We start from the raw sequence: 71808 nt of genomic DNA, 5'->3' as shown, positions 1-71808 counted from the left end.
ACAAATACATATATCACATCTCATACATACATACATACATACATACGCATCTAATACACCACTTATGCTTTTTATTTTATTTTCTTTTCTCTCAACACTCATCTCCCTCTCTCTGTTAACAGAGACACAACTTTCTCTAACACCACCTAGAAGAACCTAAACTTCAAATCCTCCTACCGGAGTCCACCGCCGACGGATCGAGGCCCCGTTTGCCGGAACGGAACCGTGACGTCGAGGAGAACGGTAAGGTGGGAGGAGCCCGAGGAGGGGCTCACCGACGGTGACGTGACGGCCCGGTGAAGCCGGAGTTCGCACGAAGGTGACGGTGGAGACGGCGTGGAGGCGGTGACGGTGACGATGGTGGTGACGTGCCGGCGAGGAGGAGCCGGCCGGATCCGGCGTGGTGGAGGTGTCTCCCTGCCCGGTCCCTCCCGGACCGAGCGGGAGAAGGCCGACGAGGGGCCGGGGCGGTAGGCCGGCGAGGTGGAGGCCGAGGCAACCGGGGCCCCCTGCCGGCGGGGTGGAGGGGGTGGCTCGCCGGCGGGAAGGAGGGGCTCGGCCGGCGGGGAGAGGGGAGGGGCCGCCGGGGGAGGGAGGAGGCCGTGGCGGGAGGAGGCCGTGGAGGGAGGAGGTGGCCGTGGGGGAGGAGGCCGTGGGGGGGAGGAGGTGGCCGTGGGGGAGGAGGCCGCCGGCGGGAGGAGGTGGCCGCCGGGGATCTGCGGGAGGGAGAGGGCTCGGTGGGGGAGGCGAGATGGAAGTGGGGGAGAGAGTCACGGGAGGTGGGCTTCTCTCGTGGGGAGCCTCGGTGGGGGAGGAACTCTCGTGGGCAGAGAGAAAGAGAGACGCGAGAGGGGAGGGAGAGGTGGCGGCGTGGGGGTGGGGCCCCCCACGAGGGGGGGGCTGGCGGCGGCGCCCAGGGGGGGAGGGAGTTGGCGTGGGGCTGGCTTGACCGCCAGGGGGGCTAGGGTTTGGCCGGTTGGGCCCCTTTTGGCCCAGCTGGGCCGGTTGGGGGGGGGTTGTTCCCCTTTTTTTTTGATTTGTTTTGTTTTGTTTTACCTTTTTCCTTTTTATTATTTCTTTCTTTCAGTTTTCTTTCTTTCTTTTATTTTTATTTCTTTAATACTTTCCCCTTACATATATATCCTTTTAACACTTGTAATGAACCGATAAAGTGCTTCCCTTTGCTTTCAAATCATCGATCCGGACAGACGCGAATCCACGCGGGTCTGAGATGGGAATTCGATGACGTGCCATCATTAGCGGTTGATCACTGTAGCTTAATTACAATCACTACTGTAGCAAAAGTCGAGGATGTCACAATTCTCCCCTACTAACAAGAATTCTCGTCCCGAGAATTAAGAGGTAGAGGGAAAGAGCCCGGGGTATTCATCACGAAGATGATCCTCGCGTTCCCAAGTGGCTTCATCTTCAGAGTGATTTGACCACTGCACCTTAAGGAACTTAGTGACCTTGCGACGAGTCTTACGTTCAGCTTGGTCGAGAATGCGGACCGGATGCTCTTTATAAGAGAGGTCTTGCTGTAGCTCAAGCATATCGTGATCCACTGCTCGAATAGGGTCCTTGAAGCAGCGACGGAGCTGAGAAACATGGAAGACATCGTGAACCTGAGAAAGGTTCGCCGGTAGTTCCAATCGATAAGCCACTCTTCCACGCCTTTCGAGAACAGTGAAAGGACCAATATAACGAGGAGCTAACTTGCCCTTGATTCCGAAACGGTGTGCACCTCTCATTGGTGTAACACGAAGATAAGCCTTTTCGCCAGGTTGATAGACCATATCTTGATGATGACGGTCATACTGACTTTTCTGACGAGACTGAGCAGCCTTCAGATTCTCATGAATAATGCGGACTTGATCTTCGGCATGTTGAATAATATCCGGACCGAAGAGTGATCGTTCCCCAGTTTCTGACCAATTCAGAGGAGTTCGACACCTTCGCCCATACAATACTTCGAAAGGGGCCATCTTCAGACTAGCTTGATAGCTATTGTTGTACGAGAACTCGGCATACGGGAGAGATTCCTCCCATTTCTTACCGAAAGAAATGACACAAGCTCGAAGCATGTCCTCGAGAATTTGGTTGAGTCGTTCAACTTGTCCCTGGGATTGAGGATGAAATGCAGTGCTGAAGGACAGATGAGTCCCCATAGCCTTCTGAAAACTTTCCCAGAATTTTGAAGTAAACAAGCTGTCACGGTCCGAACTGATCACCAACGGAATACCGTGAAGTGAAACAACTCTTGACATATAAAGATCTGCCAGTTGACTAGCATTAATCGTTTCTTTGACGGCTAGGAAATGTGCAACTTTGGACAGTCGATCAATGACGACAAGGATAGCATCATTACCTTTCTGAGATCTGGGAAAACCAGTGACAAAGTCCATTTCAACGTGATCCCATTTCCACTCGGGAATAGAGATAGGTTGCAGAGTTCCCGCAGGCTTTTGGTGTTCTGCTTTGATACGCCGGCATATATCACATTCTGCCACATAGCGTGCAATGTCTTGTTTCATATTGGGCCACCAGAATCTTTGCCGGATGTCTTGGTACATCTTGGTACTACCCGGGTGAATAGACAATGGTGTGTCATGAGCTTCTTCCATCACCTTCCCAGTCATCCTGAGATTTTCCTTCTTATTTGGGACGAATAGGCGACCCTTGAAATACAAGGCGCCACCTTCATCAACAGTGAAAAAGGAGGGTTTGCCCTTCGCAATATAACTCTTAATCCTGTCGACATCATCGTCAAAGTCTTGCAGATTCTTTATGGAGCTCACAAGATCTGGTTCAACCACTAGGTTACTGAGGGAACCCTGATTAACAACACGAAGGTTCATCTTTTGAAACTCTTCAGGAGGGGGAACAAGGTAACCCTGAGGAACAATGTGGAGGTTCAGCTTACGGAATTCCTCTTGCAGACGATCGTGAACCTGATGAACCTGGAGGTGGTTGCAGTATGACTTGCGACTTAAGGCATCAGCCATTACATTAGCCTTGCCAGGGGTATATGATATACTACAGTCAAAATCTGCTATACGCTCCATCCATCTTTGTTGGCGCAGGTTCAGCTCCGGTTGAGTGAACAAGTACTTCAGACTTTGATGGTCGGTGTAGATTTCACAGCGATTACCGACAAGGTATTGTCGCCATTCCTTCAATGCATGAATGACTGCGGCAAGCTCGAGATCATGAACTGGGTAGTTCTCTTCATGAGCACGCAGTTGACGTGAAGCATAAGCGATCACCTTGCGATCCTGCATTAGGACACAACCTATTCCTTGACGAGAAGCATCACAGTATATGACGAAATCCCTTTTTGTATCTGGAGGAGCAAGTACTGGAGCGAACGTCAGTTTGTCCTTGAGTGCCTGGAAACTTTCCTGACATTTATCAGTCCATTCATACTTAACACCTTTGTGAAGCAGGTTGGTTAAGGGCTTCGCAATCTTGGAGAAGTTCTCGACGAATCGACGGCAATAGCTGGCGAGTCCGAGAAAGCTTCTGACTTGCTTGACATTCTTCGGGGGAGTCCAGTCAAGAATAGCTTGAATTCGTTCGGGGTTGACCGCAATACCGTCCTTGGAAATCACATGACCAAGGTAAGTCACTTCGTCTAGCCAGAACTCACATTTGGAATACTTCGCATAGAGCTTATGCTCCCGAAGCTTATCCAGTACAAGACGAAGATGTTCAGCATGCTCTTCTTTGTTCTTCGAAAACACCAGAATATCATCCAGATATACCACGACAAATTTGTCGAGGTAATCCATGAATATATAATTCATCAATCGAGAGAAAGTTGCCGGTGCATTGGTTAAGCCGAAGGACATGACGGTGTACTCGTACGATCCATATCGAGTAACAAAGGCAGTCTTTGGAATATCCTCCTTGCGAACACGAATCTGGTGGTATCCCAATCTCAAGTCGAGCTTAGAGAAAACGGTAGAACCAGCAAGTTGATCATACAAATCATTTATCCGCGGGAGAAGATATTTGTTTTGAATAGTGGCCTGGTTGATAGGACGATAATCTTGAACCAATCGATTTGTCCCATCCTTCTTCTTAACAAAGAGAGAAGGTGCTCCCCAAGCAGAGGAACTCGGACGGATGAAACCCAGACGGAGCGAGTTGTCAATTTCTTGCTTAAGTTCAAGGAGTTCATGTGGTGGCATTTTATAAGGACGCTTGGCAATAGGAGTGGTACCGGGTACCAAGTCAATGACAAACTCGACAGCTCGAGCAGGGGGAATCCCCGGAAGTTCTTCTGGAAAGACACCTTGGAATTTTCGGACCACTGGAATGTTTTCAATCCCTTCAAGAGGCGACGCATTTAATGCATTCAAGGCATACAGCCGTGCCTCAGCATTACGGACGAGATGAGCATGGTAGCTTACTAGTTCATCTGAAGGGTGTAGGAGGTGGACGGTTTTGGTGGCACAAACGATCGACGCCGTATGAGCTTTCAACCTGTCCATCCCCAATATGAGATCAATGTTGGATGACTTTAGTAGGATGGGGTTGGCAAGGAATTCTAATCCTTCAATTTCAACTGGAACATGGGGGCAAACCACAGAGGTTCGGCATTCGCCCCCAGGGGTGTTTACCACTATCGGGATGTTCATCTCTTCGCTCCTAATGTCATGCATGTATGCAAAATTTTCCGACATGAAGGAATGCGATGCTCCTGTATCAAACAATACAGAAGCAGGTACTGAGTTAACGAGAAGTGTACCCATCACGGTAGCAGGCTGGTCTTGAGCTTGACCCATATCAATGTTGTTGGCCTGACCACGAACATAAGCAGGCTTAGCGTTGAAGTTGCGGTTCTGGTTGTTGCCACGGCCAGTTGCGGGAAGTGCCAGCTGATTCTGATTCTGCCTGCAGTCTCTAGCACGGTGACCTGGACGGCCACACTTGAAGCACAGCCCGTCCTCAGGACGGGAAGGAGGAACTCGAGGCGGTGGAGCTGGGAGCCTCGGCTGCCTAGGTGGTGGAGGAGGCAGGCGAGGTGCAGCATAGGACGGCCTCGGAGTAGGAGCAGGTGCATGGTACATGTTGTTGGGGATCCAGATCTTCCGCTTCTGTGCAGATGAGCTCGAAGATGAGCCCATGTCACGGTTGCGCTTGCTGCTATCTTTATATTCCTGCAGACCAGTCTCAACCTGAATAGCCTTGTTCACGAGGGTGGCGAAGTCAGCATAGTCCTGAACGAGGAGTGTCAGCTTGATATCAGGGTGGAGGCCTTCACGGAACTTCTCCTGCCTGCGTGCATCAGTCGCAATGTCTTCTTCAGCATAGCGAGATAATTCCAGAAATTCCCGCTGATAAGCATCCACAGTCTTGTTGCCCTGGACTAAGTTGCGGAACTCACGCTTCTTCCGGTCCATGATTCCCTGGGGAATGTATCGAGCACGGAAAGCAGCCTTGAACTCTGCCCAAGTGATGATAGTTCCATCGGGCTGAGAGCGCCTGTGGCTGTCCCACCATTGAGCAGCGGGACCCTTCAGAAAGTAGGCGGCAAAGTTGACATAGCTCGCCAGGGGCACATTGGCAGACTCCAGCTCATAAGAAATGTCACGGAGCCAGTCATCAGCATCAAGAGGCTGAGTTGAGCTGCGGTAGATCGCGGGGTTGAGACGGCAGAAGTCTTGCAGTGTCACGCCTTGTGGTTGGTTCATGTTCGGCCTTTGGAACTGATCCATGAGCCCTTGCATAAACTGACGGTTCAGCTCAAACTGTTGGATCATCCCCGCCATATACTCAGGAGGCGGGGGTGGTGCATCGTTGGCACGGCCACGCGGGCGGCCAGCTGGTCTAACCATCCTGTTAAATATTCAGCAGGGGTAGTTTAGCTTAAAGTAATCGAAAGGCATCGCACGCATTCATGACGTAATCAAGCATAATGAAAGGGAAATGCGATAGATACTCCATAGTAGTTGAGTTCGACATACAGACCCATACATAAGTTCGATTACAGACTAACGATTAAAAACTCGAAATTTGGCGATAGCCCGGACGCATTTGACGATACCCTAGACTCAGTAGGCGGCGCGCAGGCACGCGGTGGAAGAGTACCACAACGAGATGTAGCGATAAGGCTACATCAACGTCGGAGAGGACGATCGAATCCTGGTAGCTGGCGGTGATAGAAGGTAGGGACAGGACCCTGTGTCCCGTTGTGACTCTGATGAGGGTACCGCATCCAGTCGAGCAGCCGAGGTCCAAGTGCAGGGGTTCTACCCCCAACATCAGTCCACTCGAGAGCTGATGGTAGCTCTGTCCTGCTCGGCTCGCGGATGCGCATAGGTGGAACCCTCGGACAGTGTGATGGCTGCAGCTCTGTCAACGCGTCGTAAAGACGAGCGCGCGTAGCATACAACTCCACAGTCAGAGCTCGGAAAGCACGATCCATTGCCTCAGTGTACTGCACTAGAATCCGCGCGTCGTACCGACGCGTCACGTAGGGGGCGCAGACAGCGACATAGGAACGGTCGCTGCGCTCCCGAACGTCAGAAGCGTAGGCAGTGAGATCAGATCCAGTCTCATCCCCAGCAGGAGCATGCGGGATGTATCTGAAAGGGCTCTCCTCCAGGTGAGGGTACGCTCCACGGAGTCGGGTGATGGCGATGTAGGCCGCATCGTGGACGGCCATCTCGACCGACACTCCAATACCACAGAACACGTGGCGCTCGAGGGTCTCGCCGCCCCTCTGGTCGAAGATGCGAACCTCAGCCTGGTACTGGCACTGGTTGTACTCGCGGAAATCCTCGAACACGGTGTACTCGGGGTACCAGCGATATCCCAGCCTGGTCATGAGATCGACCAAAATGGCCGGGAACCCAGTCGTCTCAGTGGCCTATGTCAGGCGCACGTGCTGTCTTGCGGGACGCATCTGAAAATAAGATTGACGGATGTCAATGACAGTGTGTGTAATACATATTCAGGAGAAAAAGAGTAGATAGTCCAGCGCTCCGGATTGATGTGATTCGAGAACCTAATGTTAGAGTTAGTAAAATCTTTGACCCGAAAGAGAAGAGCAAGTAGAGCCCAGAGTATAGGAAAGGAGTAAAAGATACTAATACCACCCAATTGAGATGTGGGCCCGTAAGCCACAACATCAGTGTTAGTAAGTTTTTCAAACACTAGACTCAACTTCGGCCAAGGAGTTGGAAAGGGGGCTACCTACAGGCAGTTGGCTCTGATACCAACTTGTGACGCCCTCGGCTTAATCGTACGCTAATCATACACGCAAATGCGTACGATCAAACCCAAGGACTCACGGGGAGATATCACAACACAACTCTAGACACAAATAAAATAACATCAGCTTCATATTACAAGCCAGGGCCTCGAGGGCTAGAATACGAAAGCTCGATAAGCACACGAGTCAGCGGAAGCAACAAATATCTGAGTACAGACATAAAACATGGGGTGCCTTAGAGAAGGCTAGCACAAAAGATACAACGATCGAACGAGACGAGGCCTCCTGCCTGGGAACCTCCTAACTACTCCTGATCATCAGCGGCCTCCACGTAGTAGTAGGCACCGTCGGGGTAGCAGTCGTCGGTGGCGGGGACCTCCATCTCCTGGGCTCCATCATCTGGTCGCAGCAAACGGATCAAGGGGGCAAGGGGGGAGCAAAGCAGCGGTGAGTACTCATCCGAAGTACTCGCAAGTCTTACATCAGAACTATTCTAATTATGCATCAGTATCAAAGAAGCGTGCCACCAAGAACGCTCCGCCGATGATTCCTAAGCGAAGGAGCCCCCCCAAAGCGCAAACGGTCGCCCCTCCCAAAGGTACCTCATGCTAATCTTCCTATCAGACCTTATGATCGTACCCCCGACGAAAAAACCAGGATAGCAAAGGAACATCATGATGCGCAGATGAAAAAGAAGGAACCCGAGCCCCGCCCGGAATACACCGAGAAGCAAATAGCATGGGCAAAAGACTTCATAACCCTTCCATCACAGTATGACTTACACTATAAGCCTGATGACTATACACGCACATTGCAGAAGGAAGTGAAAAAGAGCAGCTCACGTGCTAGTGCAAGTGGGAGCAAATCAAGTTCAACTACAAGCAAGAAAAAATCAGACGTTCCTCAGCTTGGACAACAGGCCAAACAGTCGATCCCACCCCTCAAGGTGTTAACCGAGAATGTTCCCCCTCCGATGCAGGGGCAAGCTTTTGAGAGAGCAAAGGAGTTGGCGGCTGAATGTGGTATCTCGGTTGAAGATTTGATGGCTTCCCGAGACGACAGGATACCCAAGGCTGTGGTAGCCCCTAAGCCACAGTTTGTCATGGGAGAGCCTTTGGTCAGCAAAGATGATCTCCCAACAAATATCCGTTACTTGCATCAATGGTACTTAAGTGAATCAAAGAATGGGAGAACGATGATCGTGCTGAGTGTCCCACGGGAGTACTACGGCCGCTCCGAAGAAATCCATATCGACTTTGATGAACTCTTCCAGATGTACAATGGCGACGCCCTCGACAAATCGCTTATGAGTTGCTATTGTCTGTAAGTTTTTCAATTCGTTGTCTACATATAACTTCTTTAGTTATTTCAATTCATTGTCTATATATAACTTGTACTCTATTATGCAGAATGAAGATTCTGGATTGTAAAAGTAAGACCATCCTAAATATTGGGTTTATTGACCCAGATAAAATACATATAGCGACGCTAACTAATAAACCCAAGGAGACGGAGGAAAACCTTCTAAGGTTTCTAATAGATCAAAATTTCTGTGACCACATACTGTTTCCATACAACTTCAGGTGAGGGTCTTTACTCTGTTGTGTCCATTCACTTATAAGTGTAATTGATAAGTTACTGACACACACACATATATATACATGTGCAGCTTCCATTGGATTCTGTTGGACATTCAAATTGATAAGGGAAGAGTTGATGCCTTCGTCCCATTATCGAGACCCTTGGAACAGTTCTAAAGCCTGCAGGACATGCTCCAAGGGTAATTTTAATCATTCTTGCGCTCTATCGGTCTCTTTCGATGATTTTCTGATATATCAATTAATGAAAAACTTAGCAAATCATTATCCTTGTCGGGCAGGGTTTGGAAGCGGTTCAAGTGCATGACTCCCGGTAACTTTCCTGAGAAGCTGACCTTTAGAACGGCTCAGGTAAGTAGTAGTATGATATACTTCTATTAATTTTCAATACATTTATGATGCTAGATTATTATTTTGGTTATGTATATTCTATTCTCGTAAAGTGCGACCAGCAGCCACGGGGAACGCATCTATGCGGATACTATGTTTGCGAGACCATTCGCACGTTTACCTCTGAGCTCAAGGATCACAGATTCGACGTAAGCAATGAACATTCACACCTCTATTTTTACCCGTCATTCTTTGTTATCATGATTGATATTCATATTCATCTCCTCTTCTTATATAGCACACGACCATGAGGACGAAGGTCCTACCAGAGCAACGCGCGATTGCTGTTGCAGAGGAGCTTGCGGGATTTCTGAGGACGGAAGCTATAGATGACAAATGACGATTTAGTGTAACTAGGGGTCATTACTGATGTTCGTCCATGTAATCGAATAGACGGGCTCTAGTCCCGATAATTCAGATCTGCATATAATTGTATATATATGCTCGCTTGTAAGATAAGTTAATCTTATATATATATATGCATAATTATTTCTATTTAAATTATACGAAAAGTAATTCCCGAACACCAAACGAGGCATCACGTTAATCTCCCGAACACCTAAACCCTAAAACCCAAAAATAATTTCATTAAAAAAAACCCAAAAATAAGAAAAATCTGAAAATCTTTAGTCCCGGTCCGTGTAACGAACCGGGACTAAAGGGCCTGCCCCTGGGGCGCTACGAGGCGCCCACGTGGAGCACCTTTAGTCCCGGCTAGTAACAGGGTCGGGTCTAAAGTTTAGGCCTTTAGTCACGCCCCTTTAGTCCCGGTTGGTGAACCGGGACTAAAGCCCCTTACGGGCCGGGGCTAAAGGCCCCGTCCCCACTAGTGAAACCACCCTACATGACATGTGACAATAGTGAAATAGTGGAGGTGGTGTGGGAGTAAATAGGTGGGAAGGCAATAGCCTAAGGGTTGGCTAAGTGTCCAAGTCTAAAAGCAGTAGAAGGCGGAGAGATCATTGCTTGCAATACCAAAGGTTATTTAGTGGAGAAAGAGAGAGAGAGATGGAGAGATTGGAAGTTAGTTGTTTGTAATGGTGTCGGAGTTTGAAGACGGATTTAATAGTAAGCATCTAGTAGTCTTGATGCCTTTAATACTGGAGGAGTAGTATATAGGATTGGCTGTGGACATGGCGGTGCAGTGGTTACCATCAAGGTAGTCCATTAAAAGATAGTCCATATACATACTAGAGTAGGTATTTAGGAAGACCGAGATGAAGTCCATTAAAAGAGCGGTCCGCGCACGTTGCGGCTACAAAATGCATAGGATTTGTTTGCAGGGACGGTGAAGCTGCCATCACATAATCCACGTACGTACAACGGCCGGAGTGATAAGGTGGCCGGGAAGATTAGCGGTCTTAGTCCTCACTAGCACAAATGTCCTTGCGTTGCAACGGGAGACATTGTTACATGTCTTATGACTATAGCTATTTCCCTTCTTTCTCGTCTTAGTTTGTCACGCGTACATGTGTTACAACTGAATAAAAAATCTTTAGACTCTTACAGTTTTCGTATATGCTCTTCGGAGAGGAAAAAAAGACCAGCTTAATTTATAAAGCACGTTAAATACCTCGATAGGTTATCAACACCTTTTATTATGCTCACCAGTGTTCCATATATTTTCATTTTAAGTACTCACTCCGTTTTAAAATTTGTGCGCCATATATTTAAATTTGTGCGTAAAACAACAGCCCCTAAAAGCGTCCCCACAGTTCTTTGTTTTACTAATATAAAAAATACATGCTCAATAGAAAAAATAACAAAATAAGCTTATGTGGGATTGAATGGAGGATTATGGGCTAAAAGGGTTGAGTTATAGCCATTTGGGCTACTAATATGCTAAAACGGCCGGAGACACAGGTTTTTAAATATGAATTTTGAAAATTACGTGACCAATTTTAATTTTTTTTCTGAGCGATTTTCATACATAACATGTTAGATTTGGAGGTAGGATTTAAAAGATATGAATGTTTTAAAAGTATTTGAATTTACACAAAAAATGAAGCAATAGGAAAGGAAAAACAGGAAAGTAACATGTAAAATAATAGCATATTTGAAATCTTCACTTTTTTCTAAGCGGTTTTCATATATAACATGTTAGAATTGGAGTAAGGATTTAAAAGATATGAATGTTTTAAAAGCATTTGAATTTACACAAAAAATGAAGCAATAGGAAAGGAATAACAGGCCAACGCTGGAGTCGAACCCAGGTCTCTGCAACAAGAGAGCAGTGCGTCGACCACCGGGCTAGGCACATGATTGTGTTGAAACATAGGTGGTACTTTATATATACCAGACCTAACGAACCGTTTTTTGTTTTCCCCACTTAAAAAGGGAGTGCGGGTTGAATACACAAAACATCAGGTTTTTTTTTGCAAAACCGCCATGACGGATGGCAGAAGCGCTGCGCGCTTTATTATTAGGGGAGATTTAGTATAAGAAGGTCTATCTATTTTACAATATGCGAATGTCACTATTCTCTTTATGGATAATGACCTAGATATAGCAAGAAACCTCAAGTTGCTTTTATGTCCATTCGAGGAGCTCTCTGCTCTCAAAATTAATTTTGTAAGAGCGAGCTTTTCCTGAGTAAATGGGTGGTCGGTTCCCAATTCGGTATCTCGGTATTCTGATTCACTATCGGCGCTTAACTATCACTGAGTGAAAGCATGTGGAAGAGAGACTTGAGAAACAGATAGTCAGCTGGAAGGCCAAACTCTTGTCATATGGGGGGCGATTGATTTTGATCAATTCCGTCCTCAGCAATATGGTTCAATACATGTTGTCTTTGTACCACTTACCGAAAGGAGTTCTTCAACGTCTTGATTATTTTAGATCCAGATTTTTTTGGCAATGCAATAATGAATCGAATAAATATAGGCTGGAGAGGTGGACTGTATTACGCCGCCCGAAAAGTCAAGGGGGCTTGGAATTCAAGATCTTGACATTAAAAATATCGCTCTTCTGAGTAAATGGGTTTACAAGTTACTCACTCATAATGGAGTGTGGCAGGAAATCATTCGTAATAAATACGTGGGGTCCAAATTCATTTCTCAAGTTCACTGGAAACCCGGTGATTCACATTTTTGGTATTGTGTCATGAGGGCAAACAAATTCTTTTTCAGTTTGGTACTTTCTCAGTTAGGGATAGTTTCCAGGTTCGATTCTAGGAAGATACCTGGCTAGGCACTAAGCTGCTGGAAGGGCAAGCTTATGTCATGGGAGTGTAGGCTAGTGCTAATTAATATAGTATTGACAAGCTTACCGATGTTTTTGTTATCATTCTTTAAAGTACCAGTAGGGGTACCGAAAAGAAATAGACTTCTATAGATCTCCATTCTTGTGGCAAACCGATGAGGGTAAGACGAAATATAGAATCGATAAATGGGATATCATGTGTAGACCCAAAGATCGGGGAGGGTTAGCGATAGAAAACCTACAAATTAAAAACAAATGTTTGTTGAGCAAATGGCTTTACAGACTATCGGTGGAGATGGAAGGTGCATTGGTACGAATTTTGCGTAACAAGTATTTACGTTCGATGACTCTGGCTCGGGTTACCGTGAAATCTGCAGATTCACCGTTCTGGAAAGGCTTAATGAGAGTAAAAAAAACCTTTTTTCATAGGGTGAAGTTTTACATTGGGAATGGCAACCCAGACAGGTTTTGGAAGGATACGTGGTTAGAGAAGATGCCTCTAGCCATCCAATATCCGGCCTTGTACAATATTTTTCAACGAAAGGAAGCATATGTTGCTACGATATTGCAGGCAGTCCCTCCAAATATTCAGTTCAGGAGATCTCTGGTTGGGGAAAGATGGAATATGTGGCTCCATTTGGTCCTTAGGTTGATGGAAGTTTAACTTTCAGATTTAACCAGACGGTATCCGTTGGAAGCTAACTACAAGCGGTAGTTTTTCCGTCAAATCAATGTACTTAGACCTGATTAATGCTGGGTCAGTACGAACCGCTCCACACATCTCGAAAATAAAAGTTCCTCTTAAGATTAAGATTTTTATGCGTGGTTTCTCCACAAAGGAGTGATTTTGACGAAAGACAACTTGGTTAAGCAAAGATGGGTTGATAGTTCTAGATGTTGTTTTTGTGATCATAATGAGACTTTTATGTCGAACTATTCGTATAGCCTTTATTATAAACCCTCCAACTAGCATGAACACGTTATTTGGGACGTGGCTAAATGGACTGGACGTAACGTCAGCTAGGTACATCCATATTGGAGTATGTGCAATGTTTTGTGCTATATGGAATTGTAGAAACGATATAATTTTTAACAGGAAAAACTTCAACAACTTTTTACAGGTTATGTAGACAACTACAACTTGAATCCGTACGTGGTCGTTACTTACGCATACGGAGTCCAGGAAGCTTTTGGTTACTGGGACCAACCGTTGGAAGACGGCACCTCGAGCTTTATCCATCCGATTTGGACGACGGCAGACAAATAGGCTAGGTGTATAGTCATCGTAGCCTGTTATCACATGGACAGATGGACCATATATTTTCCTTACTTATTTGATTCATGCTTCGGGGTAATCGTGGATCATACACTTTTGTGAAACTTGTTAAGTTAATAAAATGGCTGCATGCATCATCATCATGCTGCACAGGCCTAGGTAATCTTCCTTTAAAAAAGTGTTGGAAATAAGCGAGTAGGCGATCAGGGAGGATAATTAACAATATTTCATAGGTGAGTAGCCGCTCATCAAGTGCATCATTGGAGACAAAATTCTACAACAAGGAGAAAACAACATCTAGCTAGACCAAAGCTATTGTGGTAAGATGGCTGCTACTGTTAGACAACAAACCACCCTACATGACATGTGACAATAGTGAAATAGTGGAGGTGGTGTGGGAGTAAATAGGTGGGAAGGCAATAGCCTAAGGGTTGGCTAAGTGTCCAAGTCTAAAAGCAGTAGAAGGCGGAGAGATCATTGCTTGCAATACCAAAGGTTATTTAGTGGAGAAAGAGAGAGAGAGATGGAGAGATTGGAAGTTAGTTGTTTGTAATGGTGTCGGAGTTTGAAGACGGATTTAATAGTAAGCATCTAGTAGTCTTGATGCCTTTAATACTGGAGGAGTAGTATATAGGATTGGCTGTGGACATGGCGGTGCAGTGGTTACCATCAAGGTAGTCCATTAAAAGATAGTCCATATACATACTAGAGTAGGTATTTAGGAAGACCGAGATGAAGTCCATTAAAAGAGCGGTCCGCGCACGTTGCGGCTACAAAATGCATAGGATTTGTTTGCAGGGACGGTGAAGCTGCCATCACATAATCCACGTACGTACAACGGCCGGAGTGATAAGGTGGCCGGGAAGATTAGCGGTCTTAGTCCTCACTAGCACAAATGTCCTTGCGTTGCAACGGGAGACATTGTTACATGTCTTATGACTATAGCTATTTCCCTTCTTTCTCGTCTTAGTTTGTCACGCGTACATGTGTTACAACTGAATAAAAAATCTTTAGACTCTTACAGTTTTCGTATATGCTCTTCGGAGAGGAAAAAAAGACCAGCTTAATTTATAAAGCACGTTAAATACCTCGATAGGTTATCAACACCTTTTATTATGCTCACCAGTGTTCCATATATTTTCATTTTAAGTACTCACTCCGTTTTAAAATTTGTGCGCCATATATTTAAATTTGTGCGTAAAACAACAGCCCCTAAAAGCGTCCCCACAGTTCTTTGTTTTACTAATATAAAAAATACATGCTCAATAGAAAAAATAACAAAATAAGCTTATGTGGGATTGAATGGAGGATTATGGGCTAAAAGGGTTGAGTTATAGCCATTTGGGCTACTAATATGCTAAAACGGCCGGAGACACAGGTTTTTAAATATGAATTTTGAAAATTACGTGACCAATTTTAATTTTTTTTCTGAGCGATTTTCATACATAACATGTTAGATTTGGAGGTAGGATTTAAAAGATATGAATGTTTTAAAAGTATTTGAATTTACACAAAAAATGAAGCAATAGGAAAGGAAAAACAGGAAAGTAACATGTAAAATAATAGCATATTTGAAATCTTCACTTTTTTCTAAGCGATTTTCATATATAACATGTTAGAATTGGAGTAAGGATTTAAAAGATATGAATGTTTTAAAAGCATTTGAATTTACACAAAAAATGAAGCAATAGGAAAGGAATAACAGGCCAACGCTGGAGTCGAACCCAGGTCTCTGCAACAAGAGAGCAGTGCGTCGACCACCGGGCTAGGCACATGATTGTGTTGAAACATAGGTGGTACTTTATATATACCAGACCTAACGAACCGTTTTTTGTTTTCCCCACTTAAAAAGGGAGTGCGGGTTGAATACACAAAACATCAGGTTTTTTTTTGCAAAACCGCCATGACGGATGGCAGAAGCGCTGCGCGCTTTATTATTAGGGGAGATTTAGTATAAGAAGGTCTATCTATTTTACAATATGCGAATGTCACTATTCTCTTTATGGATAATGACCTAGATATAGCAAGAAACCTCAAGTTGCTTTTATGTCCATTCGAGGAGCTCTCTGCTCTCAAAATTAATTTTGTAAGAGCGAGCTTTTCCTGAGTAAATGGGTGGTCGGTTCCCAATTCGGTATCTCGGTATTCTGATTCACTATCGGCGCTTAACTATCACTGAGTGAAAGCATGTGGAAGAGAGACTTGAGAAACAGATAGTCAGCTGGAAGGCCAAACTCTTGTCATATGGGGGGCGATTGATTTTGATCAATTCCGTCCTCAGCAATATGGTTCAATACATGTTGTCTTTGTACCACTTACCGAAAGGAGTTCTTCAACGTCTTGATTATTTTAGATCCAGATTTTTTTGGCAATGCAATAATGAATCGAATAAATATAGGCTGGAGAGGTGGACTGTATTACGCCGCCCGAAAAGTCAAGGGGGCTTGGAATTCAAGATCTTGACATTAAAAATATCGCTCTTCTGAGTAAATGGGTTTACAAGTTACTCACTCATAATGGAGTGTGGCAGGAAATCATTCGTAATAAATACGTGGGGTCCAAATTCATTTCTCAAGTTCACTGGAAACCCGGTGATTCACATTTTTGGTATTGTGTCATGAGGGCAAACAAATTCTTTTTCAGTTTGGTACTTTCTCAGTTAGGGATAGTTTCCAGGTTCGATTCTAGGAAGATACCTGGCTAGGCACTAAGCTGCTGGAAGGGCAAGCTTATGTCATGGGAGTGTAGGCTAGTGCTAATTAATATAGTATTGACAAGCTTACCGATGTTTTTGTTATCATTCTTTAAAGTACCAGTAGGGGTACCGAAAAGAAATAGACTTCTATAGATCTCCATTCTTGTGGCAAACCGATGAGGGTAAGACGAAATATAGAATCGATAAATGGGATATCATGTGTAGACCCAAAGATCGGGGAGGGTTAGCGATAGAAAACCTACAAATTAAAAACAAATGTTTGTTGAGCAAATGGCTTTACAGACTATCGGTGGAGATGGAAGGTGCATTGGTACGAATTTTGCGTAACAAGTATTTACGTTCGATGACTCTGGCTCGGGTTACCGTGAAATCTGCAGATTCACCGTTCTGGAAAGGCTTAATGAGAGTAAAAAAAACCTTTTTTCATAGGGTGAAGTTTTACATTGGGAATGGCAACCCAGACAGGTTTTGGAAGGATACGTGGTTAGAGAAGATGCCTCTAGCCATCCAATATCCGGCCTTGTACAATATTTTTCAACGAAAGGAAGCATATGTTGCTACGATATTGCAGGCAGTCCCTCCAAATATTCAGTTCAGGAGATCTCTGGTTGGGGAAAGATGGAATATGTGGCTCCATTTGGTCCTTAGGTTGATGGAAGTTTAACTTTCAGATTTAACCAGACGGTATCCGTTGGAAGCTAACTACAAGCGGTAGTTTTTCCGTCAAATCAATGTACTTAGACCTGATTAATGCTGGGTCAGTACGAACCGCTCCACACATCTCGAAAATAAAAGTTCCTCTTAAGATTAAGATTTTTATGCGTGGTTTCTCCACAAAGGAGTGATTTTGACGAAAGACAACTTGGTTAAGCAAAGATGGGTTGATAGTTCTAGATGTTGTTTTTGTGATCATAATGAGACTTTTATGTCGAACTATTCGTATAGCCTTTATTATAAACCCTCCAACTAGCATGAACACGTTATTTGGGACGTGGCTAAATGGACTGGACGTAACGTCAGCTAGGTACATCCATATTGGAGTATGTGCAATGTTTTGTGCTATATGGAATTGTAGAAACGATATAATTTTTAACAGGAAAAACTTCAACAACTTTTTACAGGTTATGTAGACAACTACAACTTGAATCCGTACGTGGTCGTTACTTACGCATACGGAGTCCAGGAAGCTTTTGGTTACTGGGACCAACCGTTGGAAGACGGCACCTCGAGCTTTATCCATCCGATTTGGACGACGGCAGACAAATAGGCTAGGTGTATAGTCATCGTAGCCTGTTATCACATGGACAGATGGACCATATATTTTCCTTACTTATTTGATTCATGCTTCGGGGTAATCGTGGATCATACACTTTTGTGAAACTTGTTAAGTTAATAAAATGGCTGCATGCATCATCATCATGCTGCACAGGCCTAGGTAATCTTCCTTTAAAAAAGTGTTGGAAATAAGCGAGTAGGCGATCAGGGAGGATAATTAACAATATTTCATAGGTGAGTAGCCGCTCATCAAGTGCATCATTGGAGACAAAATTCTACAACAAGGAGAAAACAACATCTAGCTAGACCAAAGCTATTGTGGTAAGATGGCTGCTACTGTTAGACAACAAACCACCCTACATGACATGTGACAATAGTGAAATAGTGGAGGTGGTGTGGGAGTAAATAGGTGGGAAGGCAATAGCCTAAGGGTTGGCTAAGTGTCCAAGTCTAAAAGCAGTAGAAGGCGGAGAGATCATTGCTTGCAATACCAAAGGTTATTTAGTGGAGAAAGAGAGAGAGAGATGGAGAGATTGGAAGTTAGTTGTTTGTAATGGTGTCGGAGTTTGAAGACGGATTTAATAGTAAGCATCTAGTAGTCTTGATGCCTTTAATACTGGAGGAGTAGTATATAGGATTGGCTGTGGACATGGCGGTGCAGTGGTTACCATCAAGGTAGTCCATTAAAAGATAGTCCATATACATACTAGAGTAGGTATTTAGGAAGACCGAGATGAAGTCCATTAAAAGAGCGGTCCGCGCACGTTGCGGCTACAAAATGCATAGGATTTGTTTGCAGGGACGGTGAAGCTGCCATCACATAATCCACGTACGTACAACGGCCGGAGTGATAAGGTGGCCGGGAAGATTAGCGGTCTTAGTCCTCACTAGCACAAATGTCCTTGCGTTGCAACGGGAGACATTGTTACATGTCTTATGACTATAGCTATTTCCCTTCTTTCTCGTCTTAGTTTGTCACGCGTACATGTGTTACAACTGAATAAAAAATCTTTAGACTCTTACAGTTTTCGTATATGCTCTTCGGAGAGGAAAAAAAGACCAGCTTAATTTATAAAGCACGTTAAATACCTCGATAGGTTATCAACACCTTTTATTATGCTCACCAGTGTTCCATATATTTTCATTTTAAGTACTCACTCCGTTTTAAAATTTGTGCGCCATATATTTAAATTTGTGCGTAAAACAACAGCCCCTAAAAGCGTCCCCACAGTTCTTTGTTTTACTAATATAAAAAATACATGCTCAATAGAAAAAATAACAAAATAAGCTTATGTGGGATTGAATGGAGGATTATGGGCTAAAAGGGTTGAGTTATAGCCATTTGGGCTACTAATATGCTAAAACGGCCGGAGACACAGGTTTTTAAATATGAATTTTGAAAATTACGTGACCAATTTTAATTTTTTTTCTGAGCGATTTTCATACATAACATGTTAGATTTGGAGGTAGGATTTAAAAGATATGAATGTTTTAAAAGTATTTGAATTTACACAAAAAATGAAGCAATAGGAAAGGAAAAACAGGAAAGTAACATGTAAAATAATAGCATATTTGAAATCTTCACTTTTTTCTAAGCGATTTTCATATATAACATGTTAGAATTGGAGTAAGGATTTAAAAGATATGAATGTTTTAAAAGCATTTGAATTTACACAAAAAATGAAGCAATAGGAAAGGAATAACAGGCCAACGCTGGAGTCGAACCCAGGTCTCTGCAACAAGAGAGCAGTGCGTCGACCACCGGGCTAGGCACATGATTGTGTTGAAACATAGGTGGTACTTTATATATACCAGACCTAACGAACCGTTTTTTGTTTTCCCCACTTAAAAAGGGAGTGCGGGTTGAATACACAAAACATCAGGTTTTTTTTTGCAAAACCGCCATGACGGATGGCAGAAGCGCTGCACGCTTTATTATTAGGGGAGATTTAGTATAAGAAGGTCTATCTATTTTACAATATGCGAATGTCACTATTCTCTTTATGGATAATGACCTAGATATAGCAAGAAACCTCAAGTTGCTTTTATGTCCATTCGAGGAGCTCTCTGCTCTCAAAATTAATTTTGTAAGAGCGAGCTTTTCCTGAGTAAATGGGTGGTCGGTTCCCAATTCGGTATCTCGGTATTCTGATTCACTATCGGCGCTTAACTATCACTGAGTGAAAGCATGTGGAAGAGAGACTTGAGAAACAGATAGTCAGCTGGAAGGCCAAACTCTTGTCATATGGGGGGCGATTGATTTTGATCAATTCCGTCCTCAGCAATATGGTTCAATACATGTTGTCTTTGTACCACTTACCGAAAGGAGTTCTTCAACGTCTTGATTATTTTAGATCCAGATTTTTTTGGCAATGCAATAATGAATCGAATAAATATAGGCTGGAGAGGTGGACTGTATTACGCCGCCCGAAAAGTCAAGGGGGCTTGGAATTCAAGATCTTGACATTAAAAATATCGCTCTTCTGAGTAAATGGGTTTACAAGTTACTCACTCATAATGGAGTGTGGCAGGAAATCATTCGTAATAAATACGTGGGGTCCAAATTCATTTCTCAAGTTCACTGGAAACCCGGTGATTCACATTTTTGGTATTGTGTCATGAGGGCAAACAAATTCTTTTTCAGTTTGGTACTTTCTCAGTTAGGGATAGTTTCCAGGTTCGATTCTAGGAAGATACCTGGCTAGGCACTAAGCTGCTGGAAGGGCAAGCTTATGTCATGGGAGTGTAGGCTAGTGCTAATTAATATAGTATTGACAAGCTTACCGATGTTTTTGTTATCATTCTTTAAAGTACCAGTAGGGGTACCGAAAAGAAATAGACTTCTATAGATCTCCATTCTTGTGGCAAACCGATGAGGGTAAGACGAAATATAGAATCGATAAATGGGATATCATGTGTAGACCCAAAGATCGGGGAGGGTTAGCGATAGAAAACCTACAAATTAAAAACAAATGTTTGTTGAGCAAATGGCTTTACAGACTATCGGTGGAGATGGAAGGTGCATTGGTACGAATTTTGCGTAACAAGTATTTACGTTCGATGACTCTGGCTCGGGTTACCGTGAAATCTGCAGATTCACCGTTCTGGAAAGGCTTAATGAGAGTAAAAAAAACCTTTTTTCATAGGGTGAAGTTTTACATTGGGAATGGCAACCCAGACAGGTTTTGGAAGGATACGTGGTTAGAGAAGATGCCTCTAGCCATCCAATATCCGGCCTTGTACAATATTTTTCAACGAAAGGAAGCATATGTTGCTACGATATTGCAGGCAGTCCCTCCAAATATTCAGTTCAGGAGATCTCTGGTTGGGGAAAGATGGAATATGTGGCTCCATTTGGTCCTTAGGTTGATGGAAGTTTAACTTTCAGATTTAACCAGACGGTATCCGTTGGAAGCTAACTACAAGCGGTAGTTTTTCCGTCAAATCAATGTACTTAGACCTGATTAATGCTGGGTCAGTACGAACCGCTCCACACATCTCGAAAATAAAAGTTCCTCTTAAGATTAAGATTTTTATGCGTGGTTTCTCCACAAAGGAGTGATTTTGACGAAAGACAACTTGGTTAAGCAAAGATGGGTTGATAGTTCTAGATGTTGTTTTTGTGATCATAATGAGACTTTTATGTCGAACTATTCGTATAGCCTTTATTATAAACCCTCCAACTAGCATGAACACGTTATTTGGGACGTGGCTAAATGGACTGGACGTAACGTCAGCTAGGTACATCCATATTGGAGTATGTGCAATGTTTTGTGCTATATGGAATTGTAGAAACGATATAATTTTTAACAGGAAAAACTTCAACAACTTTTTACAGGTTATGTAGACAACTACAACTTGAATCCGTACGTGGTCGTTACTTACGCATACGGAGTCCAGGAAGCTTTTGGTTACTGGGACCAACCGTTGGAAGACGGCACCTCGAGCTTTATCCATCCGATTTGGACGACGGCAGACAAATAGGCTAGGTGTATAGTCATCGTAGCCTGTTATCACATGGACAGATGGACCATATATTTTCCTTACTTATTTGATTCATGCTTCGGGGTAATCGTGGATCATACACTTTTGTGAAACTTGTTAAGTTAATAAAATGGCTGCATGCATCATCATCATGCTGCACAGGCCTAGGTAATCTTCCTTTAAAAAAGTGTTGGAAATAAGCGAGTAGGCGATCAGGGAGGATAATTAACAATATTTCATAGGTGAGTAGCCGCTCATCAAGTGCATCATTGGAGACAAAATTCTACAACAAGGAGAAAACAACATCTAGCTAGACCAAAGCTATTGTGGTAAGATGGCTGCTACTGTTAGACAACAAACCACCCTACATGACATGTGACAATAGTGAAATAGTGGAGGTGGTGTGGGAGTAAATAGGTGGGAAGGCAATAGCCTAAGGGTTGGCTAAGTGTCCAAGTCTAAAAGCAGTAGAAGGCGGAGAGATCATTGCTTGCAATACCAAAGGTTATTTAGTGGAGAAAGAGAGAGAGAGATGGAGAGATTGGAAGTTAGTTGTTTGTAATGGTGTCGGAGTTTGAAGACGGATTTAATAGTAAGCATCTAGTAGTCTTGATGCCTTTAATACTGGAGGAGTAGTATATAGGATTGGCTGTGGACATGGCGGTGCAGTGGTTACCATCAAGGTAGTCCATTAAAAGATAGTCCATATACATACTAGAGTAGGTATTTAGGAAGACCGAGATGAAGTCCATTAAAAGAGCGGTCCGCGCACGTTGCGGCTACAAAATGCATAGGATTTGTTTGCAGGGACGGTGAAGCTGCCATCACATAATCCACGTACGTACAACGGCCGGAGTGATAAGGTGGCCGGGAAGATTAGCGGTCTTAGTCCTCACTAGCACAAATGTCCTTGCGTTGCAACGGGAGACATTGTTACATGTCTTATGACTATAGCTATTTCCCTTCTTTCTCGTCTTAGTTTGTCACGCGTACATGTGTTACAACTGAATAAAAAATCTTTAGACTCTTACAGTTTTCGTATATGCTCTTCGGAGAGGAAAAAAAGACCAGCTTAATTTATAAAGCACGTTAAATACCTCGATAGGTTATCAACACCTTTTATTATGCTCACCAGTGTTCCATATATTTTCATTTTAAGTACTCACTCCGTTTTAAAATTTGTGCGCCATATATTTAAATTTGTGCGTAAAACAACAGCCCCTAAAAGCGTCCCCACAGTTCTTTGTTTTACTAATATAAAAAATACATGCTCAATAGAAAAAATAACAAAATAAGCTTATGTGGGATTGAATGGAGGATTATGGGCTAAAAGGGTTGAGTTATAGCCATTTGGGCTACTAATATGCTAAAACGACCGGAGACACAGGTTTTTAAATATGAATTTTGAAAATTACGTGACCAATTTTAATTTTTTTTCTGAGCGATTTTCATACATAACATGTTAGATTTGGAGGTAGGATTTAAAAGATATGAATGTTTTAAAAGTATTTGAATTTACACAAAAAATGAAGCAATAGGAAAGGAAAAACAGGAAAGTAACATGTAAAATAATAGCATATTTGAAATCTTCACTTTTTTCTAAGCGATTTTCATATATAACATGTTAGAATTGGAGTAAGGATTTAAAAGATATGAATGTTTTAAAAGCATTTGAATTTACACAAAAAATGAAGCAATAGGAAAGGAATAACAGGCCAACGCTGGAGTCGAACCCAGGTCTCTGCAACAAGAGAGCAGTGCGTCGACCACCGGGCTAGGCACATGATTGTGTTGAAACATAGGTGGTACTTTATATATACCAGACCTAACGAACCGTTTTTTGTTTTCCCCACTTAAAAAGGGAGTGCGGGTTGAATACACAAAACATCAGGTTTTTTTTTGCAAAACCGCCATGACGGATGGCAGAAGCGCTGCGCGCTTTATTATTAGGGGAGATTTAGTATAAGAAGGTCTATCTATTTTACAATATGCGAATGTCACTATTCTCTTTATGGATAATGACCTAGATATAGCAAGAAACCTCAAGTTGCTTTTATGTCCATTCGAGGAGCTCTCTGCTCTCAAAATTAATTTTGTAAGAGCGAGCTTTTCCTGAGTAAATGGGTGGTCGGTTCCCAATTCGGTATCTCGGTATTCTGATTCACTATCGGCGCTTAACTATCACTGAGTGAAAGCATGTGGAAGAGAGACTTGAGAAACAGATAGTCAGCTGGAAGGCCAAACTCTTGTCATATGGGGGGCGATTGATTTTGATCAATTCCGTCCTCAGCAATATGGTTCAATACATGTTGTCTTTGTACCACTTACCGAAAGGAGTTCTTCAACGTCTTGATTATTTTAGATCCAGATTTTTTTGGCAATGCAATAATGAATCGAATAAATATAGGCTGGAGAGGTGGACTGTATTACGCCGCCCGAAAAGTCAAGGGGGCTTGGAATTCAAGATCTTGACATTAAAAATATCGCTCTTCTGAGTAAATGGGTTTACAAGTTACTCACTCATAATGGAGTGTGGCAGGAAATCATTCGTAATAAATACGTGGGGTCCAAATTCATTTCTCAAGTTCACTGGAAACCCGGTGATTCACATTTTTGGTATTGTGTCATGAGGGCAAACAAATTCTTTTTCAGTTTGGTACTTTCTCAGTTAGGGATAGTTTCCAGGTTCGATTCTAGGAAGATACCTGGCTAGGCACTAAGCTGCTGGAAGGGCAAGCTTATGTCATGGGAGTGTAGGCTAGTGCTAATTAATATAGTATTGACAAGCTTACCGATGTTTTTGTTATCATTCTTTAAAGTACCAGTAGGGGTACCGAAAAGAAATAGACTTCTATAGATCTCCATTCTTGTGGCAAACCGATGAGGGTAAGACGAAATATAGAATCGATAAATGGGATATCATGTGTAGACCCAAAGATCGGGGAGGGTTAGCGATAGAAAACCTACAAATTAAAAACAAATGTTTGTTGAGCAAATGGCTTTACAGACTATCGGTGGAGATGGAAGGTGCATTGGTACGAATTTTGCGTAACAAGTATTTACGTTCGATGACTCTGGCTCGGGTTACCGTGAAATCTGCAGATTCACCGTTCTGGAAAGGCTTAATGAGAGTAAAAAAAACCTTTTTTCATAGGGTGAAGTTTTACATTGGGAATGGCAACCCAGACAGGTTTTGGAAGGATACGTGGTTAGAGAAGATGCCTCTAGCCATCCAATATCCGGCCTTGTACAATATTTTTCAACGAAAGGAAGCATATGTTGCTACGATATTGCAGGCAGTCCCTCCAAATATTCAGTTCAGGAGATCTCTGGTTGGGGAAAGATGGAATATGTGGCTCCATTTGGTCCTTAGGTTGATGGAAGTTTAACTTTCAGATTTAACCAGACGGTATCCGTTGGAAGCTAACTACAAGCGGTAGTTTTTCCGTCAAATCAATGTACTTAGACCTGATTAATGCTGGGTCAGTACGAACCGCTCCACACATCTCGAAAATAAAAGTTCCTCTTAAGATTAAGATTTTTATGCGTGGTTTCTCCACAAAGGAGTGATTTTGACGAAAGACAACTTGGTTAAGCAAAGATGGGTTGATAGTTCTAGATGTTGTTTTTGTGATCATAATGAGACTTTTATGTCGAACTATTCGTATAGCCTTTATTATAAACCCTCCAACTAGCATGAACACGTTATTTGGGACGTGGCTAAATGGACTGGACGTAACGTCAGCTAGGTACATCCATATTGGAGTATGTGCAATGTTTTGTGCTATATGGAATTGTAGAAACGATATAATTTTTAACAGGAAAAACTTCAACAACTTTTTACAGGTTATGTAGACAACTACAACTTGAATCCGTACGTGGTCGTTACTTACGCATACGGAGTCCAGGAAGCTTTTGGTTACTGGGACCAACCGTTGGAAGACGGCACCTCGAGCTTTATCCATCCGATTTGGACGACGGCAGACAAATAGGCTAGGTGTATAGTCATCGTAGCCTGTTATCACATGGACAGATGGACCATATATTTTCCTTACTTATTTGATTCATGCTTCGGGGTAATCGTGGATCATACACTTTTGTGAAACTTGTTAAGTTAATAAAATGGCTGCATGCATCATCATCATGCTGCACAGGCCTAGGTAATCTTCCTTTAAAAAAGTGTTGGAAATAAGCGAGTAGGCGATCAGGGAGGATAATTAACAATATTTCATAGGTGAGTAGCCGCTCATCAAGTGCATCATTGGAGACAAAATTCTACAACAAGGAGAAAACAACATCTAGCTAGACCAAAGCTATTGTGGTAAGATGGCTGCTACTGTTAGACAACAAACCACCCTACATGACATGTGACAATAGTGAAATAGTGGAGGTGGTGTGGGAGTAAATAGGTGGGAAGGCAATAGCCTAAGGGTTGGCTAAGTGTCCAAGTCTAAAAGCAGTAGAAGGCGGAGAGATCATTGCTTGCAATACCAAAGGTTATTTAGTGGAGAAAGAGAGAGAGAGATGGAGAGATTGGAAGTTAGTTGTTTGTAATGGTGTCGGAGTTTGAAGACGGATTTAATAGTAAGCATCTAGTAGTCTTGATGCCTTTAATACTGGAGGAGTAGTATATAGGATTGGCTGTGGACATGGCGGTGCAGTGGTTACCATCAAGGTAGTCCATTAAAAGATAGTCCATATACATACTAGAGTAGGTATTTAGGAAGACCGAGATGAAGTCCATTAAAAGAGCGGTCCGCGCACGTTGCGGCTACATATATATATATATGCATAGGATTTGTTTGTCAGCTGCCATCACATAATCGGCACTCCATCACTTACGTACAACGGCCGGAGTGAATAAGCATGAAAAACGGTACTTGTAGGACTCCTCCACGACTTTGTGATAGTAATATTACTATTAATGCACTGGACCCCGACACATTCGCCGGCGATTCCCGCGCCGTGATCGATTTCCTCGCCGGCTACTACGGCGACGTGGAGAGGTACCCTGTGCAGTCGGAAGCGGAGGCGGGCAGCCTCCGTAGGGTTTTACCTGATGCGGCGCCCGAAACCGGGGAGGCGATTGATGGAATCCTGGAGGACGTAGGGCAACACATCCTCCCTGGACTCACACACTTCCAGAGCCCCAACTTCTTTGCCTACTACCCTGCCAACGCCAGCACTGCCGGCTTCGTCGGCGAGATGCTCTGCGCCGGCCTCAACGTCGTACCTTTCACATGGGCCGCCTCGCCTATGGCAACCGAGCTTGAATGCCTCATGCTGGACTGGATGGGCAAGCTCATGTGCCTTCCGGACCGCTTCCTCTTCTCAGGCAGCGGCGGCGGCGGCGGCGTGCTGCACGGAAGCACATGCGAGTCTGTGGTATGCACCCTTGCCGCCGCACGGGACCGCGCGCTCAAACGGCTCATGACCCATGAAGCCATCCTGAAGCTGGTGGTGTACGCCTCGGACCAGAGCCACACCACCTTCCAGAAGGGGGCCAGGATTGTAGGGATCCCGCCGTCAAACTTCCGTGTCATCCCGACGTCGGCCGCGTCCAGCTACGGCCTGACCGCCGAGAGCGTCCGGGACGCGGTGGAGGCGGACCTCGCCAGCGGGCTCGTGCCGCTCTACCTGTGCGCCACGGTGGGCACCACCGGCGTGGGCGCGGTCGACCCGGTGGGTGAGCTCGGGGAGGTGGCGCGGCGCTACGGGATGTGGCTCCACGTCGACGCCGCCTACGCCGGCAGCGCGCTCATCTGCCCCGAGTTCCAGGGTTACATGGAGGGCGCGGAGCTGGCAGACTCGGTGAGCATGAACCCGCACAAGTGGTTCCTCACCAACATGGACTGCTGCTGTCTCTGGGTGGCCACCCCATCCCAGCTCACCTCGGAGTACCTCAACGACGTCAGCAGCTGCGACGCGGAGGGGAGGCGGTGGTGGACTACAAGGACTGGCAGATTGCCCTGGCACGCCGATTCCGCGCCATCAAGCTGTGGGTCGTTCTCCGGCGGTACGGCGCGGCGGGCCTACGGGCGCACATCAGGAGGCATGTGGAGATGGCCAAGTGGTTGGAGCAGGTGTTCAAGGCCGACGAGCGGTTCGAGGTGGTGGCGCCGAGGAGATTCTCGCTGGTGTGCTTCCGCCTCCGACCACGACCACGACCACGACCACGACCATGCCCAAGTGGCTATGGAGATGGCCAAGTGCAAGCTTCTCAAGGCGTCGATCCTGCTGCGGTGGTGGACGCCTTGAACCGTAAGCTTCTCAAGGCGTCGATCCTGCTGCGGTGGTGGACGCCTTGAACCGTAAGCTTCTCAAGGCGGTGAACGCCAGCGGGAGGGCCTTCATGGTACACACTGTGGTGGACAACAAGTTCGTCATCCGTGTGGCAATAGGTGCCACCATGACACACATGCACCACGTCCGTAACGTATTTCACCTCATACAGGAGAAAGCCACACAAATATACACGCGCAACTAGCTACCACTACTTCCCTATATATCCCTATTATTAAGGATTTAACCTACCTACTACTCCCACATAATCATTCCCTTCAAAATAATTAAGCTCTATCCAACGGATATCTAGCTACTTGTGTTCCCAAAAAACCGGATCCAACGATATGTAACATGCATCTTAATTAATATTACTACTTTCTATATATTCTCAAACAAACAAAACAAAACAAAAAAGCTTGAATAATCTCATGCTTGTAACCTTTTTTGGTTTGGTCCTATAATAACTTGGTGGTTCCTTTTATTGTGGCAACGCTTGTCGACCCTTACATGATTGTTTTTTTGTCCGCCTATCTATTGGTGCGCTCAACGAGCGGTGATGCATTTTAGATTTCGACCAATTTTTAAATTAATTAAAAGTACATACATTATTACCGCCAAAAGTCCATTTGTACACTAACTAAAAATTTAAAAAACATGAGTAAACCCAAGATCTAGTGGCCCTCGTCGATCACTGGCTTCGTCGTTGAGGTCGATATATATATCCATGGAAACGACCAAGATATTGTTGTCGGGCGCCTGCTGCACCTTTGCGCCCACCCACTACCACTAATACGTAGCGCATGTGGCCACGGCTATGGCTCGGCCGCGACGACCTATATATACTCCGGCCGATTCGACCAGTGCAAATGGCGAGCTCGTCGATTGGGAAGTCTTTGATTGATGGCCTTCTTCGGGGCCTCCTCCTCCACCAACACCGACTATGGCTCCTCGGTGAACCCATGCATGTATCCCCCAGTGCGTGGAGTCTACCGGCCGTGAACGTCAGGTTTGTAGTGGAGGTCAATCGACAACAAAGCGCGACAACCGCGTGCGTGCAGTAGTCTACCATACGTGAACGTCAGGTTGTAGTGGAGGTCAACCGACAACAAAGCGCGACGTCCTGTGGTTGACATGCATGGGTGGCACTCCAACCCTATCCAGGTTCAAATATCATCCATGTCGTCGTAGGTTCATGTTTTGCTAGGTCATGGGGATGCCATTCTCCCAATAGAGCTGGCACCAAGATGCGGTCGCGTGTTGGTGGCGCATCCCCCGACCATGTCATGTGTGCAACTGCGCGCGTGTTAAGATGCTATATTTCAACTTGAGAGAAATAAGTTAGTGATGATAACCTGGTTAGTTAGTTATCTTGTAATATAGCAGTTATCTTGTAACCTTTACCTAATAATACTAAAGCGGCTATTGCTTCAACGGAAAGTCCTTTGTCGTCGTTTTTGCACAAACACCCCTGCTATTTTATGTATTCAATCCGCGGTCCCTATGTAAGTGGATCTAGAAATAAAATATTTCGATCCAACCCGTGGTCATCCCCTTCCTCTTATCCCAAGCGACCCGATGCGCCGCCGGCAGCTCTCCGGGGTGCCCACCTTGTGCTTGGTCGCCATCAGCAGCGAGTTGTGCTTGGCCGCCGTAAGTAATCACTAGCCTCTGGGCTCGAGACGTAGGGTCGTTACCAGTCCCGAGTGGGGGCCGAACTCGTACATCTGAGTGCAACCACTACGCCATAGCTAGGCTTCACCCCTCGTTCGTACCCATGATACTATTGTCAGGATCACTCCCACGACAGTGGCCACTGGCGATGACGAGGGCAAGGAGCCGGTGAGGGACGCTGCTGGCAGTCGGGGTCGAGTCGTGCCCGTGTCGCCTAAGCTAGGCGACATGGGCACCATGCAGGCGAGAAAGCTTTTTTCTTCTTTTTATACAAGTGCAATTCTTCAGTTTGGCGATAAGTATAAAAAGTCACTAAATAAAAAAAAGGCCAACAAAAAAAGTTTGAAAATATAATTTCTGCCTTCTAACTAACATACACTTTAATGGGTGATTATAAAATACAGCTACCAACACACGACTTCTTAATGTCCAGATGTTACTTGTTAACATATGGTTTCCTTAACAATTGCTCATTAATAGTGATAGTTAACCAAAAATATGCAGTTCAATTAATTTTCTTGTTAACAGGTGATTGTAATATATAACAACGAATTCTTATTATATTTATTGTTAGGTTGACAATTTAATGACTGGTCATCAAATGTGACCTGCAACCTACTCCCTTCATCACAGTTTATAAGACGTGCGCGTGTAACTAGGTCGTTAATTTAACTTATATAAATTATATTATCTAACATAAAAATTATATCATTAGAAAATAGAACATCTAAAGTTTCTAATGATATATTTTTTATAATATATGCCTCTTATTAAGTTGGTCAAATTAACGATCTAGATACGCGTGTCGGACTTATAAACTGAAACGGAGGAAGCATAATAGTTGGGTCTAACTAATATTTTATTTCTTATTAATGTGTGATTTTGAAATGGAGTATAGGTACTACTAAAAAGTGACAATATGTAATAATTACCAAACAATTATATCATAAAATTCTTATGTCATGTGTTGTGAGATCTTTACCTTAATTAATAACTGCTCATTCGTTGGAAAAGGACAGCTCATGGAGAATTATATGTATGCCAGGCACTCGGCAAAGCCATTGCTGAGTGCAACATTTGGCAAATGTTGGCATTGTTAACTTTGCGGAGTTCTTTTTCATGGACACTATGGAATCACGTGGAAAATATATTTGCCGAGTGGAAAACTGCATACTTGGAAAATGAATAACTAGACAAAATGAAGTGAAAAAATTCAGATGCGCTGCCTGGCGTTGCACTCGGCAAAGGTACAACGACTTTGTCGAGTACTGTTACATTTGGCAAATAGTATAATTTTAGTACAATCAAAAACATTCAATAGTTGCCTACGTGTCCGCTTGTGGGTATTCAGATATGTATGTATGCGTGCCCGCTGGCGGGTATTCAGGTATGTATACATTCATTCCGGCTTGGGGGTATTCAGGTATGTATACATTCATTCCGGCTTGGGGGTATTCAGGTATTTGTACATTCATGCGGGCATGCCGGTATACATCGGCTTGTGGATATATGGATACCCAGGTGCTACCATATTTTTTTATATTCTAATGCAGAAGTGGAAAAGAATACATAAAGCCCAGAAACAAAATACGGAAACAGACACCATTCGAAATTAACACGGAGCAGAACAACGAGAACACGGAGACGGGTGCGTGCCTACATTGAAATTTAAAGGCACGTAGAACCATAGGGAGAAACACATTCGAACCAACAAACATGTTCAATTGATAGCATGACTTCAATAATACAATGATGTACCATGGTTATATAATACCATATCCATTTGTTCATAAATTTCCAATTTTGGCAAAATTTGAGGACATCAAACAAGCCATAAATACATTATCTATGTCAAATAAAACTTGAAGTAGAGCGGAATGCACATGTATTGTTGGTGTGTGTACTTGCATCTTGACATCGATCACTACTCGAATCTGGCATTGCGTCGAGTTCTTATCTTTTGCCGAGTTCATTCCATTGCAATCTTGGTAAACTTATGCATCTGCCAAGTTTGGTCCAAACTGCACTCAGCAATGGGCCAAGGGGCTATTCCGCAGGCCTAATAAGGCTACAACCCAAGACATGAGATATCACGGAGGATACCTGCCACACGACTAACTGCCTATAGTCGGATGATCAACCACCCCCCCCCCTCCCTAACGGACATGAACAAGCAGCCAGTCACCAAGAAGACGAGAGCACTTGGAGAGCCTATACACTAGTGGGGACGGGGCCTATAGTCCCGGCTCGTAAGGGGCTTTAGTCCCGGTTCACCAACCGGGACCAAAGGGCGGGACTAAAGGCCCTTTAGTCCCGGCCCTGTTCCAAGCCGGGACCAAAGGTGCTTCACGTGGGCGCCTCGGAGCGTCCTCAGGGGCAGGCCCTTTAGTCCCGGGTCTTAACACGGACCGGGACTAAAGAGTTTCTGCATATTTTGTTTATTTTAGGGTTTTAGGGTTTTAGGGTTTAGGTGTTCGGGAGATTAACGTGATGCCTCGTTTGGTGTTCGGGAATTAGTTTTCATATAATTCTAAATATACATGTTTATGCATATATATATATATAAGATTAACTTATCTTACAAGCGAGCATATATATAGAATTATATGGAGATCTGAATTATCGGGACTAGAGCCCGTCTATTCGATTACATGGACCAACATCAATAATGGCCCCTAGCTACACTATATCGTCCTTTGTCATCTATAGCCTCCGTCCTCAGAAAGGTCGCAAGCTCCTCTGCAACAGCAATCGCGCGTTGCTCTGGTAGGACCTTCTCCCTCATGGCCGTGTACTATATAAGAAGAGGAGATGAATATGAATATCAATCATGATAACTAAGAATGACGGGTAAAAATAGAGGTGTGAATGTTCATTGCTTACGTCGTATCTGTGATCCTTGTGCTCAGAGGTAAACGTGCGAATGGTCTCGCAAACATAGTATCCGCATAGATGCGTCCCCCGTGGCTGCTGGTCGCACTTTACGAGAATAGAATATATATAATCAAAATAATAATCTAGCATCATAAATGTATTGAAAATAGAAGTATATCATACTACTACTTACCTGAGCCGCTCTAAAGGTCAGCTTCTCATGCTCGATACCGGGAGTCATGCACTTGAACCGCTTCCAAACCCTGCCCGACAAGGAAAATGATTTGCTAAGTTTTTCATTAATTGATATATCAGAAAATCATCGAAAGATACCGATAGAGCGCAAGAATGATTGAAATTACCCTTGGAGCATGTCCTGCAGGCTTTGGAACTGTTCCAAGGGTCTCGATAATGGGTCGAAGGCATCAACTCTTCCCTTATCAATTTGAATGTCCAACAGAATCCAATGAAAGCTACACATGTATATATATATGTCAGTAACTTATCAATTACACTTACAAGTGAATGGACACAACAGAGTAAAGACCCTCACCTGAAGTTTTATGGAAACAGTATGTGGTCACAGAAATTTTGATCTGTTAGAAACCTTAGAAGGTTTTCCTCCGTCTCCTTGGGTTTATCAGTTAGCGTCGCTATGCTATATGTATTTTATTTGGGTCAATAAACCCAATATTTAGGATGTTCCTACTTTTACATTCCAGAATCTTCATTCTGCATAACAGAGTACAAGTTATATGTAGACAATGAATTGAAATAACTAAACAAGTTATATGTAGACAGCGAATTGAAAAACTTACAGACAATAGCAACTCATAAGCGATTTGTCGAGGGCGTCGGCATTGTACATCTGGAAGAGTTCATCAAAGTCGATATTCTTATATTCTTTGGGGCGTTTTTTTTTGCTTCAATTATGTACTTTTATATTCTTTGGGGCGTTTTTTTTGCTCCAATTTTTATATTCTTTGGGGCGTTTTTTTTGCTTCAATTATGTACTTTTCCTTCGTTGCTAAATGTAATACTACTTTTTAAATATTCCATCAAAGATTTTTATATACAACATAATTTATAGTATAGATTCATTTATTTTGTTTTTATGTAGTTTATAATAAAAATCTATGAAAGGTATTTAGGAACGGAGAAAGTTGACAACAACACGTACATTGGTTTGTCCCTTCTTTATCATTTCTGTGGTCTAAACACCAAAGTGCTCTTGTGAGCTCGACGTGAGATATGCACCCTTTGCTATAGTTAAATACAAAAACATACTTCAAAATTTTACAAAACAATTTTGCTAAGGCTCAGTCAACTGAGATTTCATTATCTCCCAGTCGATGTTATATTTTTTTTTAATCTTCCATTCAGATTCATACAGAAAAATTCTTTTCTTCTTTTAATTCTTCTTACGTACTTGATGGTCATTTTTGTTTTGCGGTTTTTGCTTCCGTTTTTGCAGCCTTTTTGTTTTAGCAAAAAAGCCACAAAAGCTCCTTAATAGGGCATTTTTTTCTTCGACTTTCGGGTTAGGAATCAATATTGTTATATGATGGTATAAATCGAAAGCTGAAACAAAATGCACCTATTTAGGAGCTCTTTTGACTCTCTTTTTTGTTGCCAGAGTGGACAAACTTAAAAGCAGAAGAAAAAGTCCACACAAACAGGGCCTATGTCAGTTGACTAAGACTTGGTTATGGGCCAGCTCTTTTGATCAGTGGCTTATGCCTAAGCTGCGGTGGAAATAAGCCCTTGATAAGTTGCGGGTGAAAATAACCCCATGAGAATAAGCCACTCAGTTCTTTTGTTCGAGCTTATGTTTCTGAGTTCTCTGGTGTAAAATCTACAATACCCCTAAAATGCAATTGTATGACCTTGACTGAAGTTTTTGGTATACCATAGCAACAGCTTCATTCATATTCTCTTCCACTTGCAAAAATGCTACCAGCATCAACCCAAACAACAATAAAATCCTAGTGCTTGCATACGAATTTCTGAATACCTTCATTAGTAACATTCATCATTTTTTACAGCAAGCACAAACTTAGACCATGACAAAAAAAATAGGTGCATGTGAGCACTGCACTTCCTGAAGATATATCAAGAAAAATCAGCTACATGTGAAACATTTTTCAAATCCATGAACATGTTACCTGACATGCTGAAATGATATTTTTTTTCAAACCCAAAAATTTTGAAACAGTTCTTCAAATGCGTGAACTTTTTAAAAAATCTGCATTTCTTTTTCAAAATTTGTGAAATATTTTTAGAAATCTGCAAACGTTTTAATTTTCATGATTTTCTTGAAATTAAACTGGCAGTTGTTTTTCCTAGGAGACCATCCACAGAAAAAAAAAACACTAGCTTCTTTTCGAAAATAAAAGAAAAACAAACTAGCAGGCGAAGATAAGAGCGTGTGAAGTAGCCCGCTGGAATGCATGCGGGTGCCAGCTGCCAAAAATATTAGGAAACGAACTACAGTGACAAAACTTAAACACTGCACATCCTGCGATTACTTATAAAAATTTGCAACCAGTTATTTCCTTTTCTGCTTATTTCATTCCTTTTTTTCGTTTTTGTTTGTTTTATCTTCATTTTTCATTTTTATTAATTTCTAAAACATGAATTTTTCAAACAGAAAGAAATCTTAAAGCACGAACAACTTTTTAAATCCGGAACATTTTTTAAAATCTTGAGAACAAATTTTAAAAAGGAGAACAATTTGGAAAATTGTGAACAAATTCGGAAATGTGAACAATTTTTTAAAGCATGGACATTTTTTGAATCTTGTGAATAGAATTTTGAAATAGATAACAATTTTGAAAATATCGCAATATTTTGAAAGCACGAACAAATTTTAAAGAACGAACATTTTTGAATATTGAGAACAAATTTTGAAAAATCCTGAACAAATTTGGAAGCGTGAACAACTTTCCAAAGCATGAACAGTTTTTGAATCTTGAGAACAAAATTTTGAAACGGAGAAAAAATTTGAAACAGCACGAACAAAATTGAAAGAGTGAACAAAATTTGAAGCACCCACTTTTTTTTTAATCTTGTGACCAAACTTTGAAACCAAGACCAATTTTTAAAAGTCCTGAACAAATTTGGAAGTGCAAAAAAAAATTTAAGCACAAACATTTTCTGAATCTTGAGAACAAATTTTTTAAACGGAGAAAAATTTCGAAAAACGCCGAACAAATTTGGAAGCGTGAACAATTTTTTAAAAACATGACATTTTTTAGAATCTTGAGACCTAAATTTTGAAATGGAGAAGAATTTTGAAAAACCACAAACAAATTTGAAAGAGTGAACAAAATTTTGAAGCACCAACTTTTTTTTAATCTTTTGACCTAATTTTGAAACCAAGACCAATTTTTAAAAGTCCTGAACAAATTTGGAAGTGGAAATTTTTTTTAAAGCACAAACATTTTTTGTATCTTGAGAATAAATTTTTGAAACCGACAAAAATTTTGAATAACCCGAACAAATTTGGAAGCGCGATCAAATTTTTAAAGAACAAACGTTTTCTAAATCTTGAGAACAAATTTTGAAAAACCCTGAACAAATTTGATAGCGTGAACAATTTTTTAAGGCACGAACATTTTGTAAATTTTAAGAACAAATTTTGAAACCAATAACAAATTTGGAAACGCGAACAATTTTTGAAGGCACGAAGATTTTCTAAATCTTGAGAACAAATTTTGAAACCAATAACAAATTTGAAAAATTCCAAACAAATTTGAAAGCGCGAACAATTTTTTAAGGCACGAAATTTGTCTAAATTTCGAGAACAAATTTTGAAACCAATAACAAATTTGGAAGTGCGGACAATTTTTTAAGGCACGAACATTTTCTAAATTTTGAGAACAAATTTTGAAACGAATAACAAATTTGGAAACGCGAACAATTTTTCAAGGCACGAACATTTTCTAATATTGATAACAAATTTTGAAACCAATAAAAAATGTGAAAAATCCTGACAAATTTGGAAGCGCGAACAATTTTTTAAGGCACGAACAGTTTTTGAATCTTAAGAATGAATTATAGTATTCGTTACTGGGCCGTTGATTCGGTTTTTTCTTCAGTGAGAGAAGATTCTATCTCGCTTAGCTCCAGCACAAAAGGAGCGCGACTATACGTTGCTTCTAGCAGCCAGCATAGACGGCCGCCTCGCCTACAAGAGAAGATGTTGTAGTGTGCCTGGTCAGTTAGTTTTCGTTCCTTGTGATGCTACATTTTGTCATTAATTTTATTTATGTTTTTGAAAATAAAAGTCTCATATATAATTTTAGAAAAACGTGTGTAGCATTCCCATAAAATGTTGACACAATTTTAAAAGGACATTTGCACAACTTTCGAAAAACATTGATAGAATTCAAACAATATTCTTATATATTTAAAAAATGTTCAAATCATTCAAAATAGAATGTTCTTGACATTTATTTATACAATGTACAAAGATGCTCGCGTAAATAAAAAAATTAGGTACAATTCAGTTAAACATATGTGACACTTTTGCGAAATGTATATATAATTTAAAATATGTTTGCATAGTTTATCAAAAAAAATCATGAAACTAAAAATAATAAACATTTATTTTCAAAATGGTTAACATGTATTTAAACAATGTTTAAAACAAGTATTCTGAAACAAATGCACATCATGCATTTTAAAATGTTCGACGTGTACCGAATCTTTTTTTAGGTGCATATGAAAAAGTAATACCTCAGTTTCTATTTACTCCTCATATTAAATTTTTAAGAAGTAAAACTTTACAAAATGTTATCAAGTTTGTATAGAAAAAGATTAGCATATACAACACCAAATCAATACGTTAGATTCATCAGTGAATACTTTTTAAAATTAAAATACATGTATTATTTTTTAAACTTGGTCATACTTTATAAAGTCTAACTTTAGCCAGAGTAAATATGCGGACTAAATAAAAATGGTGAGTGTACAAGGTGTGTTAGAAAAGGTAGACTAGTACTGTTTCGGTTTCTAAATATAAGTCTTCTTAACGATTGCACTAGAAGACTACATACGAATGTATATATAGACATAATCTAGATTGTACATGTTTCATATATTGTCTTGTGAAACAATATTAGAAAAACATATATTTAGAAACGAAGAGAGTAGTAAAGAGTAAACACATGCATGCAATGCGTGGAGTAGATGGAGAGAGTAGTAGGCTGCTAGCGAGCTTGTGACCCACTAGGTAACTTGGATGTTGACGACGCCACACTAGGTAGTGATGATGATGTCGATCATAGCACGCTTGCATACCTGCATTATGACAGTATGATGCATTTTCTTTAAATGTTTGAAGATGCATGCTGAGTTAATTGTCACTTCCCTCGGTTAAACTTAGTGTCCACTAGCTTAATTGGGTTGAGAAGAAGGAGCATTAGCTAGCTAGCTAGGTGATCATCCTCATCCATAACGATGAGATGAGATGAGAATCCATATATATATATTACTATACCCCAACTAAAATATTGCAGCTAGCCGAGTTATAGTGGCAGCCGGCCGGTCTCGCCGAGTGCGCGCACATCTAAATATATCTACATACGTTGATATATCAGAATTAATATATGGATTCAAATCATGGGCCATCTTATCTGACGTACGTTCGCATTCATTCAGATTCAGTTGAGAGCACCATGCATCTTCTCTCCATCCACATCCACGTCACGTGTCTATAAATATAACGAAACGATCGAATCGATTGGATTCAGCTTCCTTCTGTCCTGCATGCATGGAGCTACCTTGATCCAGGCACCTTCAAATTTGAACCATCATCCAAATCCAGATCAAACAAAAACTATATAAGAGTATCACAATAAATAAATGGGCATCAAGCAGCAGCATGCCACCACTCGTGCAGCAGCTGCCGCCGTGCTGCTGCTCGTGGCGGCCGCCCGTGGCGCAGCGGCACAAGGATACGGCAGAGGAGGTCGATATGAATATGGCGGTAGTGATGACGGTGGTGGTGGCGTTGGGTACGGTGGTCATCACTGGGGAGGCGGAGGTGGATACGGGTATGGCCGTAGTAGTGATGACGGTGGTCATCACTGGGGAGGCGGTCTGAGCATGGATTACTACTCCATGACGTGCCCGCACGCCGACGAGATCGTGCGCGGCGTGGTCTTCAAGGCGCTGGAAAAGGACCCGAACCTCGCCGCGTCCCTGCTCCGGCTCCACTTCCATGACTGCTTCGTCCGCGGCTGCGACGCCTCCGTGCTCCTCGACTCCACCAAGGCACACGGCACCGCCGAGAAGGACGCGCTCACCAACAAGTCTTTGCGCGGCTTCGAGGTCATCGACGCCGTCAAGGCCGCCCTGGAGGCGCAGTGCCCCGGCACCGTCTCCTGCGCCGACGTGCTGGCCCTCGCCGCCCGGGACTCCGTCTACATGGCCGGGGACCTCTACTACATGGTGCCCATGGGACGCAAGGACGGTTACGTCTCCCGCGCCGCTGACACCTCCGCGCTCCCCGCCGCGACGCTCAATGCGTCCGAGCTCATCAAGGTGTTCGTCCGTGACCACGGCTTCACGGTGCCGGAGCTCGTCGCGCTCTCCGGCGGCCACACGCTGGGCCAGGCCCACTGCGCCAACTTCAAGAACCGGCTCAGTGGCTTGGGCAACAGGGTGGACCCCACGATGGACGCCTGGATGGCGGCATCGCTGGCGAAGACGTGCAAGAAGGGCGGCGACGGGGCCACAGCCAAGCTCGACGCCACCAGCAACGCCTTCGACGCCGAGTACTTCAAGGGCTTGCAGGCCAGGAGGGGTCTGCTCACGTCCGACCAGACGCTGCTCAACGGGTCGCCGGAGACGGCCATGTATGTGAACCAGTTCGCGGACAGCCCGGACGCCTTCTTCGACGCGTTCGTGCAGGGCATGGGAAGGATGGGTCAGCTGGATCTCAACTCCGACGGCAACGTGAGGATCAGCTGCAGGGTGATCAACTAATTTCAACTGTGCATGCAGGGTACAGCATGAAAAATACAGTAATAACTAATTAAGGTTATTGATCGATGTTGGGTCTGGGAGGCAGCAGCGTCTACCTGCAGCTTATGATACTTATTTGTATTTGCAGTGCAACTCTGAAACCATTTTAATTTGTAGTAGGCTTGAATCTAGTACTAGAGTTGCTGGCTTGCTGCTCTCTCAAAATAATATGCAAGCAAGCAGAAGCAAGCAAGCTGCAGGCTCATGGAATCGCAGTTGATTTCTCCACTTATCTTGTCCGATTCAATCATCATCATCATCATCATGAATACTCCTATAAAGCAAGCAAGCTGCACGGATGGAGAGAGGTGTTTGTGCTGCGAATAACTTACCAGCTTTTCTCTGTTATGTTCCTTTTATTCAGTGAAGGAAGCACTGCCAGATCGCTCAGGCTACCAGATAGTGCCATCCCACGACCTCGAGCGAGCGTGCTCCTGGCACTCCTACTCTGTCGCCGCAGATCACACATACCACGTCTATGACTAAGCAAACGAAAGATCCTAACAAACTACGGCTCAGTCATAGCTCAGCTTATTTGCTAACTGAACATAACTGACGAAACTGAACGAACAGTCGAACTGACGGACTATCGGAACTGAAACTCCTTACTTGAGCACCTGTTACCTGACTGACATTCTCCCCCTTACGAGACGGCCGTGCACGCGGCTGTGGTTGTCGCCATGTACTCAGCTTCACACGAGGAGAGAGCAACCATTTTCTGCTTCTGAGACGGCCAACTGACCGCACACCCCCCGAAGACGAACACCGTGCGAGACGTGCTCTTTCTGTCACAAACATCACCGACGAAATACGCATCGCTGTAGCCGACCAGCTGCGGTTCCAACTCCCCCTTTTTGTATCTGCACCCGAAGTTCAGAGTACCAGCCACATACCTCACCAGGTGCTTGACTGCCGCCCAATGCTCTGTCGTGGGCGCTTCCATGAACCTGCTGACAAAGCCTACCACGAATGAGATGTGCGGCCTTGTGTGCACCAGATACCGGAGGCTTACGACGATGCTGTGGTAAAGCTTCTTGTCTGTCAGAGGGTTAGTGCTCTTCTTGCTCAGCTTCAGACGTGGTTCCATCGGGATGTGCACAAGGTGGCACCCTGTCAGTACGCCCCTGTCCATGATCTTGGCCGCGTAGCTTGCCTGCTTAAGGGTGATCGCTCGATGCCGAGGTAGTAGCTCAGCAGTCCAAGGTCCCTCATGGAGAAGACGTACTGCATCTGTTGCTTGAAGCATGTGATGGCCTCCATGCTTGATCCGGTGACGATAAGGTCGTCGATGTAGACACCCAGCAGCAACCGCTAGTCACCGTTGCACCGCATGTACACTGCATGCTCCGACGGATTCCTCTAGAACCCAAGGGACACCACTGTGTCGTCCAACTTGGTGCCTGGCAGAGCCCGTACAGAGCCTTGGAGAGCCGAAGCACCTTCTCCTCCTCGCCAGTGCGCTTGAAGCCAGGGGGCTGGGCGACGTACACTTCCTCCTGCAATTCTCCTTCCTCCTGCAATTCTCCGTTCAGGAACGTAGACTCGACATCCTGGTGATGCACCTCCCACCCAGCTTTAGCTGCGATCGCAAGGAGTAGACGCACAGACTCGAGCCGAGCAACCGAGGCGAACACCTCGTCGTAGTCCACCCCTGGACGAAATACTTTCAAATGCTCGCCAATGGCAGACATAGAAAGAAACGTATATTCGCTCTTGACCAGGAGGAAGGCCGAATACGAGGGGGATGCACCACTCAGAAATTTTATTACGAAGTATTATAAAGAGATTTTTGGACCTTTAGCTGAAACAACTTTTCAGTTGGACGAGTCTATTACTCATGACATTCCTCAAGTTTTGGAAGTGGAAAATGAATTATTAACCTCTCCGTTCTCTGAGGACGAAATTCGAACCGCGGTGTCCCAAATGGAACACAACAAGGCTCCGGGACCGGATGGCTTTCCGGCAGAGTTTTATCAATGTTTTTTGGACGTGATAAAGGCAGACTTGGTTCAGTTGTTTAACCAACTGCATACCGAAGACCTTGACATTTCTCGTTTAAACTATGGGGAAATTATCCTGTTGCCTAAGATTAAGGAGGCTAGTCGTATTCAACAATATCGACCAATTTGCCTTTTAAATGTAAGTTTTAAAATCTTTACGAAGGTCGCAACTAATTGGTTGAACGGGGTGGCTGACCATGTCGTCAAACCCACTCAAACAACATTCATGCAGGGCCGCAACATATTAGATAGAGTTGTCGTGCTGCATGAAACTGTACATGAGCTTCACCACAAAAAGTTGAATGGAGTCATCTTTAAAATAGATTTTGAAAAAGCCTATGATAAAGTTAAGTGACCCTTTCTGTTGCATGTTGTAAACTTTACGCGTGAAGGTTTTTTTTTTTGCCAAAATGGTGTCGTTGGGTCGAGAGCTTTGTTTTTGGAGGTAGTGTGGCCATCAAAGTTAACGATGATGTTTGTAACTATTCTCAGACAAGGAAGGGGCTTCGCCAAGGGGACCCCGCATCCCCTATTTTATTTAACATTGTGGCCGACATGCTAGCTATCCTTGTTGAGCGGGCTAAGCTGGCCGGTCAAGTTAGAGGTGTCATTCCACATTTGGTAGAAGATGGTCTATCTATTCTACAATATGCGGATGACACTATACTTTTCATGGATCATGATCTAGATAAATCAAGAAATCTCAAGTTGCTTTGATGTCCTTTTGAGGAACTTTCTGGTCTCAAAATTAATTTTCATAAGAGCGAACTTTTTTGCTTTGGCGATGCTGCAGAATCAGCACCTTAGTATGCTGAGATTTTTGGATGCCAGCTCGGGCAGTTCCCGATTCGATATCTGGGTATTCCCATACACTATCGGCGTTTAACTATCGCTGAGTGGAAGCATGTGGAAGAGAGACTTGAGAAATGACTAGCCAGCTGGAAGGCCAAACTATTGTCTTACGGGGGGCGATTGATCTTGATCAATTCTGTTCTCAGCAACATGGTTTTATACATGTTGTCATTCTTCCACCTCCCAAAAGGGGTTCTTCAGCGCCTCGATTACTTTAGATCCAGATTTTTTTTAGCAGAGTGATAATGAATCCAAGAAATATCGTCTGGCTAGGTGGAGTCTACTATGTAGACCTAAAAGTCAAGGGGGACTCGGAATTCAAGACCTTGAGATTAAAAACATTGCTCTTCTCAGCAAATAGGTTTACAAACTACTCATTGAGAATGGGGTGTGGCAGGAAATCATTCATAACAAGTATATGGGATCCAAAGCCATTTCTCAAGTTCATTGGAAACCCGGGGATTCACATTTTTGGTGTGGCGTGATGAAGGCCAAGCAATTCTTTTTCCAATTTGAAACCTTCTCAGTTAGGGACGGTTCTCAGGTTCGATTTGGGAAGACACCTGGCTCATGACCAACCTACTCATGGTGCAATACCCGAGCTTGTATAGGATTGTCAGACATAAATTTGTCATGATCAAACAAGTTTTGTTACAAGAAAACCCTGATATTTCTTTCCGTAGGGATCTTTTAGGTCCTGGCCTGGCAGCATGGAATGAATTACTCATTTGCTTGGAGGATATTCAGCTGTCAGGTGAATCGGACATTTTTCAATGGAATTTGCATCAGAATGGAAAATTTTCAGTCAAATCCATGTATGATGCAATGGTTCATTGTGATGTTCCGGTAGATAACATGAAATTGTGGAAGCTCAAAATTCCTCTAAGAGTGAAGATATTCCTCTGGTTTTTAAATAGAGGAGTTATCTTAACTAGAGATAATCTGGCACGACACAAATGGCATGGTAACAAGATATGTGTCTTTTGCCAACATGACGAGTCTATTAAACACTTCTTTTTTGAGTGTAAGTTCGCTCGGGCAATTTGGGCCATAGTTCAAGTAGCTTCAAATTTATACCAGGAATGATGTGATTTGTAATAATAAATGTATCTCATCTCCAATGCAGGTTATTCATGTATGTACACAATGGATCTGTACTTGGTCTATCCTGTAGAGGCCGGGTGACAGGGACCTTTTTAGGATGGCGTCTACACGGCTGGAGTGTACGGCCAGGGAAGTTTTCTACCCCCATGGATGGCGATGTGATCTTCGGATAGGATCTGCCACACCTTAGGTTGGACTTGATTTATTTTCTTAGATGTAAAGCGAATTTTATTTTCGGGTAGTTTGGACTTTTTGGTTGTGTGCATCAAGCTATGCAGAGGTCGGGCTTTCTTTCGATGCGATTGTATCACCTCGATATATCTATTCAATGAAATGTCCTTTATCGAAAAAAGAAAGAATTATGCCATGTGTAGGCGGATCAACATCTTGGCGACGTATTTGAAGGCCAAATACCTATTGTGGTCGATTGCTTTACACACTGTTTGGATTGTATCTAATTAACCCACATGCTCCCTCTTTGCTTTTTGCTTGATCAATTGCTTGCTGAGAGGAAAAAAAATTGAGTTATTGTTTATCATTTATGACATTCAGAGGAAAAGTGAATTCAGTTTATGAAGTTGTTACAATATGAAGCATGCATGAGACACCTTGAGTTTATTAAAGTTGTTGAGGAGATGCAACTCCTCGAGGAACACTGGGATAAAACCCGATTGGCTAACGAAATGTAACCTCTTGTAGTTTTTACCTACCTTTTTTAATGTCTCTTTGAAGAAGAAATGACTGCCCATGCTTGGACAAATCGTGCACAGCCAACCTAAGTTGCAATGGACATATATATACTTGGCCAACTCCGATCCGCTTAGTTCTTGTACGTATATAAGAATCCCATGCATGTTTAGCCAGTTCTTGGAGTAGTTGGACGTACGGTATATATAGCACTATATATTTCCCTTAGGGATCAGGTAACTTGTTAACCCAAACAGTGAGTAGCTAGGGTTAGACCCGGCCCCTTGGACGTTGGGGGCGCTAGCTAGCTAGTGTTAGAGGTACCCCTGCAGGTAGGTATCGCCCTCCGGATGTGAAAATCAAATCTCAGATCTGGTAACAATTGTTAACCTAGCTAGCTAAACAGTCAATGGTTAGCATCGATCTACACCAAACAAACATACATACTACTACTTAATCAGTAGGGTGTCATGGACGATGTGGCCTATAGATCCACGCCAAGACATTAATTAATTAAGCTAGCTAGCTATATATATTATCTTGGGACCATTCAAGCAAGCATGTGCACATGTCCGTCGCGCTGCTGCTGCAAATAGATAGATAGATTAGTCTAATAAATTATATAAATTATATATATATATTCTGATCTGTTAAAGACGACCAAGCTAGCTAGTTGGTCTAGAGAACTACTGACTCCACTAAAAGCAAGTACAATAGAGCTGAGTCAGCTGGCTATAAGGAATAAAGTAGTATATTTTTGTTTAGTTGGAGGAGAGAGAAGAGGAGAGAGAAGGTAAGCGGGCTTTTAGCTAAGAGCCAGCTCTAGCACGTGCTCCTAGACACTTTGTGAGTATGAAAGGTGGACCATATAATAAATAAGTAGTATACTCTTCTAACCAACTATTGTACATGTTAGCTATAAGATGGGCTATAGGTGACATGGCATGAGCTTACAGTCGGCAGCCGGCTCTACTATTGTACTTACTCTAAGTAATGCATGCACATAACCAAGCAATGCAATATATATGGTGGAAGAAGACAGCTAGCACATCGATCATACGTACCAGACAATGTGTAACCCAAAAATAACCTCAACCAGTCCAAGTGTTTAATATTAGTATTAGTCCGAAGGTATATACTATATATCTGCAAAAAATCAACATTGCAGGAGTAGTTCTTTTGTTTGTTTTTTGACTGGAATTGTACTACGTAGGAGTAGTTTGTAGAAGCATTAAACGGTCATCAATATCGGTAACTTATTGTTAAGTCAAACAGCCTGTACTTAGAGGGTGTTTAGATTCAAGGGACTAAAACTAGTCTAACTAAAACTAGTCTCTATAAAAGGCTAAAGTTTCAAGCACCCCTGACTAAAGAGAGGCTAAAACTAGTCTTGAGGCTAAAATCTTTTAGTCAGGGGTACCCCTACTAAAACGTGCATTAGTCCTCTCTCTCCTCATTTAACTCCTCAGACGAGTTCTGGATTGAATGGTTTGCAGGATAATAAATGCTCATTAACTTGATTTTAGTCTCTTTAGTATTTGGATTCAAGCATGGGTGAGGCTAGTTTTAGAACACCGTGCTTCTGTTCCATGAAAGAGGGGGGCGAGTCGTCTTGTGCCGTTGACGTGTGTTATCTGAAAATTTAACACATCCGGTTAGTCCTTTGCGGTACTGTCATCAATCACCAAAATTACTTAGGCATAAACTATGCCCCAACAGCTAGCAAGTTTTAGTCTCACTACTTTTAGTCATGGGACTAAAACATATCCGAGCACCCTTTTAACCTAGATTTTGCTGCTCCGAAATAAACATAACCTTACTTCAAAACTACAGTTTTCAGTAGTACTCTGTTGAGAGAGTCGTTGGAGGCTTTGCAGCTTGCACTAGATCTAGACACACATACGTACATACTTAATTAAGTCTAGAGAATGTCGTCATCTGGCCTATAGATCCACGCCAAACTATATACTTAGACCCCGTTTGGTTTATAAGTCCAGGATTTTTTTTGTTTCAACTTATAAATCCTAAGTCCATAAAAAGTTCCTACTTGTTTGATTTTTAGGACTTATCATGTACCAAAAGACGATATTACAACTATAAGGCCCTGTTTGATTCATAAGTCCTAAACTTTTTTTAGTCCGAACTTATGAGTGCTAAGTCCCTAAAAAGTTCTTGCCTGTTTGGTTCCTAGGACTTAACATGAACTAAAAGACCATATTACAACTATAAGTTTCTATAAGTCCCTCCTTAAGAGTCTTATTTCATAAGTTCCAAATACCCATTTTAAGTCCCTATAAGTCCCTCGTGTTTGGTTTAGATGAGACTTAAAGGAACTTATAAGTTCTAAGTCTCTAATAAATCCCTGTAACCAAACACCCCCTAAGTCCCTATAAGACTCTCCTTGAGAGTCTTATTTCATAAGTCCCAAACGTCCATTTTAAGTTCCTATAAGTCCCTCCTGTTTGAGTTAGATGGGATTTAAATAGACTTATTAAGTCCCTAATAAGTCTCTGTAACCAGACACCCACCTACTTGCAGGACAAGAAGAGCTCGCCTAGCCTAAGTGATGTGCAAATCAATTGAATTAATATTATTATTACGGGTGCTTCATCCTGAGCACATATAATTAAAGGAAGCCGGCCGGCCGGCCTAGTAGTGGATCCTGCGCTAGCTCTTGCCCATCCATCTTCTCTTCTCACACCACTGCCCTCCCCTCATCCTCTGAGCGCCGCCGTCGTTCCTTCGCCGGATCCCCTCTCGCGCCTCCACCAGCCACCGCGCCTCCACTGATCCTTTGAGCACCGCCGTCGTTCCTTCGCCGGATCCCCTCTCGCGCGCGCCTCCACCAGCCACCGCACCTCCCCCTGATCCTTTGAGCACCGCCGCCGTTCCTTCTCGCGCTAGGGGAGGGGGAGGGGAGGCCAACTTGCACTGCAACTGAAGCTAGCTGAGGTGATAATCGATCCATCGGCAAAACATGTTTATTCTCACGCACGCGTATTCATACTTTGACTAGTTGGTGTTGATTATTTTGTGTACTAGTACTAGTTAAGTTTTAGCTAGCTGTACCTGCTACTTGCACTGTGATTAATCAGAAATATGCATATATATTTGGGCTATAATTAACAAACAGCTGGTTGGTGTGGTGTAGGCAACGCAGCAAGGAAGCAATGGCGGCTGTCCTTGATGCTTTCGCAGCCCGTCTGATGAACACCATCCTGGACATGGGGGAAAAGAAGATGGGCATCCTTCTGGGCGTCTCCCAAGAGATCAACAAGCTGAAAGCCAACGTGGAACCCCTCCGGAACCTCCTCACCGATGCCGAGAGGAGGCGCATCATTGACAGGAGCGTGCAGGCATGGGTGACCATGCTCAAGACCGCCATGTACGAGGCCACTGACATCCTTGATCTCTGCCAGCTAGAGGCCTTGGACCGACAGGACAAGCAGCACTCCAGCGGCTTATGCCTCCGGCTCCGGGAGAAGCTGCCATTTCTAGGGTGCCTGGGGGAAAAGCTGCAGCCCTTTCTCTTTTGCGTGCAGAACCCTGGATTCGCCAACGAGGTAGGCAGCCGCATCAAGAATCTCAACGAGGAGCTGGCCACCATCTACCAGGGTGCCGCTAACTTCAACTTCATTGACCTTGCCTCCTACGAGCAACGGAGGAGGCCGCCGACCTCCTACCCCAGGCCCAGGCGCGAGAATGCACAGTTTGTCCAGTCAGATCTTGTGGGTGACCAGATCAACAAGAATACAGAACAACTGGAGCATATGCTGATCGCCGACAGACGCCACGAGCATGACAGCAGCGCCGTCAGGGTGGTGGCCATAGTTGGCCAAGGCGGCATAGGCAAGAGCACCCTCGCCAAGAAGATCTTGGCAAGCGAGGCCATCAAGGAGGAGTTCAAAATCAAGATATGGCTGAGCGTCACGCAGCAGTTCACCCCGATGGGCCTGCTAAGGGCCGCCATCTCCCATGCCGGGGGGAATCATGGCGATGAGAAGGACGAAACCATACTTGTGAACGTCCTCACCGACACCCTATCAAAGAACAAGTTTCTGTTGGTCATGGATGATGTGTGGGACAAAGAAGCATGGGAAAACGTGCTCCGAACCCCGGTTCTTAATGCCGCCGATACACAGCCAGGAAGCCGAGTCTTGGTTACCTCAAGAAAGGCTGGTGTCGTACGGAGCATGGGAGCTTCCATCCTGCGTGTCAACACACTAAACGATGAAGATGCTTGGTGTTTGCTAAAGAAACAGCTGCCACAGCCACAGGTCAGTAATTCATCTGTTCTACAAACAAGTAGTACAATATTTTGGACATCAATTTACCTCAGACTTTATCTAGCTAGCAGTACCTGTTGCACATTTGGGGTTGGGTGTATGATAATCATATGTGTACGTTTGTACATCAATTCTATTACATTTTACAGTTTCTTTTGACCGCTGTTTTTGATACGTATATATAGGTTAATGGAAAATTGTGTTAATTGATCATGCCAAATTTAATGGTTCCATTTTCATATGGCAAATTGTAAGGTATCCGATACAATTTGTTATCGGTATAGGTTGCTTTGGAATACAAAGTGGATAGAAACCCTTTTTCGTCATTTATCCACGTTTTTTAGTACGGACGAACACAAAGTCCTACCTTGGCAAGAAAATGAAAACTTTGATATGTGAGGATATGAATCCATAATAGGTCAAAATTAAATTTAGATTGAAAAATATAGAGAACTGTGGATAAATTCGTAATATTAAAATTTTAGTTTAGGTTGAAATATGTTTACTTAGTAGAAATTTGAGTTCTTCCAAAGTTGTGTATTTTGCAAGCTGGAAAGCTATGTTTCAAGTCTTAGTTTTGAATTTATATTTAACCAGACTTTGTAAAATTTGGAATTTTTAATTCTGATTATGTATAACACCGTTTTTTATCTATAAAACTGTTGTATTTTGCATAACTACAGACACCATACAATTTTTATATTTTCTACGGGACATTATTCCTGTAGAAGTACTACACATGTTTTGGTTTGATCAAATATATTTTCTTCTTTTATATTCAAAAAGATATTGTTCTTCCTAATTTCAGGAGCAAAACTGTAGTTCATACACCAATACTTACTCTCTGATGATCTTTGGATCAGTGCTGCCTAGTGTTGGAATACTATGTATCTGAATATAATATAAAGTTGTGTATCATAAAAAGGAAATGCAAACTCATGTATATACGAAAATGTACAAGTGCAACTATGGATATTATCGTTACTAAGTTTTCCTATACTGTTGGCAGGTCGGTGTTGAAAGAGATTTTGATGAGCTGAAAGATATTGGGATGAAGATTGTAAAAAAATGTGATGGGCTACCACTTGCCATTAAAGTTATGGGTGGACTCTTAAGCAAGAGGGATCCTAAGGAACATGACTGGGAGATTGTTTTGCACAAGAATCTTGGGTGGAAAGAAGAAGATGGGTCACAAGGGGAACTAAACTACTCAGTATGCTTGAGCTACGATGATTTATCTCCAGATTTGAAGCAATGCTTTCTCTACTATGCACTTTTGCCAAAGGGTTCAGGTTATAGAAAGAAAAGAATTATTAGCATGTGGATTAGTGAAGGGTTTGTTCAGCATGATGAGAGGTCAGGGTCAGACCAAGTCGATCTAGAAGAAATAGGGGCCGAGTATCATCAGGAGTTGGAGGGTAGGAATCTTTTGGAGCCTGATGATTCAAATAGGAACAGGTGGGAGTACACTCTGCATGATGTTGTCCGCTCATTTGCCCAATTTATGGCTAAAGAAGAAGCTTTCGTGGTTCAGAAGGATCAAGTTGACATTAGAAATGTTGTTCCAGAAAATAAATATTTCTGCCGTCTCTCAATAAAAGCAACTCATTCAGAACTAGAGTGGACCATCCTAGAGAAGCAAAAAAGATTGAGGACGTTATTATTGATAGGATGTAAGATTAAACCTGGTGGTTCATTGAGGAATTTTGCTAGTCTACGGGTATTGGATATAAGCTCCGAGGAATCTGATGGGTTAGTGGACTGTTTGTGTGAGCTGAGGCACCTAAGATACCTGGCATTCTCCAATGCAAACATATGTAGGCTTCCCGGTGAGATCCATAAGATGAGGTTCCTTGAGCACATTCAGCTCGATGGCTGTACAAAGTTGGAAAACCTCCCTAACAGCATCACAAAACTAGCATGTTTAAGATATCTTGACTTGCGTGGGTCCAGTGTAGATGTTATACCAAGAGGGTTCGGTGGTTTAACAAATTTGAGAAGCCTTCATGGCTTCCCAGTAAAGACGGATGGGGGCTGGTGCAGTTTAGAAGAGCTGGGGGCTCTTTCACGTCTTGGATTTCTTTCAGTCCGAAGTATAGAAAATGTGGCTGGCAGTTGTGTGGCTAAAAGGGCCATGATTAGCAACAAGAAGAATCTAGAATATTTGGAGTTAAGTTGCTACAAGGATGATGGGGTAGAGCAACAGGAGAGGATAGAGTCTGTATTTGATGAGCTGTGCCCTTCAGCTGCTAGATTGGAGACACTAATAATATCAAGATATTTTGGTCGTCGGCTACCAAATTGGTTGCAGTCCCCAGCGGCAACAACCTTTAAGAGCTTGAAGCTTATTGATCTAATGCACATAACCCACTGCACCCGACTACCTGATGGTTTGTGCAGGATCCACGGTTTGGAAGAGCTGAGGGTCATAGATGCTCCAGCCATCGAGCATGTCGGGCCTGAGTTCCAGTCCCAGACCCATGAAGATGCAGCAAGGAGGGGAGATGGAGGTGCCGCATTCCCGAACCTGAGGAGACTGGTGTTGGGTGGGCTTTCCGGATGGAAGGAGTGGGGCTGGGAGGATGAGGAGCAGAGCAAAGTCATAGCCATGCCAGGTCTGGAGTTTCTCCACCTCAGGGACTGCAAGCTGACACACCTTCCCCCAGGCCTTGCTAGTGACCGCAGGCATAATCTGAGAACCATTCATCTACGGGATCTCTCGCTCCTGGAGTATGTGGGGAATTTCCCCTGTGTTGTGGAGCTCTGTGTGTACTCCTGCCCTGAGCTGAGGAGGATCAGCGGCCTCGCCAAGCTGCGGACGGTCGACATATTGGATTGCCCAAAGCTGAAGCTGCTGGAGGGTGTCGAAGCGCTGGAGAGCCTGGAGCTGGATTGGGAACACTGGGAGGTTAGTGGGCGTGGAGCAGATGCGAGGTGCACACCCAAGGCCAAGGCCAAGCAGGGACATCAAGACTGTGAGCTCCCACAAGACTTTGTTATAAGCAGGTAGCTTTGAACCTAGCTACCAGCTCATGTATTAATTTCTCCATCGTTTTCAGCACACGACTACAACAGTATTGGTGCTCACTAATCCTTTTAATGATTTTCTTTCTATTTATGTATTCATGAATTTTCTTAAATGTTTTTGAAATATTTAATTCTGAAAAAAAATGAATACATTTAGTTCTTTTTCTAAGAAATGAGGAATTTAAATACATCCACAAGGATTTGAAATGTTCGTGCATTTTTCAAATAATGTTCAGATTTTTAGAAAATGCTGGAACTGTTTTTAAAAGTTCATTAATTTTAAAAATATTCATTCATTCAAAATTTAAAATAAGAAAAAACAAACAAGAAAATAGTTCTTAAAATCTGAAAGAAAACCACTAAAAAGGCTTCTGAAAACAAAGAGAAAAAAAGGTGAAGAATATATAATCTTTTCAAAACCAGGAAAAAACATACAAGGTCGGTTGGTTAACTCACAACATGGGCCCTTTTAGTAGCACTTATCCTTTCCCCTTCCTGATCCCAATATGGGCCTCAGCCCAATAGCAAGGACACAAGCGGTTTCATCAAATCAAAAAAATTAAGAACGCCAATGTTTACTCTGGTTAAGTGATTTGAACGTGGGAAATCATTTTACCACGTGACGCGTGAGGTAAACAATCTAAATAATTCAAAATAAACGTAGGAAACATATTTGTTCTGCTTTGTTACTTTTTTCTTCTTATTATTTTCAGTGTATTTGTTCTTCTTTTTTTACTTTTCATTTATTTCATTACGTTACTTTCTTCCCTTTAGAAATTTTATTAAATGAGTGCTTGGAGTTGGATTGGAAACACTGGGAGATTGGTGGACCAGATACGAGGTGCACACAAAGATAACGTTGTTGCCGTCTCGTAATTTGAAGTTATGCACTCATCAGTCAATAATATATATATATATATATATGTACTCACAGGAGTAGGTTCTAAAAATCTGAAAAATTACGAACCTCTGGAAAATTTGCATATCAATCAGCAGAAAAAAGAATCAACTCAAAAGCTCTTCCAGAATAAAAATTTGTAGACTATAGATTAATCGACTGTATACTAGTGGTAGAGCTTCAACTCCACAGAGGGAGTACATGTATGTTTCGCGTGTAGCACATCAGAACATCGAGGAAACACACAGAGCATGCACAAACTGGCTTAAATTTTTAAAATTAGTCTATTTTTTTCATAATCCAATTTCATTTGAATTTAAAAACTTCACAAATTAAAAATATTTTGCAGATTAAAGATACGCTCGCAATAACAAAACACATTCGGGAATTCAAGAAATGGCATGGATTTCAAACTATTAAGAAAAAAGCAAAAAACACAGATAAATAAAAGAGTAAATTCCAGTTTTATCGCCCATTTTGACTTGTAACACTAATTACCACATTTAGTGAGATTTCTTTGTTTTACCCTATTTAGCAGAAGTATTGCCGCAATTTACCCTGTTTAATATTTTGTGTGCATTCTGACCGACATGTCCAATTGTGTTGTCCCAATTTATCATCTGTTAATATTTTTGGAGTTGATGGTATTCTCCTATTATTTATAACAAGTCGTTCTCCTATTATTTGCAACAGATCAGGGACATACAATGCGAAAAAATTGTGTTATGATAACTATTTTGCCTATTTATTCCCTCGGTCATGATGCCAATTCATCTCCTGATTCATGGATCATGTTGTCAAATTATGTCTCTTTTATCAAATATACTGTATTTATGCTTGACACTACTGTCAAAATTGATTAATATAGGCTACAAATTGCTTTGGATGCACATGTTCAAAACTGATTGAATAATGCTTTCCAATTTTCCGACCAGAACAGAGCCCGCATACTTGCCCGGTCCGTAATTTTTTTTACCGCGGCCCGCAAAACGTACGCCCGACCATTATATCTACGGTTCCGCGGCACGTTTCCGGGTCGAAACCCTACCCCCCGCCGCCGTCGAGCCCCCGCGATTCCCCACCCCTTCTCCACATTTCTCGCCGCCGGCGACCACCTCCCCCGCCTCCAGCCGCAATGTGGAGCTCCGGACGCGGCTCCGGCAGCAGATCCGGCGGCGAAAGCGACCCGGAGCGCGAGCGGCGCGTTCGCTCGGACGCCGCGAGGAAGCGCGGGGCCCGGAGGTGGACCAACCGCGGCATGTCGCCGCCGGCGAGCTTCCTCGTTTGGGAGACGGAGGAGTACAACCGTCGGCATGGCTCGTCCTCGGCCGCGGGCTCGTCCTACACCGGTAGCTCCTCCTCTTCCGGCGCGCACCCTCTCCCTGTGAAGAGGCGGTGGTCGGAGGAGTCGGAGGAGCCGGAGGACGTCGTCGCCGTCAAGGAGGAGTCCGAGGAGCTCGGCCACCGCGGAGTCGTCGGGCCGGAGGACTTCATCGTCGACGTGGACGCGGTTGCGGCCGCCATTGCCGAGCGTAGCTTGCACGAGGAGGCGGAGCGCCAACGCCACGACGAGGAGATCGAAGACCTCCAGTGGTGGCAGGCGGTCGAGGCCAACCTCGCTGCCAAGGCGAAGGACGACGAGTGGCGGCGCATCCGCGAGGAGCAGAGGACGATGTACATCGATCTCTGCAGCTCCAACGAGGAGGACTGAGCTCGTACTGATGTAGTATGTAGTATGTAATATATGTAGCGTGTAGTATGAACTTTCCGCGAAGCTATATTTTCAAATTATGCAGTTTCATCTACGGTTTCTGTTCGGCCGCGCTAATTTGCGACCCATAAACGAAATCTCCGTGAAACTGCAAACGCGTTTTTTTCTATCAAGTTTCTTCAGATAATAAAGTCAGGCTGCACCACCACAATGGATGAAATGAAATTATAAAACCATGCCAACAACAATGTAAACCATGTTGTATTTTCAGTACCCTGCTTCATCATCCATCCATTATACTTACAGACAGCACCACGGAACCAAAACTACCTACAGTTTTACTCCAGCGCCAAGTTAACTCACCGACTAGATACATTGGGACTTGGGCACGATGCTTTAACAACATAGGTGACAGCTCAACTACTACGCACACAAGACGGTTTCGATTACAGCCTTGCTCCTGCGCCCTAACTCGGTGAAAATCGATGGTCAGCAGCCGGTCATCAGTGTGTTGACCGGAACGACTCCGACGACCTGAGAGGAATGCCATCGCTATACTCATCAGTTTGCTTGAAGGACCGCGTCGATGAAATGGTTGGAAGACGGAATGAAGAAGAGTTTGATAGGCCTGCAGCGGCACATAACAGATAACTTGGTTTCAGAGCATGCCACCAACTAAGAAACATGAAAAATCTCAGTCTGGAGGAAAAAAACCCATACTAGTACCATCAGCCATGTCCTTTGTTTTGTGAAGTAGAAATGTTCCCGAGAAGATCGTGACGAAGCCACACATCTCTGTCACGATCTGTGTTGGATTTTGCCGATCCCAGTCCTGCGCGTAGATACAAATGAAATGACATGCAAAGCAACAACTAAGATGTTCTGACAGACACTACTTGAACTTCTCGACACACACTCTGTACTACCTGAACGAAATGCCATGAAAGACAGAAAGAAACAAAAGATCGCTTAAGCAATAGAATCATCATCATCATACCTTGAACATAATCACACTAGCCAAGATGGTTAGCGATGTGAACATTGTATAATATATGGGGGATACAACTGCTGTATTAAACGTGTCAAGGGCCTGCAATGCATTCAGGAAGGAAATCAGTTGTCATTTAAAAAATGTCTTGGTTAGAAAAGTGCGGCTATTTTGATACAGTTAGCTGAGCTAAGAATTTGTAAAGCAGCCACCACTAACGAACTTGTATTTTAGCTAATCATATCTCTGTAACACACATACCCTCCACCAAGGAACCAGACAGTTGAGGCTCTAATAATAGTGATATAGATTAGAAGGGGTGAAAAACAATAGAAACTGCATGCTGTTTCTCCTTGGTTTATGTCTATACTATAGTTTAGAACTCCAACAACCTACATATTATGCTAGGTCATGGGTAGGTGGTTCAGTGGGAGAAAATCAAGTATATACCTTGTTCAAGTAATTCATTTGAGTAATGATGCATGAGATGACAACCATAGTAAAAACCCATGTCTGGGGATATATGAGTTGGTTTGTTCCGGAAAAGGTCAGCTTCAACGCTATCCCAAGAGCTTTCACACTCATGACCTGCACATGTCAACGGACACGTTTTCAACAAAATATGCTAGTAGAGAACGATAGATACAGGGTCAGAGATACAAAACTAGAGAAGAGAACATACCGAGATGGAACCTACAAGAGAGCAAACACCAATATACACCATGACATGGGTTTGTCCATAAAGTGGAACAAACTTGAACACAAGAAGAGCGACAATAGCAAGTACTACGGCCACATAACACATGAAGGCTGGAAAACAGCATCAGCTGGTTAGCACTTGCTGTTAATCACACTTTAGTTGGGCTGAGTGACACTTGAAGGAACATTCAGAAATTGGGCAGAAGCAAACAACGTATACCTGGTTCAGTAGCCAGACCCCAAACTTCAGTCACCGACTCAATTTGACGCTCTTGAGGGGCATGGAGGACAATGGTGGTGGATCCCACGACACATAGGACGCATCCGAGAACGCCGAATATGTGCAGCTTCTCACGCAGCATTACGTGTGCAAGTACAGCACTGCAATACAAGACAAACACCCAGATTAATGATGAAACCAGTAAGAATCTCCTGGGAGGAAACACAGGAAGGAAGGATACTGTAACCAGAAGCCTTGCCTGATGATTATGCTGAGAGCACCAAGAGGAGTAACCAAAATGGCTGGTGCAAATGCATAAGCTACGAAATTTGCAACTTCCCCAACAACCACTGCAAAGGAATTTAGAAATGTAGACGGTATCCCGATAAGTGAAGGTACCTATATTATAGAGAAATAAAATACTAAGTAGAACACAGGGAAGAGTGGTTGCTTACTTGTTATCATGCCAACCCACCAAAGAGGCTCATATAAATAAGAGTAACCACCAACCCCTGTGATAACATGGAGCATCATCAGTAGTTTAGTACAGTTATTAGTTATACACATGAAGCACAAGGCTAGGGATATGACAGTTGTATACACATGGTCACGGATTTAGCAGCTTAGGATGTTATATAACAGTTTTGGGGCAGCATCAACAAGTTTATTTTGTCCAGAGAGCTTCAGTGAGCAGCAAGCAGAGTAAGCAGTGTGCGGCAGTAAGATGACAAACCCAATTCTGAGCATTAGATTTATGAATTACAGTGTGGTGCGACGCCTGATGCCATTAACATTGGAAGGACACAGAATGTCAAAATAGGCTAAATTGTGCGCGACACGCCATATATATATAGTATAACACTCAGTGCAATCTGACAGTAAGTAACTCGGTTTCTTCTGAATACAAGGGAGACAAACAAGCATGAGGGGAAATCTGTCTGTGATAAGACGGACACAATAAAGCTCCAACTTGTGGTGTGAAGGACTGCCACAATCACATGGATATTGGAGCGAATAATACAGTACGAGTAGTAAACTAGAGTAGTAGAGTGAGTGTGTTAAAGAATGAAGGAGATGGGGATGGCATTTGTGTGCAGAGGAGGATAGGGGGCTGTATCCAATCCATCCATCCAACAACTCGGGTGCCAGTGGCGAATCGGAGTTAAAAGAAGTGATTTTTCAAGCAGAATCGCGCCACCGGAACGGAAGGGGAAGGGGAAGGGGAAGGGGGGTTACGTACCGGCCCTGACGCCGCCGGAGGAGGAGGCGGCCTTTTTGAGTCCCTTCTTCTTGATGATGAAGCTGGCGCCGATGAAGAGGCTGGAGGAGATGGCCAGCACCAGCCCCTTGATGTTGTCCGACGACATGCCCGTGTACCAACCCCCGCCCCCCGACGCCGACGCCGACGCCGACCCGGCGCCGGCCGAGGCTTCGTCCATGACGAGACCTAACGCCGCAACGAGGAGGAGGGGGAGGACAAGCGAGGCCGCGTCCGCCTCATGCGGCGCCTAACTAGGCGAGATCGGCGGGGGCGTGCTTCTTGTGTCCACGGGAGGAGCGGGAGCAAGTCAGTCGGGCAGCGGCGGGGCGGGGGGTGGTGGCGCGGCGCGGCGCGGCGAGGGTTGGTCGTTGCTTGTTGCGTTGGGCACAATTACTCTCTTCCCAATATTTTTCTTCTTCTTTTTTTCTTCTTCACGCGGAGCAGAATTATTTAGTACGTACTCCCCTGTTCCTAAATACTACTCCCTCCGTCCGAAAATACTTGTCTTAAGGATAAATGTATCTAGACTTATTTTAGTTATAGATACATCAATTATATCCATTTTTAGGACAAGTATTTCCGAACGGAGGGAATACTTGTTGTCGAGGAGAATTAGGAACAGAGCGAGTACTAAATAATTCTGCTCCGCGTGATATGAAGGGAGTATTTCAGAACAAGCACTCTGTTTTTTTCTGCCATGTTTTCTTTTCTTATATTACTGTTTTTCATCTGTGAAAGTTAGGATTGTTTGTTTGTGGGATCGAGCATCCTTTCTAATATGAAATAAGTAGCTAACGCGTCCCTGCAATGTACCAAAAGAAAATTTATCCTGATTAAGTGAAGCTTCGTGCGGAATTTTGTTTTCCCCCTAGTATCAGGCGACTAGGGTTATTCAGTCCTCCGACGGTGTCATCGTCGTGAGTTTTCTCCAGCGAATCCTTCTTCACTGTTTTAGCCCCCTTACCCATCCGCTCATCTCCCTACCCTCCCCCCCCCCCCCCCCCCCCCGAGGATTCCCCCGGGGTTCCTCCTGGTCCAAGAGGTGCGGCGACTGTATCTAGGGTTTTAGGGGTTTATCTGATCTTGGCTATCACAATCGACTCGATCATGTCGGAGTCGCAGGAAAACCTGGGGAAGCAGGATGCAGGGGTAGGAGCGACAAGCAACCTACTGGAGAGGCTGACACTACAAGATGACGAGGCTGGTGATCTGATCTAGGAGGAAGAACTTGAAGCCGAGGATATTAAACCCAAGTGGTTAGCCCTGGGGCGCTTACTCACAACGAAAAACTACATCCATAATGCGTTGATTGCAGAGATGATGGCTGCTTGGAATCCCGCCCTCAAGGTGGTTTGGAGAAGGATTGATGCAAACCTTTTCTCGGTTCAGTTTAACTGTCTTGGAGATTGAAAAAAGGCTATACACCAGGGGTCGTGGGACCTCAAAGGCCATGTTGTGATCCTGGCAGAATATGATGGATTCACTAACCCAGAGAAAGTTAAGCTAGATAAGCTCGAGACTTGGCATAAACTACCTGATGGTGTGCTTAAAAGTGAGAGGGCACTAGGGAATCTAGCTCAACGGATCGGTGAGGTTCAGGTTACTCTTCCTAATGGTTTTGCAGGCGAATTTATTCGCGTCAGAGTCAAATTGGATGTGAACAAAAAACTCACACGAGTGGTTGGCATCACAAAGGGTGGAGAAGCAGAGAAATACTTGGTGAAATTTGAAAAGCTGCCCACCTTCTGCCATGCTTGTGGGCTGATGGGGCATTGGTATGAGGAGTGCGGCAGAGGAGAGCATGATGTAACCAAATTTGAGTGGGGGAATTTCCTTCTTACTCCGAGACGGGGAAGAGGAGGAGGTCGTAGTAATGGTGGCCGAGGGAGAGATTCCCGGTCTTTCGGCCCCTCCAATGGTAGAAGGGAAGGTGATGATGAGGATGACTGGACAGACGCTTTTGGAAGAGGCAGAGGACGGGGTATGCATGATTCTGCAAACTGGCGGTATAACACTGCCTACAATCAGCCAGCTACCACACATGAACCAGGATGTGCTGATAAGGAAGCCCCGATGACTGAGAATGCAGGAAATCTGAGCCTGGATGAGACCAAAATGCAGGTTGTGGTGGCGATGGATACAAATGTCCTAGGGAAACGATATGTAGAGGATTCGGGAGCTACCGCGAATCGTAGCAACGAAGGGCTCCCGCAGGTGGGTGCTGGAGCGATTGTTCCCACGGGTAATACAACGAATAAGGTGGACAAATTTGATGGGGGAAATAATGGGAGCATTGAGCTAATGGGGACACCACAGAAAAATGGAAATAAGAAGAAGATGAAAGGTGGAGACGGTGAAGCAATTGCAAACAGTTCCAATGTTGTATTGACGGCCTCCTCAGCGGAGGTTCGCCGGGATCAATGAAAACCCTAGCATGGAACTGCTGTGGGATGCTTTCGCCCACGGCAGTTCGTGAGCTCTTGCACTTGCAAGGACGTGTGAAAGCGGATGTGGTTTTTCTGTCTGAATCGCATCTGAACAAAATAAAGGCGAATGAAATCAAGAGTAAGTTAGGGTTTGATCATATGCATGTCGTAGAAAGTGATGGTCGGTCTAGAGGGCTTGTACTCTTTTATAATAACTCCAATGAAGTGGTTTTGAATTACTCACCGCCTAATTTCATTGGTGGATTTGTGATGGATGGCAACGATGCGGCTTGGCGCTTGACTGGATTCTATGGAGAACCCAACTGGGACCTGAAACACCTATCTTGGTCTTATTTGAGGACGTTGCATAGCAACCTGGAGGGGCCTTGGATGATCATAGGAGATTTCAATGAGATACTAGTAGCTAGTGAAAAGGAGGCAACATGGAGGGGCCTTGGATGATCCGACGGAGGTCAGGATCGACCTTCTCTGTCATTGGATAAGGAGCGTGGGCGGAATTATTACATGACGCAAGGGTTATTTTGTAAACTCAAAACGTTTTTTTTTTCAGATCCACTTACATAGGGACTGTGGGTTGAATACCCAGAAGCGGACGGGTTTTTGTGCAAAACTGACGACGACTTACTACAGAAACAATCGACGCTTTATTATTATTAGGGAGAGAATGGCCAACCAACCAATAGACAAGGTGGCGCGGCATGGGCTTTTTGAGGAAAAGAGCAGCGATTTTCATTTATAATAACCAACAGGTAATTGACGCACGGTGGGCGGCAATGTACGGGTGTAACCAACAACCGTTTGACGATTGATTTACCATGCATCTATATCATGGATTTATAGTTTCATTGCCTGCAAAAAAGGATTAATAAGTTGATCCTGGTTCTTTTTTGTTGTTGCAGGGTAATAATTAAGTTGATCCTAGCTAATGGAATGAAAAGGACAGGAACTACTCCCTTCGTCTTAAAATAAATGTTGCTGCTGTAATACAAAATTTATACTAACTTAGTATTAAATGTGCGACACTTATTTTAGAACGTAGGAAGTACTATATAGGCGCCTGTGAGCGGTCGTTGGCGACTGGCCGGTCAAATAACTTATTTGCTCCTCACTCCCTGCACAAAAAAGAAAAAAAGGCTAGCTCCTCATGCCGTCCTTAATTTGCTTTCTTATCTGCCACGTAGACGTACTACTACATGGCTTACGCGTCCGGCTCGTGTCGGTGACCAGTTTCCGGCTACTCTATCTATTATAATATATCCTCCAAGATTTCCATGTTGCCACGAGCAAACGAACCAAAGCTGTCTTTTCTTGGGAAGTCACGCATCTTTGGTTCGTCGTCGATCGAAATGTCCCCCAAAAACTCAACCCAGCGCCTCTGCTTGTACTTATAGTGATTGAGATGGTTTCATTAGTAGTTCCTCTTTACCTAAACAATTATATTTACTTAAAAAACTAGACTATTTTCTTTCAACTGTAATTATTTAGATACAGAGGTACTCCCTATATTATAAACAAAAAAAGTCCGTCTTTCGCTACTCCGCCAAAAACCAAAATTGTGTTTGGAGGCCGAGCTCCATGAAGGCTTCAAACGCGTATATGACCCGCATCGATCTCACATATATTCGTCATTCAAGCTCATCATTGGTCTTCTTCGGCGTGGCGGGCAACAGATTCATATCCTTCACCTTAAAATATGTTGACCACAAGCTCATTCCACGCGGCCCCGAGGAGGAGATGGTCGCCCGGCTTGCGCTCCGCTGCTCCCGGGAGGCGACCGCCCTTCGACAACACTCAGACTCGCAGCATCGGATATCCATTGTGTCGGCACAGCTGGTGATTGGATCCGGTGTTCCTCCGTCACCGGAAACGGTGTGGTCTGTCTTGCATCCAAACATCGTGGCGGACAAGCAACCCCTCCGTTGGCGCCCCCGAGGACACACATTGTGCGAGGCAGCGGGCGCGGGAGGCGGCAGAGGCCCTCGCAGCGGTGGACGTTAGTTAGGCGAGTGCGGCCGCTGCAACCACGTCTTAGTGGACATCGTCTTTTTCCATGAAGGATTCGTCATCGATCAGACGTCCACCGGCACTGTTCGGTTTACAGGCTCTGACCAGGAAAAGTAGGTCATGGAAGACTGCGGGAGTTCGACCGTCGTGAGCTGGCTAGTGTCCCATGTCCTCATTGACAGCCGAACCGACACTACGAGGAACGCAACCAACCGCTGGACATGGACATGACGAAGCCGAACGAGTTCCGCTTATATTAGATTCATATTGCATGTAATAATATAAATGCAAGATATCAGATTATAAAATGCATTATTTGAGACGTAACCGGTCAGTGTCTGTGTACGCGTCCGGAAGCGTTCACGGATGTTTAACGAACTCAATTTTTTAAAATTACGGCCGTTGATGCTCTAAAAAAAGGAGGAGGGAGGGTTGCCTCGCTGCTCGTGGGGCGCGAGCCGAGCTGGGGATTTGGATGAGGGCATCATCTCTACGACAGCTCGGGATTCATATTAACAGGGTCGCCACGTTGAGGGCATCACAAGACACGTGCAGCATCTCTACGGCAGTTGACATGGGCCAACCTCGATAGTCTTTTCCTTTACAACCAATTAGAGTATCGGAATGGATGGACGGCTATATATATAATAATAGTGAAGTGCCGACACAAAGTTGCAAGTTGCTCCGACGGAACACGTCAACGACTCTAAACCCGCCGCCGTCGCAAATCGAATATATGCAATGCAATGAAGAAAAACAAGTTAATCTGGAAACTGAAACTATATATATATATATATATATATATATATATATATATATATATACATAATCAATCTAAATTCGAATTCATTTGTATATAATTTATTTAGGATTAATTTTATTCAGATCTTGGGTATTATTTGGGCCGTACGCAGTACGTGTATTGTATATAGAAAAATTATACGCACACACACACACACATATATATATGTATACATCATATATTAGAAAAATGTTTGATATATATGACAGGCGTTTTTATAATACAAAAAATGTTCACCGTATATTTAAATGTTCATCTAAGTAATATTTAGGCTGGAAACTTGAAAATCATATGCATGGATCTGTTTAAAGAACTATTTTCAGAATTTAAACTATAGATCAAAGCTACATTTGAACACTTTTGCAATATCCAAATGTCACTTTTTTCGTGAATCGGATGGAGTATTGTTTTGCTATCACATACTACTTTCGAACTCGTCCCCGTTGGCTACTACTTAGATTGTATTTTGGCACTTAAGATGTTATATCAGCAGTCAAACCGTACTGGGTCATGTTTCTTTGTGTTTCCCCATTTTACAAAAAAGTTCACTATATATAATAGGATGTATGTATATGTGTATAATTTTTTCTATATACGGTATGCACATTTCATACGGCCCGGGGAATATCTAAGATCTGATGAACCAATCTGTGATAGGATGGTTAGAGAGACTGTGGTATCCCCAACCATCAGGGTTTAAGTCACGATGCTCTCATTAGTTTCTAGATTTATTTTAGGATTTTCGACGATGCGTTACGTTTCCGTCAACGACGAGGTGCTTACGATGACCTCGTAAATTTGAAGATGATATGTCAGCTCGGTCTTTCGGACATGCTCATAGGGATGAGATATGCATGTATGTATTTATAAGGATGGGTGTATACACGTGTACATAAACGCATACGTTTATACTGTACAAGGTATAATTAAATAGATGTATGCGGAGACAAAGAAGTTGCGTCGCAGTGGCAATACTAATATCTGTTGACATGCTCCCCTCCACAAGCTTCCGTTTCTCGCTACACACGACCTGCAGTCCGGGTCCCACACTACAAAGCAAGCAAGCAGGGGCTCCACGTCAGGATCGGCGTTTCCTTTCCTTTCTTCTTTGTCACTTGTGAGTCAACCAACCTCCAGGGTGACATGGACGCCACGAGAGCAATGGAGGTGCGCACATTTGCCGGTGACGCGTGTACGTAGTTTGCAGGTGGCAGGGAAAGCTGCCGGTGCCGACCAAATCTGCATCCTATACGTCCATCGCGTAGCCAACCAACGGCTGCGATCCGACCATCCGAGCTATATATATATATATATATACGGCCGGCGCAAATCCATCTATCCGTCCATTGCCCAAGGAGAGGAGGAGACAGGCATCAGCCATGGCGGAGATGGAGCACGCCTTGATTGATCATCTCCTGCCGGGCTTCCGGTTCCATCCCACGGATCAGGAGCTCGTAAGCTTCTTCCTCCGGCGCAAGGTCTTCCAGCAGGGACACGGTGGATTCATCCCGGACGTGGACCTCTACAAGTTCGAACCACACCAGCTACCAGGTATGCACGGCGGTGATCACCTCTTTCAAATCACACACATGATCCATTCCTGTAATTTAACCCGTCCGTCACTACCATTTAAGAAAATGAACGCTAGCTAGCTGCGCGGTAAGCTATGTTTTTCGCCATTTTGGATGACCAATTTCAAAACAAGAAATCTCTCCTTTCTAATCCATACATACCGATCCATCTCTCGCATCACTTTAAATCAGGCAGATTATGTACGTCATGCATATATATCGCTGCAGTATTATATATATGAATATGAATTTTTACTTGCTTTATTTCCTTTTTCATTTTACTAGCTACTAGTACCAATCAAGTTATTTCTTTTCATTTCCAAATCAAACAGAGTATATATATGTCAACTCACTTTCCTTACGTTCCTTGTGTTTCGCCTACATGCGCGCACAGCCAAATCATTCTCACCCAGCACAACCGACCCGGAGGCAAAAGTTGAGTGCTACTTTTTCACGCCGAGGGGACGAAAGTACCCAACCGGGCTTCGCATGCTCAGGGCGACTGTCAAAGGGTTCTGGAAGTCTACCGGGAAGGACCGACCCGTCATGCACAACACCATCATCGTCGGCATGAAGAAGACACTTGTGTTCCACCTCGGGCGAGCGCCTCGCGGCACGCGGACCGACTGGGTCATGCACGAGTACCGTCTCCATGGCAACCACGACCATCACATCCAGGTATCTTCATTTGGTTTTCATGTCTTGATACAATAATTGAGCTCCACGCCTCACATACACCTGCATGGTTAATTTCTTCAGGACACATACGCGTTGTGTCGGGTCTTCAACAAGAACATGATGTCCTCCGCGATGAATCTGTATGGTGATGCTGACACGGATGAGGATCTAATGCAGCTCTTGCCAGACGACATCGAGATAGACACAGATTTGATGGACCATGTGTCTGACCGCAACGGCTCGCACGAGGATCCGAAGCATTTCGTGCTTGGCGGTGTCGAGATTGGCAATGATATCATGCATTCTATGCTCGATGGCGTCGGAACATACATGGATCCCATACGGGTCGATGCCGAGTCCGATGGTGCCGAAGTGGTGAATGATTTTATGCAGTCTATCCTCAGTGGCTTTGGTGCAAACACGGATCACATACATGCCGAGTCTGTGTCCGATGCTCCCAACGCGGACATGGATCTGATGCAGTACACGCTTGGCGGCGGCGGCACAGACGACAATCCCATACCTGTCGAGTCCATGTCCGATGAAGCAAGCACGTCCAAGGATATGATGCAGTTCGGGTTCGGTGGCATGGGCACATACAATAATTTCATACAGACCGAGCCTGAGGTCGGCGATGGCGTTGACACGGATAAGATAGATAAGTTTCTCTTCGATGGCGAAGACACGGGCAATGTAGAGATGCAGATTCTCACTGATGGGGCCAACAAGGAACAAGAAGGGATGCAAGGTGTGAGTGGCGGCACCAACCCGGACGAGGACAACTCTGAAAACTCCTGGTACATCAAATACCTCGCGGAAGAGGATAACTCATGGACGCAGTCCCCCTTGAACGACTTGTTGTACACTAGCGACGACATGGGGATGATCCAGTTCAACTTGGACGATATTTGGCTCTAGAGTGTGGCTGGCATGCAGGGCACAATAAAGAAAGAAACTGCAAAGGAAAGAATGAGAAGACTCCTACTCCATTATGTACATATAGCTAGGTTGATCGTTGAGACATATGTTGTTGTATTTCCTTTTTATGTTTACAAATAATGTTTAGCAGAGTCCATTGTATATGTAAACGTGGAGGTCTCTTCAAGTTCATTAAGAATTCCTTTTGAGAGTACTCTGCCTGCTATTAATAGAAATTGAGATGTGAAGAATTCAGAAAGCGTACGTACGTGTATATCAAGGTCGACTCCTCTAGTTTAGAATTTAGATTATGCATCCACTAATTAAAGCACATACTTCAAGTGAAGGTCGACACCTTTACATTATGGATCCGCTAATTAAAGCACATCCTTCAATTTCTTCACTTGTTACCATCAACAGAAAAAAAAACACCCTCCTCCGACTGCTATCTGGATTTCTGAAGGCATCAATGCATTCCCGCTAGCTCCTCCTCAGACGTGGCATGTATACTTGGATCGTGTCCACTAAATACCTTTATCCTTTTAAAAAATTACAAATTTTATAGATAGGTAAAAGTGTACTTATTTATTTGTGAAGATTATTCGCGGCCTACATATGAAGTCACACCATCAATTTTCACCTTTATGTTAAATTAATTTGAATCTGTGTAGCATGATGCGTTAGATAAGTCTTTCGAAGATGCTCATATGACTAAGATGTGTATACATACGTTTTTAATATAGTGTATGTATGTATGCACGTCTCTATTTGTACGGTGTTGAAATAACATGTGCTTATATTTTTATTGTGTTCTTCATTCTAAAAAGGAAAAAAAAAACTCTATAAGCCTTGGTTGCGAAGAAAAGGGAAGACTGATGGCACGCTCAAGCAACTTCATCTTCTTCATCTATAAGAGAATGTGTAGTAAGGGAATGAATCCCGGCGGTAGGTTCGTACCTGTCTTGTGCGCGGAGTCAGCTGGTGGCACCAAGGATGATTCGCCGGCCGGCGTTGGTCTCGTCGTCCCCGGGCGGCACCTCCCCGCCGGCCGTCGTCGGTCTTCACCTCTTCGCCATCGAGATGGGGTCCGTCCGGCACGGAAGATACGCCGTCGTCGGTCTTCACCTCTTCGCCATCGAGATGGGGTCCGTCCGGCACGGAAGATACGCCGTCGTCGGTCTTCACCTCTTCGCCATCGAGATGGGGTCCGTCCGGCACGGAAGATACGCCGTCGTCGGTCGTCTTGGCATCCTCGGCCCACACCTCTTGGCCGGCGTGCGCCGATCGAGATGGGGTCCGGCACGGAAGATACGCCCTGCCCCTGCGTTTCGCCGTCGTCGGCCTCGATCGGCATCCCGACTCCAGAGATCCAGAGGCAGCATGCACCTCCTCGCCGGGGACTGCTCCACGCATCCATCTCCTGGTGCTTCACGTATCGGCCGACGTGTGGCAGCTCACACGTCCAGTCCAGGTGAGCTCGGAGTTGGAGTTGGAGGGATCGGCCTCGCTGGATCACCTCCTCTGTGTTGAGGGCCTCCAGTCGGAAGATCGGAGCCGGAGGTCGTCTCCAGTTGGATCTGGATCTATGATTGTATGCATCAATTGATGCAGAGGCCGAGGGTTTTAACCTTCTTTACTAAGAAAAAAAAAGTTGGATGTGGAACTCTGGAAGCGATGCCGATGCGTTCAATCGGGAGGAAGAAGATGCTCTAATAAGCGAGTAAATAATAGAAGCATGTGCAGCTTGCTACTAATCAATCAATAGCTAGAACAAGATAATATACTCTATAATGGTCATAGAGTCAAACTCATTAATTAGACCAAGCTTCGGTTAAGTAGAATAAAAACGATCCTGAAAGCTACCCCTGCTGGCTTCCAAGATATACATTTTGATTTTGAAAATACAAATTTGTATAGTTTCTATACCTAAGTAGTCACCTATGCGCTATAGAAAAATCACGTTTTACTGTGCAAAAGCCTATAAGCCGAGAGCTATTTTTCGGATACTCAGCTTATGTTCTTCTAAGCAGCGGCAGCTACAAAGCAATCGGCTTATAACAACCTCTAAGCCGAGTGGTGCAAAATAGCTCTCGGCTTCAAGAAGGCACACGATATCTGCTGGAAAAGGACACTCGGCTTACAGCTCGCGGTCGGCAAAGATATGTGCCATGTGTCACATTGGTCCTTAGAGCATCTCCAACAATCGCGTTAAACAAACGCCGCGTCGAAAATTAGGTCATTTTAGCGCACGCGCATCTCGGCGGGTGGCTCCAGCGGACGCGCAATAACCGCGCGCGCTATAAGGACTTGGGCGCGCGATCGGATTCGCTATCTCGTGCGGTGTATTTAGGGCGTCCGCTTCCTCGCGCGCCACACTCAAGCGCTCGCGCCGCACTCTCTCCTCTCCGCCTCCTACGCCTCGCACGCGCCGGCACCCCGCTCACCCCACTGTACAGCCGCGACCCCTCCCCCGCCGCCACCGCCGCTCACCCCACTGTACAGCCGGAAACCCTAGCGCGGGGAGCGGTGGCCTCGCCATCGCCGGAGCTCTGCGGAGCATCGGCCTCGCGCGCAGCCTCTTCTTGCCGCCGCGGATGACCACGGCGACGGGTGGCGTCGCGCCGGCGCCGCCCCCTCGAAGCTCCCCAATGCGGTGCGGCCGAAGAAGGGCAAGAAATCCGCGAAGAAGAACAAGGCGGCGGACGGCTCCGGCAGCTCGAAGGCGAGGGAAAAGAAGCTTGCAGGGCGTTTGACGGGCGCACGGCTACCAAAGCGCCGGCGAGCTCACTTGTTCATTGCATTTTTTGATGAATGTTTCAAACTCATTTTGTGTTCAAAATGCCATATATGTGAAATGCCCGGCGAGTCGCGCGCGCTGCATTTTTTGCACGCTGCATTTTAGCGCGGCTGTTGAAGCCAGCGCTGGCGGACGCGCTATACCAGCCGAAGCGCGCGCGGCAAACAAGTTTTTTGCGCGCGACGCGAAGCACGGTTGTTGAAGATGCTCTTAGTTTATATATAACATGTGTGACCGGACTCAACCCTTGATTTATATATAAACCGTGCGGCAGTTGGTCCTAGGGTTACATAAACGGTCACGTGTCTTGCCGTTAGTGCCAGGACGCCTTCATGTATAAACCGTGTGCCCGTTGGCACTCAGCTTACATGGAGTTTCTCGGCTTATATACAAGCTGACTGTTTTCAATGTGGCTCTCGGCTTACACCTTATAAGCCGGTCCATAGTAAGTGGTGTGATATTTTTTTTTCGTGTAGTGATGTCATTCAGCACTCGAGGATCCATGACCGACCCCTTGAAATTTTGAACATGCTATTCTGCATGCTCTGTGTCTACAAAGACCGTCTGCATCATCCCTATTTCATCTGTGTAATCCTCCTTGTGAGACGATTCAACTTATTGCTCGTGGATGTATTCCATGTCCGAATACATTGCTACGAAGAAGGGAGAAAAATTTATCAATAATTTAGCGCGGGCATGTCACAAAACACTTGTCCGGTGTGGTGACTCCCACGAACGAAATCTGTGGGTACCTGCGCGGTGGATGAATGGGATGTACGGAACGATAATGTGGCGGCCAGGTGTACGGGGTGGTACATCCGAGGTGTTTGCCAGTGAGGAAGCAGATACATAGAGTGCAACGTTTGCGCATCCTCCTCCTCTTGCTAGAGTTGGGCTTAGGTTATACTCCATCTGTTCCGAAATATAAGTCTTTTAAGAGATTTTACTAGTGGGCTACATACGTAACAAAATGAATGAATGTACATTCTAAAGTATGTCTATATACATCGCATGTAGATTTTTAATGAAACCTTTAAAAAGACTTATATTTAGAAACGGAGGAAGTACTCCATAAATGTGTTTTTTTGTGCATGTGTTGTTTAGTGTCCTTCTCTATTACTGCATATGCATGTTTCAGGGTTGGAATGACTTTGGGCGGGCGATGACAACCGAGAATATTGCAGTGTGGTTGCAAACATATATATGAGAGATATGTTGCATGCATGGATTTGGGCACCTCAAGATCTTGACCTTAAGTCGGATTCGACGGCAAGGAATGAAGTGCGTCACAACTCGGCCATAGGATAGAGGGTGTCAACATTGCAAGAATCCAATCTATGAGAAACTAATACACAAAATGTTTTCGAGTTGGGGTTGCACCAAGCTTTGGACATATGGTGTTTCCTTGGATAAGACTACACTAGTAAAAAATGACCCATTTGTCTCGGTTTCAGAGGCCCATTAGCCCAGGTTCTTGAACCGGAACTAAATGGTCGGGACTAAAGCCCAAAACCTTTAGTCCCGGTTCGCTTACGAACCGGGATCGAATAGTCTTCACGTGGCCGCTGCGGGGAGCCCGAGCAGGAGGGCGTTTAGTCCCGGTTGGTCACACCAACCGGGACAACATGGCATCCACGCGTCAGCATCTGGTCAGAGCTGGGTTTCTTTAACGCGCGGGGGGGGGGGGGACGGTTAATTTAGTGGTTTCATATTGTATTAGCTAGCTAATAGAGAGAAGTGTCCGCTCTTTCTCCGTGCTTGGTCGACGCTAGGTACTATAGATAGAGAGAGAACATGACGCTAGCTAATAAGAAAATAAAGGAAACCATTTACAATACTTAACATCTTTTACAATGCCTAACATCATCTATCTAAGATCCAATCACAAATAGCTCACATGGTATTCTTCGGCTTTAGGTATGACGTGGTCAAGAAAGAATCCCGCCAATTCCTCTTGAATTGCTCATATGTCATCATCTGATAGGGGTTCATCCCGCTTCTTCCAGATCTAATTTAAAGAAGGGGGTCAATACATGCATATATATATATATATATATATATATATATATATATATGAATAAAACTCAACATAATTGATGGTAATATTACTTGTATTTAGAATGCAGGGTTAGATTACTTGGTTTTTTAGATGGTGATTTGTAGATGGGGTCTTCTCTAGATGGAGTTCTAGATGGGGGTTTCTAGATGGGGATTTATAGATGGGGGATTTATAGATGTGGGTTTCTACATGGGGATTTATAGATGGGGTTTTTCTAGATGAGGTTTTTTGGGTTAATGCTTAACATCTCTGTAGACTATTGTTTTTTGTATTTGACAGCAAATACTAAAACTAGGGATGTGGTTGTATTTGACAGCAAATACAAAAACAAGGTAGAGGTGTTTGTAGATGTAATTGTCTCAATAAATACAAAAACTAGGGATGTGCTTGAATGCTACAGAGATTTAATGAGACTTAGGTTTTTTAATTAGAATCTTGATTGCTGCATGTGGATGTGGTAATGCTTCCCGTTTCCCTCTACCTTGCTTTTTCCCCAAACAGATTTGCTTTTTCCCCCATCAGATATAAAGTTGGATGATTGGAAGTTCGAAAAAAATTGCTGATTATGAAGACTAGTTTTCATATGGATGAATAACTATGACGTGCTGAAACTGGAATATAGCTTATGGAAGAAAGTGATGTTTGATGAGAAGTAAAATGTGGCAATCGATACGTCTCGAAGTGATTTTGATCTGTGGCAAGCAATTGAAACTCATACTTCAATGTGTTGTTGTAAGTTGTGAAACTATTTTCTTGAAATAAATTCTTTAAATGTATGAAACTAAGATTTCTTTTATTTGTAATTTGTTATTTCAGTGTCATATGTATTGAAATAGCTGTTGAAATATAATTTCACTCTTTTTTGTGTGAAATGAATTTCGAATGAATTATGAAAGGTGTGTGAAATTCATTGAGACATGGTTTGCAAGACATGATTTATGACCTGTGAAATTCAGTGAAATCAATTGAATTCATTGAGAATCCAGTGAAATCAATTGAATTCATTGAGAAGGTGATAAATGAATACAATTGTTTGTTATTTGATTGTGTGAAATCAAAGTTAGCACGACAACCCCGATGGCGACACGTTGATGGAGATCATGGTGTGACGCCGGTGCCAAGAAGATCGTGCCGGTGCTTTGGTGATGGAGATCAAGAAGCACGTGATGATGGCCATATCATGTCACTTATGAATTGCATGTGATGTTAATCCTTTTATGCACCTTATTTTGCTTAGAACGACGGTAGCATTATGAGGTGATTTCTCACTAAAAT

At 43.8% G+C, this 71808-nt stretch overlaps 5 protein-coding genes and 1 pseudogene across 6 annotated transcripts; 5 read left to right on the top strand and 1 right to left on the bottom strand.

Annotated features, from left to right (window-relative positions):
• Positions 1-26485: 26485 nt before the first annotated feature.
• Positions 26486-28163, top strand: LOC123431377 (annotated as a pseudogene).
• A 10197-nt stretch (positions 28164-38360) lies between these two features.
• On the top strand, positions 38361-39652 carry LOC123428988 (peroxidase 47-like). The gene has a single exon (XM_045113057.1). The coding sequence runs from the start codon at positions 38361-38363 to the stop codon at positions 39483-39485; it is 1125 nt and encodes a 374-aa protein (XP_044968992.1). The 3' UTR covers positions 39486-39652.
• Positions 39653-47324: 7672 nt separating this feature from the next.
• Positions 47325-51463, top strand: LOC123428987 (putative disease resistance protein RGA3). Its single transcript, XM_045113056.1, has 2 exons — positions 47325-48444; positions 49463-51463. The coding sequence occupies exons 1-2, from the start codon at positions 47338-47340 to the stop codon at positions 51461-51463; spliced, it is 3108 nt and encodes a 1035-aa protein (XP_044968991.1). The 5' UTR covers positions 47325-47337.
• Positions 51464-54333: 2870 nt separating this feature from the next.
• Positions 54334-57653, bottom strand: LOC123428578 (probable magnesium transporter NIPA4). 2 transcript variants are annotated; one of them, XM_045112800.1, is made up of 9 exons: positions 57237-57653; positions 56452-56508; positions 56256-56346; positions 55997-56157; positions 55760-55887; positions 55528-55665; positions 55087-55179; positions 54810-54921; positions 54334-54717 (listed from the first exon to the last, which is right to left on the bottom strand). In XM_045112800.1, the coding sequence occupies exons 1-9, from the start codon at positions 57433-57435 to the stop codon at positions 54593-54595; spliced, it is 1104 nt and encodes a 367-aa protein (XP_044968735.1). In that variant the 5' UTR covers positions 57436-57653; the 3' UTR covers positions 54334-54592. The 2 variants fall into 2 exon arrangements, with proteins under 2 accessions (XP_044968735.1, XP_044968737.1); XM_045112802.1 differs by having other exon boundaries at positions 54816-54921.
• A 6236-nt stretch (positions 57654-63889) lies between these two features.
• Positions 63890-65116, top strand: LOC123428986 (protein CUP-SHAPED COTYLEDON 3-like). The gene is made up of 2 exons (XM_045113055.1): positions 63890-64153; positions 64367-65116. The coding sequence occupies exons 1-2, from the start codon at positions 63890-63892 to the stop codon at positions 64793-64795; spliced, it is 693 nt and encodes a 230-aa protein (XP_044968990.1). The 3' UTR covers positions 64796-65116.
• Positions 64892-65699, top strand: LOC123428984. Its single transcript, XM_045113054.1, has one exon. It carries the CDS (start codon positions 64892-64894, stop codon positions 65675-65677), a length of 786 nt encoding a protein of 261 aa, XP_044968989.1. The 3' UTR covers positions 65678-65699.
• The last annotated feature ends 6109 nt before the right edge of the window (positions 65700-71808 follow it).

Source organism: Hordeum vulgare, chromosome 2H, assembly GCF_904849725.1.
Source record: "Hordeum vulgare subsp. vulgare chromosome 2H, MorexV3_pseudomolecules_assembly, whole genome shotgun sequence".
In the NCBI taxonomy this organism is placed as follows: Eukaryota; Viridiplantae; Streptophyta; class Magnoliopsida; order Poales; family Poaceae; genus Hordeum; species Hordeum vulgare.
Note: the sequence above shows the minus strand (reverse complement) of the source record. Positions and strands in the feature narration are given on the sequence as shown.

Bases quoted from the DNA above. Each gene is read 5' to 3' on its own strand.
- LOC123428988 (XM_045113057.1), top strand. From the start codon at position 38,361: ATGGGCATCAAGCAGCAGCATGCCACCACTCGTGCAGCAGCTGCCGCC.
- LOC123428984 (XM_045113054.1), top strand. From the start codon at position 64,892: ATGAATCTGTATGGTGATGCTGACACGGATGAGGATCTAATGCAGCTC.
- LOC123428578 (XM_045112800.1), bottom strand. From the start codon at position 57,435: ATGGACGAAGCCTCGGCCGGCGCCGGGTCGGCGTCGGCGTCGGCGTCG. The intron at 56,509-57,236 runs GTACGTAACCCC...ATGTTATCACAG, and splicing joins CTCCGGCGGCGTCAGGGCCG to GGGTTGGTGGTTACTCTTAT. The intron at 54,922-55,086 runs GTATGATGATGA...ATCTACGCGCAG, and splicing joins CTAGTGTGATTATGTTCAAG to GACTGGGATCGGCAAAATCC.
- LOC123428986 (XM_045113055.1), top strand. From the start codon at position 63,890: ATGGCGGAGATGGAGCACGCCTTGATTGATCATCTCCTGCCGGGCTTC. The intron at 64,154-64,366 runs GCTAGCTAGCTG...TCATTTTACTAG, and splicing joins TACCATTTAAGAAAATGAAC to CTACTAGTACCAATCAAGTT.
- LOC123428987 (XM_045113056.1), top strand. From the start codon at position 47,338: ATGGCGGCTGTCCTTGATGCTTTCGCAGCCCGTCTGATGAACACCATC. The intron at 48,445-49,462 runs GTCAGTAATTCA...TACTGTTGGCAG, and splicing joins AACAGCTGCCACAGCCACAG to GTCGGTGTTGAAAGAGATTT.